Source organism: Tachyglossus aculeatus, chromosome X1, assembly GCF_015852505.1.
Source record: "Tachyglossus aculeatus isolate mTacAcu1 chromosome X1, mTacAcu1.pri, whole genome shotgun sequence".
NCBI lineage: Eukaryota > Metazoa > Chordata > Mammalia > Monotremata > Tachyglossidae > Tachyglossus > Tachyglossus aculeatus.
Window position 1 is genome coordinate 81669144 of NC_052101.1, and position 72089 is coordinate 81741232.

At 44.2% G+C, this 72089-nt stretch overlaps 1 protein-coding gene across 2 annotated transcripts; it reads left to right on the forward strand.

Moving 5' to 3' along the window:
* The first annotated feature begins 5078 nt into the window (after positions 1–5078).
* On the forward strand, positions 5079–56490 carry PTPDC1 (protein tyrosine phosphatase domain containing 1). 2 transcript variants are annotated; one of them, XM_038772293.1, is made up of 13 exons: positions 5079–5094; positions 6681–6741; positions 7631–7757; positions 21986–22070; positions 25795–25884; positions 36774–36945; positions 37965–38045; positions 38302–38420; positions 39362–39499; positions 40944–42193; positions 46426–46611; positions 52019–52129; positions 55724–56490. In XM_038772293.1, the coding sequence occupies exons 4-13, from the start codon at positions 22043–22045 to the stop codon at positions 55838–55840; spliced, it is 2292 nt and encodes a 763-aa protein (XP_038628221.1). In that variant the 5' UTR covers positions 5079–5094; positions 6681–6741; positions 7631–7757; positions 21986–22042; the 3' UTR covers positions 55841–56490. The 2 variants fall into 2 exon arrangements, with proteins under 2 accessions (XP_038628221.1, XP_038628220.1); XM_038772292.1 differs by lacking the exons at positions 5079–5094; positions 6681–6741; positions 7631–7757; positions 21986–22070; positions 25795–25884 and adding an exon at positions 35886–36177.
* The last annotated feature ends 15599 nt before the right edge of the window (positions 56491–72089 follow it).

The following is a 72089-nucleotide window of genomic DNA, read 5'->3' on the forward strand; positions in this document are numbered from 1 at the left end:
TTGGAACCCAGTTTTGTGTCCCTTCCTGGATAATTGAAAAAAAATGAGTAGTCACCTAGAAAAAAATTAAGTTGTTACTAAGCATTTCAAGAAACCTAATTGGCATCATACTTTAGTTAACTTCCCCAGGACTTTTGGAAGGCAGAGGAGCATTACAGTTGTCTTCATTTAATGGTAATAGGTGGGAAAACTGAAATATTTGGACTGAGATGATGACTAGGACTCAAGATGACTAGACTTGTGCTTAGCTCCCTGATCCTGAATATCCACACTAAAATGTGGGTATTCACAGTATACCATGTCAGCAAGCTTAGGCTCCAGCAGACTGTATGTGATAAGCGGTCAGGAACTGTTCTGCTTCCTGGGGTGTGCATTTTGATGGGAAGTGAGCTTAGAATGGGTTCTATTCAAAGACAGACATTCAAAATCATTTTTGCTGCTGGACCAGCATGGCATGCCGTGATGCATGCTAGATACTCAGAAGTTACCCCTTCAACCACAGCTTCTGAATTCTGTGGCTTTTCTGTCACTGTGATGCTCTTCCATCTCTGGGAGCTGTACTTTCTGAAGTGACTTCCCCCTTGAGTTTAGGTTTGAGAGAGAAGCAGCCTGGCCTAGAGGAAAGAGCACGGATCTGGGAGTCCAGGGACCTGACCGCTTAACTTCGCTGCACCTCAGTTTCCCCTAATGTAAAATGGGGATTAAATCCCTGGTCTCCCTCCACATTAGGCTGTGAGCACCATGTGGGACAGAGGTTGTGTGGGACCTGATTATCTTGTGTCTACCCTACACTGTCTGGCACAGAGTAAGTACTTAAAAAATACCACAATTATTAGTAATTATTAGATGGTCAGAAGGAAGGCCCAGCATACTGACAGGGATCTAGAAATGTGGGAAAAACAGCCATCCCCAACAACTGTCAGAAGAGCCCGTTGTTGGGTAGGGACCGTCTCTATATGTTGCCAACTTGTACTTCCCAAGTGCTTAGTACAGTGCTCTGCACACAGTAAGAGCTCAATAAATACGATTGAATGAATGAATGAATGGGAGTCAAAAGGATGTGGGTTCTAATTCTGGCTCCCCCACTTGTCTGCTGTTTGACCTTGGGCAAGTCACTTTGCTTTTCTGTGCCTCAGTTACCTCCTCTGTAAAATGGGGATTAAGACTGTGATCCCTATGTGGGACATGGACTATGTCCAACCTGATTAACTTGTATCTACCCCAGTGCTCGGTATAGTGCCTGGCACAATAGTAAGTGCTTAACAAATGCCACTAAAAAAAAAAAGTCAGTGTGCCAGGTGAATATCCTGGTATCACCCTCTGGTGTGTGTGTGCTGGGGTAGCTGATGCTTGTTCTCGGAGATCATCATTGTCATTATTTATACACTAGCCTAGAGCTGGTCTCAGGAAGCCAGAATCAAGTCATATTAGGTTGGAGGGGTAAAAAATACTTTCATTTTCTGGGTCAGGATGACCTGAGTATCCATCTTACTTCTTGCTCTGTACCATTGCTTTTAATCATCCCATTCCATTTGATTTTTAAAATATTCACACAAAGTAGCCGAATGTCATCTTCAAGATGTGATGTGCTGTTTCTCTCCAAGACCGGCCTCCTTTGAGCACAGCAGCTATCCCCAAAGTGGATTTCAGAGGTGAATCAAAGAAGATAAAAGGAGCCTGCCTAGTTCCACCAGATATATTTTGTTGAAGAAGGCACCTTATCTGTTCCCTCAAGAAGGACGCCTGTTGGTGGAGGAGGTTGTTTGAGTTTCATGCCAAGGAGTGAGATCGGGTCACGTTGGACTGGGAGTAGAGATGGAGAAATGATAAGGGATAGATTATTAATCACAAAACACAGTTCTGTCTGACTCCAAAGGTGATTGTAAGCTTGTTGTGGACAGGGACTGTGCCTGCTTATTGTTATATTGTCCTCTCCCAAGTGCCTAGTACAGTGCTCTGCACACAGTAAGCACTCAATATATATGATTGAATGAATGTATGAATGAATGAATTATAGGAGGGAGGGAGGTGGGAAGCAGAGTGGCTCTGACACAAAAGCCAAGGTTTCCACCCTAAATGGTGGTAGCCTTCAATACTTAGGCCCCATTTAATTTTAAATTAATTGTTTGATTGATTGGCATGCTCTTTTTAGGGGGTGGGGTGGATTGAATTTTTTGTTGTTGCAGCATCCCGTTTGATGCTTTCTGACACTAGAGATTTGACTTCCAGCAATATTGCTTTTGGCGGGCATGATTTACTTTTGGGCATGCTTTCATTAGTATTATCCTTGGTCATTAGTGTAAGAACATGAGGAGGTATACATAAGTGCTGTGGGGCTGGGGTGAGTGTCAAAGTGCTTAGGGGCCGAGAAGAGGGCAATATGTGAGGGATCAAAAAAAGTCTGATAAAAAAAAAAAAGGTTTTGCATGACTGCCTGGGTAAATGAAAAAAATGAATCATCACCGGAAAAAAATGAGTTAGTAAGCATTGCAAAAAAAATGAATTGCTAATTTGCATCATATTTTATTTTTTTGGATTTGTTTATGGTATTAAGTGCTTACTATGTGCCAGGCACTGTACTAAGTGCTGGGGTAGATACAAACTAATCAGATTGGACACAGTCTATGTCCTACATAGAGCTCATTTAGTCCCTGTCCCATTTTGGGACTCACAGTTTCAATCCTCATTTTACAGATGAGGCAACTGAGCACAGAGCACAGAGGAAGCTCACACAGCAGCCAAGTGGCAGAGCTGGGATTTGAACCCAGATCCTTCTGACTCCTAAGCCCGTGCTCTATTCACTAGTTAACCTTCCCAGGACATTTGGGAGACAGAGGAGCATTACAGTCTTCTTCATTTAATGGTAACAGGTGGGAAAACTGAAACGTTTGGACTGAATTGTTGACTAGGATTCAGGATTACTCAACTTGTGCTTAATTCCCTGAACCCTGAATACGCACAGTATACCATGTCAGCATGCTCAGGCTGTGATGAACTAATTATCAGTACCATCAAAATGTCGATCATTTTGCAGTCTCCACCTGCTCTTTATACATACTACCCCAAGGGCCATGTCAAATGACAAGGGTGGGAAGAGGTGTGGAGGGATAGTGGTAGGAGTGGGGAGAGCTTTCCCAGGGAAGCTTGGGGAAGAAATGGCAGAAGGGTTGATGAGCATCCCAACTATTATGGGAAGCCTGGCTTCACTGGCCTTCCTCCAGTTTCCCTTGGCGGGTTTCTGTCCTGGTCTCCTGACTGCCCCAAAGCTCTCCCAGTCTGCTTTCTTTCCCAGACTTTCTGTAATCTCTTCTGCTCCTCTTCAGTCCCTTCCTCTTCATGGCCTTTCTTCAACTCTCAATCATTCAATCAATTGTACTTATTGAGTGCTTATTATTTGGAGAGCACAGAACTAAGCGTGTGGGCGAGTACAGTACAACAGAGTTGGTAGATACATTTCCTGCCCACAATAAGCTTTCAGTCTAGAGGGAGAGACAGACATTAGTATAAATGAATGAATCACTGATATGTACATAAGTGCTGTGGGGCTGAGGGAGGGGTGAATGAAGAGTGAAAATCCAGGTGCAAGGATGATGCAGTGGGAATTGTGAGTAATATGTCAAGAGAAGATTTTCCACCTTCTCTGAAATTCTATTCCTTTCATCTGCTCCTCCGACCCCATCCCTTCCCACCTTATCAAAACACTCGCCCCTCCCTTCTTCCCCACCCCGCTGACTGCTATTTCCAATATTAATGTCTGTCTCCCCCACTCTAGACTGTAAGCTCATTGTTACATTGCAGGGAATGTTTCTGTTTATTGTATTGTACTCTCCCAAGTGCTTAGTACAGTGCTCTACAGAAAGCACTCAATAAATAGGATTTAATGAATGAATGAATTGCTCACTCTCCAATGGCTCCTTCCCCACTGTTTTCAAACATGCCCATATACCCCCTGTTGTAAAAAACCTTCCCTTGACCCCATGGCTCCCTCCAGTTATCACCCCATCTTCCTCCTACCATTCCTCCCCAAACTCCCTGAAAATATCGTCTACACCCGCCGCCTTCATTCCTCTCCTCTAATCCTCCCCTTGATTCCCTCCAGTACAGCTTCCATTCCCATCGCTCCCCAGAAATGGCCCCCTCTAAGGTCTTCAATGACCTCCTTCTTGTCAAATCCAATGGCCTCTCCTCCATCCTGATCTTCTTCTACCTCTCCGCTGCCTTCGATACTGTGGACCCCCCCTTCTCCAAGAAACATTTATCTAACCCAGACTTCACCAATACCGTCCTCTCCTGGTTCTCCTTCTGTCCCTCTGGCCATTCATTCTCAGTCTCTTTTGCTTGCTCCTCTGACTTCCACCCTGTACCTGTAAGGGGTGCCTTATGGCTCGGTTCTGGATCCCCATCTATTCTCCATCTACACCCACCCTCTTGGAGAACTCATTGGCTCCCACAGTTTCAACTACTATCTCTACATGAATGATTCCTGAATCTACCTCCCCAGCCCTGACTTATCTCCTCTGCAGTCTCGCATTTCCTCCTACCTTAAGGACATCTCCTGCTGATGTCCTGCTGATACTTCAAACCAAACATGTCCAAAATAGAATTCGTCATCTTCCCATCCAAACTTTGTCCTCCGCCTAACTTTCCTATCACCATCGACAATACCACCATCTTCCATTTCACAAGCCTGTAACCTTGGCATAAGAAGCAGCGTGTCTCAATGAAAAAAGCACAGGCCCAAAAGTCACAGGACCTGGGTTCTGATCCCAGCTCTGCCACTTGCTTGCTATGTGACCTTTGGTGAGTTCCCAGACTGAGCCCCCTCCTTCCTCTCCCCCTCGTCCATCCCCCCCGTCTTACCTCCTTCCCTTCCCCACAGCACCTGTATATATGTATATATGTTTGTACATATTTATTACTCTATTTATTTATTTTACTTGTACATATCTATTCTATTTATTTTATTTTGTTAATATGTTTGGTTTTGTTCTCTGTCTCCCCCTTCTAGACTGTGAGCCCACTGTTGGGTAGGGACTGTCTCTATATGTTGCCAACTTGTACTTCCCAAGCGCTTAGTACAGTGCTCTGCACACAGTAAGCGCTCAATAAATATGATTGATTGATTGATTCTCTGTGCCTCAGTTTCCTCAACTGTAAAGTGGGGATGCTGTTCCTCTTTTCTCTCCTACTTAGACTGTGAGCCCCATGTGGGTAAAGGATTCTGTTCCACCTGATTAAATCATATCTGCCCCAGGATTTAGAACAGTGCTTGACACATAGTAAGCGCTTAACAAGTACCATATATCATATTATTCTCAACTCAGCTCACTCATTCAACCCGCACATTCAAGCTGTCATAAAGGCCTGTCAGTTCTATCTTCACAACATCACTAAAATCTGCCCTTTCCTCTCCATCCAAACTGCTGCAACGCCGATCCAAGCATTTATATACCGCCTTGACTACTGCAGCAGCCTCCTTGCTGACCTCCCTGCTTCCTGTCTTTCCCCACTCCAGTTCATACTTAACTCTGCTGCCCAGATTGTTTCTCTGAAAAACCATTCAGTCCATATCACCCCATTCCTCAAAAGCCTCCGATGGTTGCCCATCCACTTTCACATCAATCAGAAACTCCTCACCATCAGCTTTAAGGCCTTTAATCAGCTCTCTCCCTCCTGCCTTACCTCTCTGTTCTCCTACTACAACCCAGTCCGCACACTCCGCTCCTCTAACACCAACCTACTCTCTATACCTCCATCTCGTCGCCACTGACCCCTTGCCCCTGTTCTCCTTCCCTGCCTGGAATTCCCTCCCCTTTCATATCCAACAGTCCACCACTTTCCCCACCTTGAAAACCTTCCTAAAATCACATTTCCTCCAAGAGGCCCTCCCTGACAAAGCCCTCATTTCTCCTCCCCCTCCTTCCCCTTTGCATCACTTATGCATTTTCCCCTTAAGCACTTCGATACTCACCCCAGCCCCACAGCACTTATGTACACTTCCTTATACTCTATTATTTCCCCTATCTGTAATTTATTTCAGTGTCCGCCTTGTGGGCAGGAATTGAGTTCACCTACTTTGTTATATTGTACTCTCCCAACCACTTAGTACAGTGCTCTGCACACAGTAAATGCTCAGTAAATACCATCGACTGATCGATTCTGCCACTTCTTGGAGAGGATGGCAGGGTGAATGTAGATTGGTCAGAAATACCTGACATGTGCAGGAGTTTCTGATAAGCAACTAACATCCTTGTAGATAACAATGTAGATGTAGTAGATAACAGTGGTTGAACATTTCACCCAAGGTACCCATTCCACATATGTCAGAGATGAAAGATAATAATAATAATAATAGTACTTGTTAAGCACTTACTATGTGCCAGGCACTGTTCTGAGCACTGGGGTAGATACAAGTTAATCAGATTGGATACAGTCCCTGTCCTACATGGGGCTCACACTCTTATCCCCACTTTACAGATGAGGTAACTGAGGCACAGAGTAGTTAAGTGACTTGCCCAAGGTCACACAGCAGACATGTGGCTGAATCTGAATTAGAACACAGGTCCTTCTGAGTCCCAGGCCCGAGCCCTATCCACTAAGTCATGCTGCTTCTTTCATGGCCATGAGGATGGCATGTTTACTGATTTTGATCCTGTTAATGTATTTCCATTTCTGCCTAGAGACACGTGACTTCACTTGCCGTGGGAAAACAAGAAGAAAATTAATCGGTTATAACATTCAGTAAGAGCTTTATAATGCAGCCTGCTCAAACCCCTACCCATAGCACTTATATGAACACAGCCATTCTTAGCACCTATCTATATATTGATCTGTTAATACACTACTTATTTGTTCATTTATTCATCTTTCCTTATTCTTGCTGTTTCTAGTTGGATCCTTGTTCTTCCTCCTGCTTCTGTTTGCCTCTCTCCTCCATTAGATTGTAAACTCCTAGAGGACAGGGACGCTTCCAAGTGCTTTGTACTATGGATTGACTGAGTGAGTGACTTTATTAGGGGGGCTGTTTACTGCTCCGAAAAAGAAAAAAAAATATTGTTGAAGTTGTTAAATGGACAAGTCTGTTTTCTAATATCATTCTCATTCTAATCTCTGATCTCCCCCTTCCCTCCCCCGCCCAGCCCTACCAGGAGACTGCAAACCCCCCCACCCCAGACTGCAAGCTCGGTGTGGGCAGAGATTGTTTACTGTTGTATCGTAACCTCCCAAGCGCTTAGTACAGTGCTCTTCACACAGTAAGCGCTCAATAAATACAATTGAATGAATTAACAGAATAGCAAACCATGTGCAATGCAAGATGGACTCAGAATAGTTAATGTCCAGTGCCCCTGAGGAGAGCATAGCACTTATTTACTGAACTCCTCCCTATAGCTCCCACCTTCCAAGAGGCTGGGATGAGCCAAACATGCATAGGGTCAGGGAAAGGGAAGACACAGACACGTTCAGGGTCGGGGATGGGGAGACAGCAACATGTTGGGAGGGAGGAGACACAGGAACACTGGGGCCAGGGAGGGGGAAATGCAGATCCAAGTTTAGCTGGGGAATAAACAGGAAAAGCAGCAGGGCGGGGGATTGGGTGGGGCCCTATTCCAGCTATGCTTCTCGCCCCCAGACCACCTGACAACCGGCCTGGCCAGGGGTGAAACGAACACTTGGCTCCCTCCGACAGTCCTCGGCGAACTCCCGGACCAGCTCGGGAGTGAGAAGAGTCTCTACCTTAGCCCCGGATCCTGAGTCAGGTGAGACGAGGCCCCACAGATAGACTGGAAGTGCAGCCCCTATCTGATACACTGACCTCCTCCTGCCCCCAAATCAAACTCCAACAGTGGGGGACAGATTAGACTGCTGCCCCGTTCTAGCAACAACAAAAAACCTGTAGGAACCAAAAGCTAATGGTTTCACCCCCACAGAGCTAATAATAATAATTAAGATACTTGTTAAGCAATTACTATGTGCCAAGCACTGGGGTAGTTACAAATTAATCAGGTTGGACACAGTCCCTGGCCCACATCAGGCTCACACTCTTAATCCTCATTTTTTACAGATGAGGTAACTGAGGCACAGAGAAATTAAGTGACTTGCCCAAGGTCACATAGCAGACAAGTGCTGGAGCCGGGTGGAGCTAATCCCATGAGACCGATGGTCCCCTCTCACCCATGTGCAGCTGGCACCCCTGGCAGGGTAGAACTCAAATGCAACCTGATTATTTCATTTTAAATGAAAGGCACAGAATTAAGAATTAGACTTAAGTCAAATGAAAGGAAATAACTGCATCTGGTAAAGCCATGGATTAAAAATAAATTAAGGGGACCTCAGAGAAAATTTATAGGGTTTTTTTGTTTGTTTGTTTTTGGTTTTTAATGATATTTGTTAAGCACTTACTATGCACCAGGCACTGAACTAAACGCTGCAGTAGAGACAAGCTAATCAGGTTGGACACAATCCATGTCCCACATGGGGTTCACAGTCTTAATACCCATTTTACAGGTGAGCAAACTGAGGCACGGAGAAGTGAAGTGATTTGCCCAAGGTCACACAACAGACAAGTGGCAGAGCTGGGATTAGAACCCAAGTCCTTTTGACTCCTAAGCCACGCTGCTTCTCAAGGTGAAAGAGATGGTATTTATTTGAGGAAGTTGAAGCAAGTGAGGCCACACAAATTAGGAATGGAATCCCCTACAGAAACCTTTCACCCAAGGAACAGACAGTAAAGCAGCATGGCCTAGTGGAAAGAGTATGGGCCTGGGAGTCAGAGGACCTGGGTTCTAATTCCAGCTCTGCCACTTGTCTGCTGCGTGACATTGGACAAGTCACTTAATTTTTCTGTGCTTCAATTTCCTCATCTGCCAAATGGGGATTCTCCCTTCCACTTAAAGTGTGAGCCCCATGCGGGTCAGGGATGGTGTCCAATTTATGATCGTGTACCCACTCCAGTGCTTAGTAGAGTGCTTGGCACATAGTAAGGACTTAACAAATACCATGGTTAAAAACAGACATCAGTGGGATGAGGGGGCTCACTGATGGACAGTGAATTGAAAGGTTTCAGAGTTTAGGGCAGCTGCATTTCCCTCTGGAGGTCCCGAGCATCATTAACCCCTTCTCCACAAGGGGTTTATATGAGGGATGTCAGAAGTGCAGGTTAGTGGTATAGCGTTCCATTTGATAAAGTGCCAGCTAAAGCAGCATTTGCATTCAAAGCCTGTTGAACAAGGTGGAAAGAAATCTATTCTGACATCCAAATTACCTCACTTCAAAATTAAAAGGTAAAAATGCATTTGATTCTAAAAAGTAACAGAAGATACCACCTTTTTTCTGGAAAATATTGAACTCTGAGGGCATTTCATTGTTATTATCAGAGTATCTGCTTTGTTCAGAACAGTGTACCGAGCACTAGGGTGAATTGCAAAAGAAGAATAAAAAACAATCCCACCATTGTGAGTTTATAATGGAGAAACAGGAGGAAAAAAAACCCCAAAACATGAACATGCAATTAGATGAAAATACAAGTGTCAGGGGCATAAAATTTTGGAATATGAAATGTATACAAAAGAATGAATATTCATTCATTCAATTGTATTTATTGAGCACTTACTGTGTGCAGAAAACTGTACTAAGCACTTAGCACTGTACTAAGTGCTTACATAAACATAAGGGCTGGTCGTGAGAGTTGATGGCATGATCCAGAGTTGGGGAAGGCTTCAGGCAAAACATGCGTTTTTAGTAGATTATTGAAGGAAAGGACGGGTGTGAATTGGCTAAAAGGATGGAAAAGGACATTTCAGGATGAAAGAATGGGTCCGACATGGCTCTGGGATAATGATGATGAGGATGAGGATGATGATGAGCAGGTTTGCGTGGGCCGAGCGGAGAGTCCGAGCTGGGAAAGGAAGGGAGATTACATTCCAGGATGAAAGAATAGTTCTGCACTGGTTCTGAGATGAAGATAGGCAGATTTATGTGGGCCGAGTAGAGAGTCTGAGCTGGGGTGTTAAAGAAGAGAGCTCTTCAGTGCCGGGGAGCCAGTTATAAGATCATTGAGAACCACTACAGGCTTTTTGAGGAAGGGTGGGGCACGATCCAACTGATGCTCGAGAAAGATGATTCTTACCGTCGGTATCGAGGTAGGGAAATCATCGAGGAGATTTTTGCAGGAATGTAGGTAAGAGGTACTTGTTTTGTTCCAAGCCTCTGGAGGTAGGAGTGGAGAGGAAAGGAAAATCACCCTTGGTAGTGGCTCGACTGTGGATGGTGAATGAGAGTAAGGAGTCAAAGAGGACTCCAAATTAGAGTGGAGGGCATGGAGTGTAGTGGCACAATTGAATGTGGTGACAAAGTTGAGGGAAGGGAAGGTTTAACTGTTTTTGACATTATGTTTGAGATAGCAGTCACACATGTACATGTGGAGAGGTCCTTGAGATAGCCGTAAAATATGAGCCTCCTGACAAAGAGAGAGTTCAAGGCTGGAGATAAACGTTTGGAAGTTATCCAAGTAGAAGTGGCAGCTTAAACCGGATGAGTGAATATGTTCCTCAAGAGGGTGACTATAAAGTAAGAAGAAAAAGCCCACCGGGCTGAATCCTAAATGGGTGCCCACAGCAAAAGGTTTCAGGAGAGGAGGAACCAAAAAGAAGGCCGAGAAGGGTGGTCAGAGAATTAGGAAAAACAGGATAGAATACTGACCTTAAAACCAAAGTCACAAGAGACTTTCGAAGACAAACTTGTAGACAGTACGTTAAAGGCATCAGAGAAGTCATGAAAGGTGAGAACAAAAAGGCACATCAACACATTTTTCCATGAAACAGAAATTTCACATATTTGTTTTTTAAAAAGCCCTGAGTACCTTGAATATATTTAGGTTGTCATACTTTACATTATTTCTACCCTCCGTCAGCACATCTGATACATGATGGATTGTTCAGTCGATTTATTCTGATTTTCCCATTTGTACGTATTTTTACGTCTGGCTTCCCCATTGGAATGTAAGCTTAGGACAGTGCATTGCAACCAGCAGGTGTGCAAAAAATATCTTGTCTTCTGCTACTACTAGTACACTACTAGTGTGCTCTTGCATTTTTAACTCAGGGTAAATCTTCATCAACACACTTTTTGTTTTCAGAAATGTCACCATTAAATGGGAACACGTCTGCCAACTCTGTAATATACTCTCCCAAAAGTTTAGTACAGTGCTCTGCACCTAGTAAGCACTCAAAAAATACAATCGATGATGATGACAACTTAATAGTTAGAGGTACTATACCCTTTGGATAATATAATAGGAAATCAAAACCAAACTTGGACAAAGAGAAATGTCGAAAAGGGATCGAGCTAATGGTTAAGAAAGACTGTCCTTTCCACATTTGATTTCTGGGTTCATGTAGTTAAATTCTTAAATTAAGAGGACAAAATTAAAAGTGGATCATTAGGTTTAATAAGGAGACAATGGAAAGGGCACAAGACTGAGAATCAGGAGACCCCGTTCCAAGTCCCATTTCTGCCACTGATTCTGTGTAACCCCTGCTGCTGTGTGACATAGGGCAGTCTATCAGTGGTATTTATTAAGCACTTACTACATGCAGAGCACTGCACTAAGCACTTTGGAGAGTATTGCTTAACCTTTCTAGGCCTCAGTTTCCTCATTTGTTAAGTGAAGATAAGATAGATTGGGAGCCCAGTGGGGGACAGGAGCTATGTCTGATCTCATAAACCATTTCTAACCCAGCCCTTAGCACACAGCAAGTGCTTAAGAAATGCCATAAAAGCTAAAAATACTGGGGCTGCAAGATAGTATGTGTATGGAAGGATTTCTGTTCACAAATGTTCATTCAGCTGAATCTGTTAGCTAAATGAATTATCACAAATTGGAGTGCTTCCTATTTTTAGCCTGGAAGTAAGGTCTGTTTTTCATTTCATTTAGCCTATTAACAAAACCTCCTGTAAAACATAACTGCTTAAATAGCTCCATGTTTTGATCTTGCAAAATATTGAAATCTAGGTTATCCACCACATGAATCCTCTCGTATTCGATATAATCTTGAATGGGTTTTTTCCTTTCAACATCTGTGAGGAAAGTGTTCGTTGTGTGATCTTTTGGGGGGTTTTTGTTGCTTCTTTTTTGCTAATTTCCTTTTCGGTGGAGGTAAGGGGTGAGGGACATTGAATTAAATCACTGGACCTTGGATGTTAAGGACTTTCTTTCAGTACTTGAAACAAATTAATGAATTTTGCTTTGCGTGTCAGCCAGCATAAATTACATCACCTTCCATCATTTAAAACAATCAACGGTATTTATTTAGCACTTACTATTTTTTATGGTGTTTGTTAAGCACTTACTGTATGCCAGGCATTATACTAAGCGCTGGGTTAGATACAAACTAATCAAATTGGACACAGTCCGTGTCCCACAGTCTTAATCCCCATTTGACAGATGAGGTGACTGAGGCCCAGAGAAGTGAAGCAACTTGCCCAAGGTCACACAGAAGGCAAATAGCCAAGCCCAAATCCTTCTGCCTCCCAAGCCCATGCTCTATCCATTAGGCCATACTGCTTCTCTATGTGTTTACTATGTGCAGAGCACAACACAATAGAGTTGGAAGCCACGATCCCTGCCCACAAGAAGCTTTCAGTCTAGGGAGGGGAGATAGTTTTATTTTTATTGTTGCTGTTTCCTCATCTGTAAAATGGATATTACATCCTACTCCCTTCTACTTAGATCATGAGCCCCAAGTGGGACAGGGACTTTGCCCAGCCTGAACAACCTGCTTAACTTGCATCTTTTCCAGTGCTTTGAACAGTGCTTGACACATAATAATAATAACAATAATAATAATAATGGCATTTATTGAGTGCTTACTATGTGCAAAGCACTGTTCTAAGCACTGGGGAAGTTACAAGGTGATCAGGTTGTCCCACGGGGGGCTCACAGTCTTAATCCCCATTTTACAGATGAGGTAACTGAGGCACAGAGAAGTTAAGTGACTTGCCCAAAGTCACACAGCTGACAATTGGCAGAGCTGGGATTTGAACCCATAACCTTTGACTCCCAAGCCCGTGCTCTCTCCACTAAGTCACACTGCTTCTATGCTGCTGTGTGACCTTGGGCAATACTTAGTAAGTGCCTAACCAATTCCATTATTATGATTATATTAAAATAAGTTACAGAGAGGGGAAATGACAGAATATAAGGATATGTACATAAGTGCTGTGGACTGGGGTGAGTGTCAAAATGCTTAAGGGGTACATAGCCACATGCATAAAGGACCCAGAGGGGAAGGTGAATAGAGAGGGAAAATGAGGGGTTAATCAGGGAGGGCCTCTTAGAAGTGATGTGATTTTAGGAGTGCTTTGAATAATAATGGTGGTATTTGTTAAGCGCTTACTATGTGCCGGAAGATGGGGAGAGTGGTGGTCTGTCAGATATGAGTGGGGAGGGAGTTTCTGGCCAGAGGAAGGATGTGGGCGAGGGGTAGCTGGAAAGATAGGTGAGATCGAGGTACGTTGAGTACGTTAGCAATAGAGGAGTGAAGTATGCGGGCTGGGTTGTAGTAGAGGATTAGTGAGGTGAGTGCCTTAAGGAAGTTTCTGTTTAACTTATCCAAGTGGCTACCAGTAGCACTGCGTAGGAGGAAGTTGGACTCTGCTGAAAGTTTTCAACATCTCAATCAAAAGTGTTTATTGGGCGCTTACTCTGTGCAGAACACTGTTCTAAGTGCTTGCGAAAGTACCTGATCCCTGCCCACAAGGATTTTATAATTCAGTGGGGGACAGAGACACTAAAAGAAATTACAGGTAGGGGAAACAACCAAGTCTAAGGATACATAAATGCTATGGGGTGGGTCGAGTACCTATGTGCTTAGGGGGTAAGGACTCAAGTGCATAAGTGACGCAGTAGGGAGGGAAATACGGTTGGGAGATGAGAAGCAGTGTGGTGTAGTGGATAGAGCACAGGCCTGGGAGTCAGAAAGGTCATGGGTTCTAATGATGGCTCCGCCACTTGTCTGCTGGGTGACCTTGGGCAAGTCGCTTCATGTCTCTGTGCCTCTGTTACCTCATCTGTAAAGATTTGCTTCAAGACTGTGAGCTCCTTGTGGGACGGGAACTGCATCCAACCCCATTTGCTGGTATCCACCCCAGCACTTAGTACAGTGCTTGGCACATAGTAAGTGCTTAATAAATGCCATAATCATTATTATTATTATGAGAAATTAGTCAGGGAAGGCTTCCCTACACATCTACACAGTGTTCGGCAAAAAAGACACCATTTTATGTGAAAAGATGATCAGTTGCATTCGCAGCTCCAGCCAACTCTGACTTGTTCTCAGTTAATGTTTCTGAAAGTAGGACTCGGTGGTCTCTCACATTCCCTTATGGTTCAATCAATCAATCAATTGTATTTATTGAGCGCTTACTGTGTGCAGAGCACTGTACTAAGTGCTTGGGAAGTACAAGTTGGCAACATATAGAGACAGTCCCTACCCAACAGTGGGCTCACAGTCTAGAAGGGGGAGACTGAGAACGAAACCAAACATATTAACAAAATAAAATAAATAGAATAGATATGTACAAGTAAAATAAATAAATAAATAAATAGAGTAATAAATATGTACAAACATATACACATATATACAGGTGCTGTGGGGAAGGGAAGGAGGTAAGACGGGGGGATGGAGAGGGGGACGAGGGGGAGAGGAAGGAGGGGGCTTAGTCTGGGAAGGCCTCCTGGAGGAGGTGAGCTCTCAGTACGTTTCATGCATAGGGCTCCAGGGAGCAGAGGATCCTGTAGGTGGAAGAGACAAAATTAGTAACAGGTGGAGTGAAGAAGGTAGGAGCAATGATTGAAGGGATTATTTTGAGAGGAACAGAGCAGAGGCTGACAATTTTGTTGGGAAGGATCAGAGAGGGGAGGAGTCTAGAAAGGGTGAGCAAGAATTTGTGGAAGGAAGTTTTGGGAAGGGGAATTTAGTTCTAAGAATTGAGAAGCACTGTGGCCTAGTGGAAAGAGCATGGGCCTGGGAATCAGAGGACCTGGGTTCTAATCCTGGCTCTACAAATTGCTTGCTGTGTGACCTTGGTCAAGTCACTTCACTTCTCTGTGCCTCAGTTTCCTCAACTGTAAAATGGGGGTTAATTACCCATCCTCCCTCCTACTTAAACCAACAGCCCCATTTGGGACAGGGACTGTGTCCGACATAATTAACTTGTATGTACCCCCAGCACTTAGAACAGTTTTTGACACAAATACCTTTAAAAAAACAATCGATGAATGATTTATGACATTTAGAGGCCACAAGGGATCCTTGGTAGAAAAATCAATCCATGGTATTTATTGAGCAGCTACTGTGTGCAGAGCACTGTACTAAGCATTTGGGAGAGTACAATACAACAGAGTTGGAAATTCTTGTTGTAGAACTACAATATTTTGCAGATCTTATTTTATGATGTTATTGGATGAAGCGAGCCATGGGTTTTGGTGATGCTTTATGTTATAATTTTAACAATGAGTGCATTGGTCTTTTACTTCTTGCCTTCAGAACTCTGTAAAATGAGTAATGTTCAGCTTCTGACATTTATTTTTAAAAATTAGGTACTAATTAGTAAGCTTGTGACTAATCCTAAATGGATGAAATGATAATGGGCCCTTTTTGAAACAAAGGCAAAATGTAGCTTGCTGTGAGAATTTCTGTAATTTGGAACAGGAAATGTTCTTAAGTAATCCTTTGGTAATGTGAATGCTTTATGCAGTAACAATGACAGGAGTTTTATTAAAGAATTCCTTTTATTCTACAGCACAGCAGCTTTAAAGTAAAATCTCGTGTGTGGATGAAGGTGATCTTAAACGCTGACAAAGAGAGGGGTAGAGGAGTCCTGTGACCCTCTCAGTTTGAGGGCTGAATTTGCCTGGAATCATGCACAGGATTACCCTGGGAGCCTTTGGGCATAGCCCCAAGACAAGAAGGAGTAGTGCAGGAGAGAACTTCTCTCAAATGCTCCTGTTTATTCCCCCTCCTCCCACATCCAAGGTGTCAGCAATGGTGGTGGTCCTGGCAGCTAGAGCCCTGGCACCTCTTTGTCCTGGCAGTTAAGCCCTGGCATCTCTTCCAGGGCAAATTCAGAACTGCTCAACTCTGAGCGGTTTTGTAATTTTAAGTAAAAGTCTTCATGAAGGAGACCCATGACTTCTGTTGCTCTGACTGAGAAATCCTTGCCCAAGTGGCAGCCATTTTCCCTAGCTGTAATGTTTTTTTAAAGTCTTTCTCTCCCTCTAGAGTGTAAGCTCCTTGTAGACAGGGTTAATGTCTACCAGCTCTGTTGTGATGTACTGTCATGAAAACTTAGTACAATGCCCTGCACAGAGTAAGCACTCAATAAATACCATCGACCGATTGCTGAATCTTCATGGACAGGATGTATAAATGTGCTAGAGAGTCCCTCTCAAAGACCCCACGTTCACAGGTACAAGTCTCATTGTCAGCAATGTCAATCTTCAAACTGAAGGACAGCCCAAGTACTACTAAGAGTCCTGAAAGCAGCCAACTATTAGGAGAAAATGGTGCCTATGTGGCGTACTGGTAGAAATGATGCATAAGAAAATGCCACAGGAATGACTAGAAAGATATTAAAATATATACATGTAAATAGCATGTCCCTCCCATAACACCTGTGGGCAGGGAACTCTTATATTGTGCTCTCCCAAGTGCTCAGTACAGTGCTCTGCACACAGTAAGCGCTCAATAATACAATTGAGTGATTGATAAATATGATTGATAACAACAAAATTAATTTAACATTGCTTTTTAGGGTGATTTATGATAGAATATTATCCTAGAGTCATTAGCATGGAATACTCTTGGGTATATCCGTTTCTTAGAAATAAGTAAACAGTGGAAATATTGACAGATACTTGATTATATTAATTGTAGCATAGTCTTGTTCCATGCTTTGTGGTTCTAAAATTCTAAGCAGAATTTTCATTCTGCCATAGGGTTATGGCACCCAAAAATGTGTGTGTGTGTGTGTGTGTATGCATTATATATATATATATATATATATATATATATATATATATATATATACACACACATATGTGTACACACATTATATACATATAGATACACTGTGTAGTTGTCCTTTGTACTCGAAGATGACTCACGGACAGTGAAACTGTAGAAGAGTAGCTGTGGTTGAAGAGATTAGTACGTGACCAGCAATCCCTTCCCCACTGTGTAATCAGTCAATGGTATTTATGGTATTATTGTTTGCTTACTGTGTGCAGAGCATTGTACTAAGCACTTGGGAGAGTACACTGTAACAGAGTTGGTAGACACGTTTCCTGCCCACAATGTGAATAGCATCCTTTGGTTTGGGGCCGCAGTCACCATTTGTAGCATCTGGTGCTGTTTTAACAACAATAATAATAATAATGATGGTATTTGTTAAGCACTTACTATGTGCCAAGCACTGTTCTAAGCACTGGGGTAGATACAGGGTAATCAGGTTGTCCCATGTGGGGCTCACAGTCTTAATCCCCATTTTAAAGGTGAGGTAACTGAGACACAGAGAAATTGAGTGACTTGCCTAAAGTCACACAGCTGACAAGTGGCGGAGCTGGGATTAGAACCCCCGACCTCTGACTCCCAAGCCTGTGCTCTTTCCACTAAGCCATGTGTTTTCCAGCAGCTTTCATGACTAATAGCCTGACCCAAGTTTTTGCTCAAGAAGAAGCACTACATTGCTACATGCAAGGATTGGTCTGTCTGTTTTTGTCACCTCTCAGAAGACTTCATCAGTGCCACATTGTTGGGGTGGTGCTTGATTGTGCCCCAAATTAATTTCTTCTGTGCCCCCCTCCCTACCTGTGGATATCCAACTTCATCTCCTACCTCTGCGTGAGTGTAATGTCACCATTCATTATTTGCACATATCCTGTCCTCAGGGGAGTGCGGGTTCCAGGACTAAGTCCTTTAACTTTCTATTCACTTGATTCCCTTAGCCGTCTAATGGGAGGAATCATTTAGTGCCCAGGGCAAATACCCAGTTTGTCTTAGGAGTGGCTGTGTATATCCAGTAGAGCTATAATGGCATTTATTAAGTGCTTGCTGTGTGCTCAGCACTGGGGTAAATAGATCAGACATAGTCTCTGTCACACCCAGGATTCCCAGTGTAAAAGGAAGGGAGAGCAGTTACTTTATCCCCATTTTAAAGATGAGGGAATTGAGGCACCGAGAGGTTAAGTAACTTGCCCATGGTCACACAGCAGGCCAAGGGTACTAGAATCCAGGTGTCCCAACTCCAGACCCATACTCTATACTTCACGTCCATACGTCCATACTTCACGCCGCTGCCCAGATTGTCTTTGTCCAGAAACGCTCTGGGCATGTTACTCCCCTCCTCAAAAATCTCCAGTGGTTACCAATCAACCTACGCATCAGGCAGAAACTCCTCACCCTCGGCTTCAAGGCTCTCCATCACCTCACCCCCTCCTACCTCACCTCCCTTCTCTCCTTCTACAGCCCAGCCCGCACCCTCCGCTCCTCTGCCGCTAATCTCCTCACCGTGCCTCGTTCTCGCCTGTCCCGCCATCGACCCCTGGCCCACATCATCCCCCTGGCCTGGAATGCCCTCCTTACCCACATCCGCCAAGCTAGCTCTCTTCCTCCCTTCAAGGCCCTACTGAGAGCTCACCTCCTCCAGGAGGCCTTCCCAGACTGAGCCCCCTCCTTCCTCTCCCCCTCCTCCTGCTTTCCATCCCCCCGCCTTACCTCCTTCCCTTCCCCACAGCACCTGTATCTATGTATATATCTTTGTACGTATTTATTACTCTATTTATTTTACTTGTACATATTCTATTTATTTTATTTTGTTAATATATTTTGTTTTGTTCTCTGTCTCCCCCTTCTAGACTGTGAGCCCACTGTTGGGTAGGGACTGTCTCTATATGTTGCCAACTTGTACTTCCCAAGCGCTTAGTACAGTGCTTTCCACACAGTAAGCGCTCAATAAATACGATTGAATGAATGAATGAATGAATGAACTGCTTCTAGTGTCCTATCAATCAATCAATGGTATTTATTGCATACTTACTGTAGGCAGAGCACTGTACTAAGTGCTCAGAAGGGTACAGTATAACTGAGTCGGTAGACACGCTCCCTGCCCACAGTGAGCATACAGGCTAGAGGACATCAAGAAGCATCACTTCAGTGCTGGCAGATCGGCAATGTTCCAGGCCTTCATTCTGGGGGAATCTTGTCCTAGCATTTAATGTTAAGTGTTTCTAGTAATCCTGCTGTTGATTCAGTGAAGAAACTACTGCTCCGAGTCAGGAGACTGGGTTTTAGTCTGGGTTCTGTCTGCAACTGGCCTATGCGAATGAAGACCGCATGTGTACTTCCCAGTATGCTGCACTCCACCTGACTGGTAGAGCTTAGAGAGTGCAAATGACACTGAGGAAGCCACTATTCATTCAATCATATTTATTGAGCACTTACTGTGTGCAGAGCACTGTACTAAGCGCTTGGAAAGTACAAGTTGGCAACATATAGAGACGGTTCCTTACCCAACATCGGGCTCACAGTCTAGAAGGGGGAGACAGACAACAAAACAAAACATATTAACAAAATAAAATAAATAGAATAGTAAATATGTACAAGTAAACAAAATAGAGTAATAAATCTGTACAAACATATATACAGGTGCTGTGGGGAGAGGAAGGAGGTCGGGCGGGGGGATGGGGAGGGGGAGAGGAAGGAGGGGGATCAGTCTGGGAAGGCCTCCTGGAGGAGGTGAGCTCTCAGTAGGGCTTTGAAGGGAGGAAGAGAGCTAGCTTGGCGGATGTGTGGAGGGAGGGCATTACAGGCCAGGGGGAGGACGTGGGCCAGGGGTCGACAGCGGGACAGGCGAGAACGAGGCACAGTGAGGAGGTTAGCGGCAGAGGAGCGGAGGGTGCTGGCTGGGTTGTAGAGGGAAAGAAGGGAGGTGAGGTAGGAAAGGGCGAGGTGATGGAGAGCCTTAAAGCCGAGAGTGAGGAGTTTTTGCCTGATGCATAGGTTGATTGGTAGCCACTGGAGATTTTTGAGGAGGGGAGTAACATGCCCAGAGCGTTTCCGCACAAAGATGATCCGGGCAGCAGCATGAAGAATAGATTGAAGTGGGGAGAGACAGGAGGATGGGAGATCAGAGAGGAGGCTGATACAGTAATCCAGTCGGGATAGGATGAGAGATTGAACCAGCAGGGTAGTGGTTTGGATGGAGAGGAAAGGGCGGATCTTGGCGATGTTGTGGAGGTGAGAGTGGCAGTTTTTGGTGACGGATTGGATGTGAGGGGTGAACGAGAGAGCAGAGTCAAAGATGACACCAAGGTTGTCGGCTTGTGAGACGGGAAGGATGGTAGTGCCGTCAACAGTGATGGGAAAGTCAGGGAAAGGGCAGGGTTTGGGAGGGAAGATAAGGAGTTCAGTCTTGGACATATTGAGTTTTAGATGGTGGGCAGACATCCAGATGGAGATGTCTTGAAGGCAGGAGGAGACCCGAGCCTGAAGGGAGGGAGAGAGAGCAGGGGCAAAGATGTAGATTTGGGTGTCATCAGCGTAGAGATGATATTTGATGCCGTGGGAGCGAATGAGTTCACCAAGGGAGTGAGTGTAGATAGAGAACAGAAAGGGACCGAGAACTGACCCTTGAGGAACCCCTACAGTAAGGGGATGTGAGGGGGAGGAGGAGCCCGCAAAAGAGACTAAGAGTGAACGGCCGTAGAGATAATAGGAGAACCAGGAGGGGACAGAGTCTGTGAAGCCAAGGTTGGGTAGTGTGTTGAGGAGAAGGGGGTGGTCCACAGTGTCGAAGACAGCTGAGAGGTCGAGGAGGATTAGGATAGAGTAGGAGCCATTGGTTTTGGCAAGCAGGAGGTCATTGGTGACCTTTGAGAGGGCAGTTTCGGTGGAATGGTAGGGGACGGAAGCCAGATTGGAGGGGGTCGAGGAGAGAGTTGGCTAGCAGTATAACCAGTATAACTAGAGAATCAACGTGGCCTAGTTCATTCATTCCATCATATTTATTGAGCGCTCATTGTGCGCAGAGTACTGTACTAAGTGTTTGGGAGAGTATGATACAACAATAAGCAGACACATTCCCTGCCCACAACGAGTTTACAGTCTCGAGTGGGGGAGACACATATTAATATAAGTAAATAAATGACAGATATGTACAGTGTGGCTCGGTGGAAAGAGCACAGCCTTGGGAGCCAGTGGTCATGGGTTCTAATCCCAGCTCCGCCACATGTCTGCTGTGTGACCTTGGGCAAATCACTTAACTTCTCTGAGCCTCAGTTACCTCATCTGTAAAATGGGAGTTAAGACTGTGAGCCTCACGTGGGATAACCTGATTACCTTGTATTCCCCCCTGCGCTTAGAACAGTGCTTTGCACATAGTAAGCGCTTAACAAATGCCATCATTATTATTACGTAAGTGCTGTGGGGCTGGGAGAGGGGAAGAACAAAGGGTGATGCAGAAGGGAGTAGGAGAAGAGGAAACCGGGGGCTTAGTCAGGGAAGGCCTCTTGGCGGAGATATGCCTTTGATAAGGGTCTGAAGGTGGGGAGAGTAATCATCTGTAAGATTTGAGGAGGGCAGGCGTTCCAGGCTAGAGGTAGGATGTGGGTGAAGGATAGGCAGTGAGACAGGCGAAATCAAGGCACAGTGAGAAGGTTGGCATTAGAGTAGCAAGGTATGCAGACTGGGTGGTAGTAGGAGTAGAGACGTGAGGTAGGAGGGGGCAAGGTGATGGAGTGGTTTAAAGCCAATGGTGAGGAGTTTTTGTTTGATGCGGAGGTGTATGGGCAACCACTGGAGATTTTTGAGGAGTGGGGTGATGTATCCTGAACCTTTTAAAACGAAAAAAAATGGGGGGTGGACCTAAATATGCGAAGTAGACAGGCTCATCTTTTCCTCACTGTTCCTTTTTTGTTTGTTTTTCATAGGAGTGTGTTTATTGCAGGCATGTGCTGGAATTCTCTTAGCCTGCAATTCCAGAAAGTATGAACTGGTGGCATGATGTAGGCAAATGTGAGTAGAGGCAATACAAATATTGACGCCCTAATCATTTTATTAAACAGTTTGCCAAGTTACATTAGGGTATAAAATTATTTTGAAGCTGTCTTTGCTTTTCGAAGATAACAGGTTTCGGATCTTTTAATTTGCATTTTCTGGCAACCAAAAAGAATCGTATTTGTAAAACTAAGATCTAAAGAGTTTTTTTTGAACTTTAATGCTAATGGAAATTCTTTCTAATTAAATTTTTGCTAATGACTATTTAGGAACAAATTGATCACAGCATCATTAGTTCCTTCAGTTGCTTTTGTGACATTCACTTTAGATGTTTATGTAATATACAGAACTCATATTTTTCACTTGTAATACCATATTTTGGTGACACCTAAAATATCACCAATTCAAGGACCCTGTCAAATGAAGGGAGGGGATGAAGGGGCAAGTACTGAGGTGGCAGTGAGAGCTGTGGTAGCAACAGAGGCAATAGGAGAAGCAGCCAAAGAGAGCTGGTACAAAGGAAGGTGAGGGAGGAGAGAGGGGAAGACAATGAAACCTGGCCGTGGACTCCCCTGGACATACCCCCTTCAAACTTCTCCTAGATCCACTTTCTGCCCAACTTGAGGGAGAAAGTCAGGGTGGATGTTGAATGATCAGACGTTCCTAATAATAATAGTGATGGTATTTGTTAAGTGCTTACCATGTGCCAGGCACTGTACTAGGCGCTGGGGTGAATACAAGCAAATCAGGTTGGACACAGTCCCTTTCCCACGAGGGGCTCACAGCCTCAATTCCTGTTTTCCAGATGAGTTAACTGAGGCACAGAGAAGGGAAGTAACTCTCCCAAGGTCACACACCAGACAAGGGGCGGAGCCGGGATTAGAACCCATGACCTGACTCCCAGGCCCGTGCTCTATCCACTACGCCACGCTGCTTCCTGACAGAGGGTGACTTAAGTTCTCTAGGCCTCAGTTTCCTCGCCTGTAAAATGGGGATTCACTGCCTGCTCTCCCTCGTGTTGTGAGCCCTATGTGGGACAGGGACTGTGTCTAATCTGATTATTTTGTATCTGCACTAGCACTTAGAACAGTGCTTGGCACAATTATCAAATACTACAATTCTTGTTATCATCACTAATATAATTCTTAATGACAATTGTGGTATTTGTTATGATAATGATAATAATGATATTGAAGCAGTTTCAACCTTCACTGCTGTTAAAACAGAAGTTGCAAAGTATTTTTTATGGTATTTGTTAAGCGCTTACTATGTGCCAGGCACTGTACTGAGTGCTGGGGTAGGTAGAAGCTAATCAGGTTGAACAGTCCCTGTCTCATGTGGGACTCATAGTTTTAATCCCCATTTTACAGGTGAGGAAACTGAGGAACAAAGAAGTGAAGTGACTTGCCCAAAGTCACACAGCTGACAAGCGGCAGAGCCGAGATTAGAACCCAGGCCCTTCTGATTCCCAGGTTTGTGCTGTATCCACTAGTCTACACTGCTTCTCAACTATTACCAACACAGGGGATGATGCTTTTCTGTGTTCATCATTAAGAAACATAAATTGCTGGAACTAGCACTTGAGATAAAAGACTATTCAGTATCACATTGCTATTTGGGTGAATAGAAAACCAATCAGTCCATGTTTCCCCACTCCTCAAGAACCTCCAGTGGTTGCCCATCCACCTCCGCTTCAAACAGAGACTCCTTATCATAGGCTTTACAACACTCAGTCATTTTGCCCCCTCCTATCTTACCTCACTGATTTCCTGTTACAAATCCGTACTCTCACTTAAATCCTCTAACCCTAACCTACTCACTATACCTCGATCTCGTCTATGCCACTGCTGATCCCTCAGTCATATCCTGCCTCTGGCCTGTAACTCCCTCCCTCTTTACGTCCGACAGATGATCACTCTCCCCACCTTCAAGCCTTATTAAAAAGAACATCTCCTCCAGGAGGCCTTCCCAGACTAAGCCCTCATTTCCTCTTCTCCCTCACCCTTCTGCATTGCCCTTACACTTGGATTTGCACCCTTTATTCAGCCCACCCTCAGCAGAAGCAGCATGGCTCAGTGGAAAGAGTACCGGCTTTGGGGTCAGAGGTTATGGGTTCAAATCTTGGCTCCACCAATTGTCAGCTGTGTGACTTTGGGCAAGTCACTTAACTTCTCTGTGCCTCAGTTACCTCATCTGTAAAATGGGGATTAAGACTGTGAGCCCCTCCCCCCGCCGCCCCCGCCGTGGGAAAACCTGATCACCTTGTAACCTCCCCAGCGCTTAGAACATTGCTTTGCACATATTAAGCACATAATAAATGCCATCATTATCTTCTAGACTGTGAGCCCATCTTCTAGACTGTGAGCCCGTTGTTGGGTAGTGACCATCTCTATATGTTGCCGACTTGTACTTGCCCAGCACTTAGTACAGTGCTCTGCACACAGTAAGCGCTTAATAAATGCAATTGAATGAATGAATAACCATATTTTTTTAATTTTAATGTCTATCACCCCCTCTAGACTGTAAGCTCCTTGTGGGTAGGGAACATGTCTACCAACTCTGTTATAGTGTACTCTCCCAAGCACTTAGTACAATGTTCTGGACACAGTAAATGCTCAATAAATATGATCAAATGATGGATTGATCTCCTCTTGAAAACAGCTGGGAGGTTGAGATTATGGTTGTGGAAAGAGGAGAACACTGAGGAAGGGAAGAGGACTTTTCAGGGGGGATCGTGGCTGATAGTTTCTATTTTGTTAATGAACTAAAGTTTCCAAGATCAGCAGGAGTTTCAGAGGGAAATGTCAGGCACACTGGAGGCTTTTTAGGGAATTGAAGGTCTGGAATAGTTGGTGGGGACTCTATGTGAGGTAGTTGACAAGGGAGAAAGAGTGACATTGTCTTGCTAGTGAAAGGGCAGAGTTGTTACTGCAGAGGGTATTCTCACCCTGGGGGAGGGGAGAAAGCACAGAGGCCATGGAAGACAGGAAGCCCCAGGGATGGAAGAGAACACACTGAAGAGCGAGGAAATGGGACAGATCAAGTAGGCTGGAACCAACAGGCACTGACTGACACATTTTTGTTCACACACACACCGACTCTCATCCAGAGCCAGGGCTCCAGAAGAAAATTCCTATGGGCTGTGGACAGACTTGGTGGCTAGCTTCATGTGCTGTGAGGCTGAGAGCTCTTCTTTATACTACTACTACTAATAATAATTGTGGTATTTGTTAAGCACTGTGTGCCAAGCACTGTACTAAGCACTGGGGTAGATATAAGATAATCAGGTCCCACACGGGACTCACAATCAAAGTAGGAGGGAGAATAGGTACTGAATCCCCATTTGCAGATGAGGGAACTGAGACACAGAGAAGTTAAGTGACTTGCCCAAGGTCACACCGTAGGTACATGGCCGAGCTGCGGTTGGAACCCACATCCTCTGACTCCCAGACCCGTGCTCTATCCACTAGTACACACTGCTTCTCTATATACATGTATGCTTCTTCAGGGTTTTTGCACCTGCCTTTTTTCCTTCAGTTTGAATATCCTCTAGACTGTAAGCTCCTCGGAAGCAGGGAATGTGTCTACCTACTCCGTTGTATTGTACTCTCCCAAGCACTTAGTACAGTGCTTTCTGAACATAGGAAGCGCTCAAAAAATACCATTGATGATGTTGACGATGGGCAATGAAAATAAACAGTCATTTTAACCATGTTTGTAAATCTCTTTGCTGTTTGAACAGGCACGGCAATGACTGCGGGAGTTTTGTCTCAGAATGAACAACACTACCGCTCACTTGTAAACAGCAGTGTATATTTTATGAGCATGAAAGGTAATGCTTCTTTTATTCCATCTTTTGTTCTTTTTAATGGGTAGGAGAGATGAGTTTCAAAAGAATCAACTTTGAATATACGAATTAAAAGCCAAAGAAAGGATCCAGTCCTTCCCATCCAAATTTCAAAATGCACATTTGTAGTCTTTTATGATGTAGAGCCTCAGACTTTTCTCTACTTCAGCCGTTGGCTCTGTCATGGTTTCTTTAACTTGAAATACTCAAGGAATTTTGCAATTAATACTCCCCTTCCTTTTATCTCCTTCTTTGATGGAAATCATGAATTTGACCCCTCTCATCAGGACCCTTTGGGAATGATTCATCCCAAATGTCTTTCTTCTCCCATAACAGCAGTGTAACTCTGAAACATTGCCCACATTCAAGAGCATTATGACTTCACTCCTATTGAAATTCTTACTCACGCCTTTATCGCCATCCCACATTTTATCAAAAGTTTATCATGTCAAAAGTTAGCCTGTTGGAAGTGTAAGTCCTTTTGGCCCATCCCAGGATTTTATCCTGTCTTGCTGTATCATTCTATGAACTGGTGATCAAGTGAGTTTCTTGGAATTTAAGATCAAGAAACAGCCTGGCCTAGTGGATAGAGCATGGGCCTGGGAGTCAAAAGGACCTGGGTTCTCAACCCAGTTCTGCCACTTGTCTGCCATGTGACCTTGGGCCAGTCATTTCACTTCTCTGTGCCTCAATTCCTTCATCTGTAAAATGGGGATTCAGACTCTCAGCCCCATGTGGGACATGGACTGTGCCCAGCCTGATTAGCTTGCATCTACCCCAGCGCTTAGAACAGTGCTTCACACATAGTAAGCGCTTAACAAATACCATAAAAAGTCCTGCATTAGGCAGGATGATCCCACAACCTGAAAAGCCAGCAAGACTGCTATGGGAGCCTGGCTTTATCTTTGGAAATGGGTGGAGGTCACCGTGGTAGTAGTGGCAGGGGTGGCGGCAACATTTAAAATAAATAGTGAAGGAGAGACTGCCCAGCCACCTCTGCCATCACTTTCACTACTTCCTTGGCTGAACTGAACTGTCCTGGCAGGCCCTGGGCTGCCAGGGCTGCCAGTTACGGAGGTAGAACAGGCTGCAGCTACCCCAGGGGCAGCCAGACTCTCAACTGCAGCGGGGATAGCCAGACCCCGCAACTGAGGCCAGGACAATGAGAAGCCACAGCAGCAGCTGGGTAAGGGCTGCTATGCATCCGAATATGGATGTGGGTAGGTCTGTGTGTGTGTCTTTGTCTATGTGTGTCTATGTGTGGCTGTGAACATTACTTCAATGCAGACAGCTGACTAAGTTCCAGGATCTCATCATTGGTAATCTTGTCCCGCTGTTCGATGTTGACGATAATTTGAAGGTGATGATGAGGAAACTGCTAAAGAAATGGATGGGTCTTCTGCTGGTAAAATATGTATATATATGTGTATACACACACACACACACACACACAAATATATACACACACCTATACATATGTAAATATATATACATACACACACAGATTTTTAATGTTTTTTTAATGGTATTTCTGAAGTGCTTACTATGTTCCAGGCACTGTATTAAACACTGGGGTAGGTACATGATCATAGGGTTGGACACAGTCCCTGTCCCATGTGGGGCTCACTGTCCATCCCCATTTTACAGATGAGGTAACTGAGGTACAGAGATGTTGTGTTTTGCCCAGGGTCACACAGCAGATGTAGATTTAGGAATCGTCCACATAGCAGTAGTAGTTGAAGCTGTGGTAGCTCATGAGTTCTCCAGGGGAGTAGGTGAAGATGGAGAGCAGATCTAGTCCCAGATTTACCAAGAACAGAGTGATGTTAAATACCTGATTTCAGTTGCAGATCATATTTCAATTTTTATTCAAATTCTTCCAGGATGTTTACTGTTGTACCAACCTCATTTTTTTCAGGCAATCCTGGTTTAGGCTTGTACAAAACTGTATACAGGTATTTTCTCACCTGATTTGCAAAATGAGTTTTATCAGGGGAAAAAATAGAATTTGATGTTAGCTAATAAGTGGTATAATGACAACAGTGGTCTTTTGGACCTATAAATAAGATGCAATTTAGGGTGAGAAGAAAAAGGGGAAGGAGGAAGAGGTGAAAAGAGGTAATGTTTAAACTCCCTCCGTGGGTTGTTTGTAGATTTTTCAGGCTCAGCATCCTGCATTTCATATAATAATTCCTCTCTCGCTTTCCTCCCAATTTATTTTCCCTTTCTGTAATTGATTGTAATGTCTGTTTCCCCCTGTAGACTGTCAAGCTCCTCATGGGCAGGGATTGAGTCTACCAACTCAATTGTATTGTACTTTCCCTGGTGTTTAGTTCAGTGTTCTGCACACAGTAAGCACTCAATAAATACAATTGATTGATTGATTGAAAGTCTACCTTTTACAATAGTTCCTCTAAACCCAGAAATTAAGCAGAAGAATGTAAACATAATATGCAAGATATGAAAGAGTATTATAGTATCTTATCTGTTGCTGTGCCCCATTGGAATTAGCTCATTAAAATGGCAAGTTTTGAAATATGCTCTTTTAAGATGTGGCGGGAGGGTCTATGTATTTGAGAGCCTCTGAGATGCTCTTAGTATCCCTTTCATCATTCCTTGCCAACTTTCCTTTTCCTTTAAACAGAGATACAAATCTACTTTCCTACAGATTTCTGGGAACAAAGTGTGTGGGTGCATAGGAATTAAGGTGCTGACCCACAAAATTAACGAAACAAAAAAATGTCAAAATCTTAGGAAAGAATCCTGGAATGGGGGCAGAAGGTACAAGAACAGTATTTTGATGGTGTTCTAACTAAGGAATGCAAAACAAGGCTATTAAAGCCATTGGAATGATTTTTACCATATATGGTTGAGAAGCCTCTGGCTCACAGATGTATAGGTGATTAATAATGAATTAAAATATGGATAAAATTACTTGGCTCAGAAATCAAAAGTGATGTACCTTGAAATAAAGGCTGACTTTATTGCTGGGGTTCTATGAATAGTCCCCAAGGTTCTTGAAATACTGTATGAATTGAGAAGTTGAAGGTGTTTCCTGAATTTTAACCTATTCAGATTTTAGGCTGTTGTTCTTATGAGGCAAGGTGAATATGATCAGGCATACCTCTTCATCCTTTAAATATAAGTGCAAAATCCATCTCTGCTAAAATGCTTTTTCATATCAACCCCACCCATTTTCTTACAAGCCAATACAATACAATTCGTGACCCACTTCATCCCCTCAACTCATATTAAATGCATAAAAGGCCCAGCCAAGGGGTGTCGGTTTGTATGGGAAGCAGCCTTGGCATCTAATCCCACCTGGGTTCTAATCCCACCTCCGCCACTTGTCCGATATGTGACCTTGGGCAAGTTGCTTCACTTCTCTGTGCCTCAGTTCCCTCATCTGTAGAATGGGTTTTAAGAATGTGATCCCCATGTGGGACATGGACCGTGACGAACCCGATTAGCTTGTAGCTATCCCAGCACTTAGTACAGAGCCTGGCACATGGTAAGTGCTTCGCAAATACAAAAAAAATAAATAAATAAATGTTGGGTATCACCTGTTAGCGAGGCCACAGTTGGCCATGAGGTTGGTTCAGTCTTCCCTCTTCCCACCCTTTCAGGGTATTTGGAATGATTTGTAGAGGGATTGGCTTGTAGTCAATAAAGTGAAAACTTCCTCCCCATCCATGGGCGCAGACCTGAGCTCTGGTAAGGAGTAAGAGGAAAAAGTTAGTGCTGTTTGGATTGACCTGTGCATGGAAGCAGCAGGCCAGATTCCCCTCCCAAGAGACCTCAATCCATCTAGGATGATGGACATAGATGTTCCCTTAGACCATGAGCACCATGTGGGATGGGGACTGTGTCTGATCTGATCGTATTATATCTACCCGAGTGCTTAGTACAGGGCTTGGCACAGAGTAATACCGCTATTATCATTTGTTCTGTAGTAGTAAATTATGTTGCTCTCTCCAGGTTACATCTGGATTAAAAAGGAAGATTAGTGGGGGTTAACGATGTTAAAAGCATCACTGGTGGATAGTTTCAGCCTAAACTCAAGTTTTCAGGGATCAGTCAAGCAACTTAGGTACTGGCTATTAGGACTGATTTCTAGGTGAGTGGTCGGTTAATCAGCCCAAAAATCCTTCAGGAACTTCGAACCTCTCCTTTAATATTCTGTGTTGTTCCTCTTGATTTATATAACAAGTTAAATTCTATTTTTTTTCTCTTGCCTCTCTATGAGTGTAGCTCAGCTGTGCCTACTGAGGCCTATGAAATTCATATTCATTATTGGAATCCCACGTAGGTAAATTTCTTCCTTTGATCCCCATAATGACTGGAGTGGTTCTGGTTTATGGGTATATAAACAACCCGACCCCCAGTAAATTCCAGGGAGAACCCACATTTTCCTTGGGATTCTCACATCATCTCCCCTTTTAGTTTGTAAGCTCCTCGAAGGCAGGAACCACATCTACTAACCTCTAGAGCCCTGTGAGCTGATGATGGTAGAAGGCCTCAGTGAATCGAAGAAAATTTAGGCTTTTAGAATGGTGCTTACTTTTTAATTGAAGCTTTCAACCAGTTATAGTGTGGAATTTAGGGCAGATGTCCTGAGACAATTTCATGACAGGGTTGCCTGTCTGAATGACTGTACTTTGTGTCTTGTGTTTGGTTATATATTTTAGGGTTGTTGGTATTTCGGTCACATAGCTTCCCAATACTTACCATGAGCTAACTATCTTAATAGTAGCACTCTGCCACCTTGTATTAGGATGAACACATGTTTCAGAAGGGGAGAAACCTCCCCCAAAGCCTCCACTTGTCACTCAGAAACACTGGGTTCTAGAATCTCACATTAGAAGGCTTGTAATGTACTTGAAGATAAATGGGTTCATAGAATTATAATGCAGAAATTAACTAGGAGATATTGAGTTAGCTCTTGCATTAATCATTCTGTGCATAACACATCACCAAGTTCACTGGCAGCATAGAGTTAAAAGCAGTAGCTGATTTGGGGCTTCCATGGCAACAAATTGTCAAATGATGTGCTAATAGTCAAGGAGTTTGGCTGTCTTTTGGCAGATAGGAATGCTTCTGGTGCCTTGAGACATCAGTTTTAAGGCTAGACTGAAAACCTACTAAGCAATGGAGTATCAAATCTACTGGGTGAATATGAGACCTAATAATATAGTGATAATCAATCAATCAAATTTATTGAGGCTTATTGTGTGCAGAATACTGTATGAAGCGCTTGGGAGACTACAATATAACAGAGTTGGTGGATATGTTCCCTGCCCACAACGAGCCTAATTGTGATATTTGTTAAGTGCTTACTATGTATGAAGCACTGTATTAAGCAATGGGATAGATACAATACAATCAGATCAGGAAGTCCCCATCCCACATGGATCTCTTACTCTAAGGGAAAGGGAGAACAGGTATTTATTTCCCATTTTACAAGTAAGAAAACTGAGGCATAGAGCAGTTAAGTATTTCCCCACTCCTGAAGAAACTCCAATGGTTGCCCATTCACCTCTGCATCAAACAAAAACTCCTCACCATTGGCATTAAAGCACTCAGTCACCTTGCTCCCCACACCTCACCTCACTACTTTCCTACTACAACCCAGCTGCACACTTCGCTCCTCTACTGCTAACGTTCTCACTGTACCTAAATCTTTTCTGTCTTGCCACCGACCTCTCACCCTCGCCTTCCCTCTGTCCCGGAACACCCTCCCTCCTCAAATCTGACAGACAGTTACTCTCTCCCCCTTCAAAGACACATCTCCTTCAAGAGGTCTTTCCTAAGCCCTCCTTCCCTCTTCTCCCTCTCCCTTCTGCGTCACCCTGACTTGCTCCCTTCATTTATCCCCCCCATCCCCACAACATGTATGTACATATCTGTAATTTATTTATTTATATTAATCTCTTTCTCCCCCTCTAGACTGTGAGCTTGTTGTGAGCAGGAAATGTGTCTGTTCCTTGTTATATTGTACTCTCCCAGGTGCTTGGTACAATGCTCTGCACACAGTAAGCACTAAATAAATATGGTTGAATGAATGAATGGATGAATGAAGTGACTAGCCCAAGGTCACACAGCAGGCAAGTGGCAAGAGACCCAGGTCTCTTAATTCTCAGTCTGGTGCTCCCTCCTCTAGGCCACACTGCTTCTCTAGAAAGTAAAAGTAATATCAGGGAGTGAATGTGGGCTAGTCAAAAGAGTACAGGACTGGGTGACAGGAGATACAGGTTCAAGTGCCAGCTCTACAACTTGCCTAGTGTGTGGCCTTGGGCAAGTCACTTAACTTCTCTTTACCTCAGTTTCCTCACCTGTAAAATGGGGATAGAATACATGTTCTCCATCCCTCCTAGTCTGTGAGCCCCGGGTGGGACAGGGACTGTGCCCAACCTGATTATCTTGTAAATTATAGCAAAGCAGCATTGCCTAGTGGAAAGAGCACAGGCCTGGGAATCAGAGGACCTGGGTTCTAAACCCAACTCCACCACTTATCCGCTATGTGACCTCAGTTACCTCATCTCTAAAATAGGGATTACGATTTTGAGCCCCATATGGGACATGGACTGTGTCCAACCTGATTATCGTATATCTGCCCCAGCACTTAATACAGTGCCGGGCACAAAATATGTGCTTAACAAATACCACCATTTTGTCCAACTTCTTCCCTGATAAGTTCCATGGCAATAGCCCAGAATTGACAGTTCGACCTTTGGTCACTGCAGCCACCGAAACCTTTTCTTCTAGACTGGTCATGGGAGGAGAATGAAGGATGCAGATTGAAAAAAAAAACCCAACAAAAAACCAATTGTTGATAGTAGAACTAAAAGGGAGCACTTGTACATAAACTGAGGCAAAAGAAGCACAGCTTCAGGGTGCAAAATTCTGACACCTAAGGACTCTGTTTCTCCTCCTTTCCCAAAGCCCTTGTTGCTTTCTGTATAGCCAGGGTGGCTTCCGGGAAACTGTTTTGGCTGGCAAGTGCCCCAAGGAATTCAAGTCAGAGTAGCTCCTGTTTCAGAGACACCTCAGGTTCTGATTTGACCACCGTGTAATGTAACATTAATGATATTGGCAATCAAGTTGGACTGATGAGCTCAGAATTGAGGTTGTTTTGTTGGCAGAAAAAGTAACCTGAGCAGAGCCATGTTCATTCATTCATTCAATCATATGTATTGAGCACTTACTGTGTGCAGAGCACTGTACTAAGCACTTGAAAAGTTCAGTACTCAGCTCAGAAAAGGTCTGTACATTAGTGGTAGTTGGATATGAAGAAGCAGGGTGCTATATAGAAGCAGCATGGCTCAGTGGAAAGAGCATGGGCTTTGGAGTCAGAGGTTAGGGGTTCAAATTCCGGCTCTGCTACTTGTCAGCTGTGTGACTTTGGGCAAGTCACTTAACTTCTCTGTGCCTCAGTTACCTCAGCTGTAAAATGGGGATTAAGACTGTGAGCCCCCCGTGGGACAACCTGATCACCTTGTAACCTCCCCAGCGCTTAGAACAGTGCTTTGCACATAGTAAGCGCTTAATAAATGCCATTATTTTTATTATTATTATTATTATATGAAGCTCTGGGACCTAAGTGCCAAGGTTGTGATGGAAGGGGGGTTATGCCAATATTTCTTCCTTTGGATCCTCATCATTACCCTGTCTTTTGCAAACTGCATTTCTTCCCCCACTTGAAAAATGACACATAGGGTGTTAGATACATGCTTCATCTAATTTAAGAGATGTTTTTTGAAAATGCCTTTCTCATTCTGTGTACTTGGGGTGCCAACCTTTCATTTTGAGCACAGGGACAAACTTGGTGAAAACCTTAGAGTTTGGGGGACTTCAAGGGGAAGTGATGTCCAGGGGGTTGTGGCTTCCAGTCAGAGCCCCCGAAATCCCCTGACGCAGCTCCAGAGCCTGATGAAAGGGGCAGAAAAGGCCCTGACATTGCTGGTGCCAAATGGGGTGCAAAGAGTCTGCACCTGGACTCTGGAACACCACCAGAGGCAAGAGACCCCCAACTCATCCCCAGAGCCAATGTTGGGGTTTGGGGCTGGGCCAAGGGAAGGGGAGTCTCCAACATAGCTCCCAATGCCCTTAGAGCCCCTGGTTGTCTGGCTGGGCCCAGGGCCAGACCAAGGTGATCAGAATTTGGATTTTGGAGAGCCCTGAGAAGAAACAAGGAGGCTGGAGAGGAGGGAGGAGCTGGGCGGAATAGGAGAAAAGAGAGGGGAAGGAGGAAAGAGAAAGGAGAGAGTACTCACCCTTTCAAGTTTTCACTTGAGCAGCTCTCTCCCTGCCAATTATCCTTGCTCCTCTCCCACTACATCTTATCTCGCATGGTTCATTTCTCCCAAGCCAACCTGCTCACAGTTCCTCATTCTCATCTCTCTTGTACTGACCTCTTCTCATGCCCTCTCTTTTACCTGGAACTTCCTCCTCCTCTCCTCTGACAGACCATGGCTCTCCCCACATTCAAGGCCCTTTGGAAGTAACATGTTCTCCTGGAGGCCTTCCCTGATTCATCTCTCATCTTCCCATCCTATTTCCATCCCAAATGACACTTCAGCACTCCCGTGTCCCCTAAGTGCTTAGGTATTCTCTCACCCCCATTGTACTTTTGCCCATATCTTTATACTCTATTGCTTCCTCCCACCTGTAATTTATTTTCATGGCTGTCTCCCCTGCTAGGTTGTAAGCTCCTTGGGAGCAGGGATCACATCTACTAACTCTATTGAGCTCTCCCAAGCGCTTAGTATCATGCCTTGCCCAGAGTCAGCACCCAGTAAATATTATTGACTGGTGAATTGCTCTGCCACTGTCACCTGCCAAAGTTCTGCGGGTATTGCCCTCTGTCCGGCTCTGCAAATCAGTACTCCAGGGTTTGCCAACCAAACACCCACCTCACCCCAGAGAACATCTGCCAGATTCTACGGAAGTCTTGGGGCTAAATGGGATCTTGCCTCACCCCCACCAGAGACCCACAGGGGCAAGAGAAACCCAGCTGTCTTCCCCAGCCAGGGAGCTGTGACTTGCCTTTAAGCGGGGAAGAAGGAGACCTGACATCTTGCCTCTGTTTCTGGCCACCACCCGGCTCCAAGAGCTCAGGGGGCCAGCTACAGCTGCCCACCCTGCCCAAAAAGCTGTGGAGGTAAAGCTATGAGCTTCACCACCCCCCATGGTGGCCAATCCCATGGGACTGATGGCCCTCGTCGCCTCAAAGGAGATAGACATCCTTGAATGGCTCATTCTGGATAAGTACCAAGTCATACCTACTGAGTTAGAAAAATGTATTTTTAAAAATGAGAAATGGGAACTTAAAAGGGCTTAAAACATCTCACCGCATAATTTGTATGCTTTGATGTATTTCTACCTGATTGTTGAGCACTTGAGTCAACTTGCTTGAGGAAAGAGGTCTATCTTGGAAATAAAATCCCTGGTTATCAGTAAACTGGAGAGGTTCATGAGGGAAGAGTCTCAAGTAGTTCAGTATGTTCTTCAGTTCAGTGGACCGTGTTTCTGAAAAGTCCAAAATAACAACAATTTCAAAGTGTCATGGGAAGGAGAAATGAGAGGGTTGAAAGGACAGAGAGAACGTTTTTCATTTTTATTAGGCATGGAAATCTGGAAAAGCAGAACTTGTACCTTGCAAGCTACAGTATTTTTTTTTTGTCTTAAGCATTGTATTTGTGTCCTTTGTACCTCTCCTATAATATTCAGGCCTTTTAAGACCAAAGTGTTTTGAGAAACATAAACAAAGGTCTGAATAATCCCTCTCTGAGGCTTTCAGCTTGAAATACTTGCTATTCTTACCCACATTTTGAACAATTTGTCCAGAACGGAATTCGTTCATATAGTATTTTGCTTCCACAGAGTTAGCGAGAATCAGTGGCTTCATTGTTTGTTACTATGGAAACCAGTCAGCCTATCCTGAATATATCTGTTAGATCACAGAGAACGAAGCACATATCTCCGTATAACTTCATCAGTGAGCAAGTTGAGATTTCCTAGTCACTGGTCTTCTAAGGTGTGACAAGATTCTTGCAAGGGTGATCATGCAGGGTTCGCCCCGGAAGCTTTCAGCTGTGAATTTTCTAAGTACATTTTTCCAAGGCCGAAGGCATTCGACTTCTGATCCCTTACTCCGTCTATACCAGAGGCGTCGGAGCTCAGTGATAGAGGTGCTTTCCTCATCCTCTCATCGGGTCATGGTGGCTGTTTCCTCTGTCAGCAGCGCAGAGCTAAATCCAACTTTTCCTGAAAGAAAAAGTAAAGTTCTTTTTCTTTTTCTTATAGATTGCCAAAACCTTATTATTTAGAAATGGGATTTGAGGGAAAAAAAATGCTTTTCTGTCTGCATTTTGTGTATTAAACTGTAGATTTGACTACTAATGGCAGGGACTTGGTTTTCTTAAACAAAGTATTTTTAAAAGCTTTAAAATGAGAAAAAAAAAACAAGTGTTTCATGTATTTTCATAGTGTTTTCTATTTATATTTCCTGAACAGAGCTTTATCTCCTGAGAAAGCTTTAAATGAGACAATTCATTTTCAAAAATAATGCTTGGGAAGATGGCAATTAGCATCGCAAGAGGAAGGCTCTTTGGTATTTGTTTCAAAACGAAGGATATTATGTACCTGTGATAAGAGGGAAATGGTTAATCTCTTCAGGAAGAAAGCTGGCTTGATCAAGCCCTAAAACAGTGTGGAATTAGAATCGCATCTAGTTCTTGATGCTTTTCTTTTGCTTTAAAATATTGAAATAAAATTGGAAGTGATGTTGTTTGCCACATCATTAAAGCTGTTTGCATCCCTTTTTAGAAGTTTTCTAGTACAATGCCTTGGTACTTCCTCTTGCTGTGTTTTAGGAAGTTCAAGACGTCCAACACCAAAATATACTAAAGTCGGAGAACGGTTGAGGCATGTTATCCCCGGGCATATGGCATGTTCAATGGCATGTGGTGGTCGAGCCTGCAAGTATGAAAATCCAGCACGTTGGAGTGAGCAGGAGCAAGCCATTAAAGGGGTTTACTCTTCCTGGTAATGTGGAGAACATGTTTCATTAAAACTCTCCCTCAGTGATAAATAACATGAATGAATTTCATTGTACATAATACTATTGTAATGATGATTGCACCTGCCTGTAGTAATAGTTGCAAGAGTAAACATGATCAGTACACTAAAAGACATCTGAGATTACTGGAGTCAGAAGATACTCAGGTGAGGGTTTGAGAAAATCTTGAGCTTTAGGATTTCAGGATTTTCACTTTTGAAATAACTTGGATTACTGTTGTCTGTGAAGACATAACGTTTCCACAAGAACACATGTGGAGCCTCTCTGAACAGGAATTGCTGTTTCACTAGACCCCACATTATTTGTGGCATTTTTACTTTGGGAGAGTGTCTTGAATATAAAGCTTGTTGCTTTTATAACTGTTTATGTATTTCTCTCCACCGATAAGAGGGTGAAGGAGCTGTTGTAAATCGAAGGCATCTCTTCGTAGATTAAAAGGAATGGGGAGTTGAGAAGAGGTGGTCCTTTCTCTTCTCTCTTCCCTCCCCAGACAGAGCATCGAGATGCTCTGCGACACCTTTGTGTTGGTGTGTGAACTATTGTGCACAGAAATATAGTCAGGAGTGGGGTAATGGGTTTGTGTTTACAGAAACTCTGCCATCAGCACAGCTGCTGCCACTTTGCTTCCCCTCCAGCATCTTCAAACCCACTCCAGGAAGGCAGTTGGAGGCAGAACAGGATAGAGCAGGACAGCACCACAGGCAGCTGCTGTCCAGGGAATGAGTGTTCTCTGGAAGTTTAAGCCCATTTCCAATGGAGAATTTTTTTTAGAAAAGGGTAGAATGAAGCACTCTGGAGACCCCAGGAGGGAAAAAATTGGGCTCACTGATCCTTTATTTCCAACTATGCAAGGGTTTTTACAAAGAGCATTATGATCCTGGAACTTTAAATAGGTATGGCTGCATTTGAAACTCCGAGAGCAGTGGGGGTAGTAGCCATTTTGCCTAATAAGCAGCTAATTGGTTTCCTCTCTCACCCTTTCCAGGGTAACAGATAACATACTTGCGATGGCTCGTCCATCAACTGAGGTGATTGAAAAGTACAACATCATTGAACAGTTTCAAAGGTAACTGGTCACATTTGCCCCACCAGAATTTGGGGACTGAATGGATGACTACCTTTGTATGTCTTTTCCATAGTCCTGTGACTAGTTGATGGGGAAAAGGTGTGTTCATTTTAACAATAGGTAGGGAAAAAATGTTTTCCAAATAAACCAGAAAACTGTATTTCCAAAATACCTGGTATGTTTTTCATTCCAATTTCAGGTGAATTTGCTTTTTAGTACTGCTCACCATGTGCTTATTTTTTCCCCCTTGCTAAAGCAGTGGCATCAAAACAGTAATTAACCTTCAGCGTCCTGGAGAGCATGCTAGCTGTGGGAATCCGCTAGAACACGAAAGTGGTTTTACTTATCTTCCTGAAGCTTTCATGGAGGCTGGCAGTAAGTTCACTCCTGCTGATGTTCTTCATTAATTATCAACTACAGTATTTGCAGAATTTCTGCTGCTGTGCTCTTGGGATAAGAGCAGTTATGTAAGTGCAGCTGCCCAATAGAACTCATGAAAAATGAAAATGAGCTAACTGCAACTTTGAATAACGCAGTGCTGTGTGCATTGTGCTGCTGTTAGGAACCAAGGGTTGTTTTCTTGTATTAGAGAGAGATGAATTAGGCTCTGTATAATGAAACTGATAGAGGCAACTACCGTAGTCCTTTACTAAGGGGAGCCTTAAGTTAGAGTACATTTAGAGACCTGTGCTGCACATGGCAATATAGCAAATGTTGACTCTAAATGCGTATTATTTTGACCCAGAGAGCTGTGCAGTAGGCAGTCCCCTCATCTTTATCGTTCACTTAAGAGGAGAAAAAGTCTGAGTCTGCCTTAGACAGTCTTTTGTGAGTCTTTTAAAGAGGCATTTCTGCCAAGAACAATGTTGCATGTTTTCTATCTATATCTTAGTAATTTGAGTGTGAATCACTCTACTTGTTAAATTCACAGTTATACCTTTCCATAAATTATTCCGACTGAACTTGGGTCTGAAATATCTCCCAGAATCCAAAATGTGTGTGTGAAAAAACATTAACAGCAAACTCTATTTTCATATGAGAAAATAACCCACTTCAGGTGCATACACATATCCCATCAGTCCCAGTCTTAGGATCACTGACTTTTTAAAAATAGTTTCATTTAATTTTCTTGGGACGTCTCCCTGACTAAATTGTGAGCTTCTTGAGGCCAGAGACCATGTCTGCCAACTCTATGGTATTGTATTCTCCCAAGTGCTTAGCAAAGTGCTCTGCACACAGTAAGCACTCAATAAATACCATTGATTTTAAAATCCTTTTTCTTTGCATATTTTTTACCCCTCTTTTTTCTTTTTAAGTTTACTTCTACAATTTTGGATGGAAGGATTATGGAGTAGCATCTCTCACTACCATCCTGGATATGGTAAAGGTGATGACATTTGCTTTACAGGAAGGGAGAGTAGCAATTCACTGTCATGCAGGACTTGGACGAACAGGTAAACTGTTGTGGTGATGTTTGTTGTTGTTTTGCCAAGGCATGCAGCCATTCAAATGTTCCTGTAATATTTTTGAGGAACACAATTAATGTCACAGGTCTCAAGTATTTCTCTTTCTAATAAAAGAAGTGAATTAACCATAAGCTTGTTATGGGCAAGGAATATGTCTGCTAATTCTGTTGTGTTGTACTCTCCCAAGCACTTAGTACAATGCTCTGCACATAGTAAGCGCTCAATAACTACGATTGAATTGAAGATTTTTTGAAACCGCTCAACAAGTAATCAGGAAGTGGGTAGGGGGAATGACAAAATTAAATCCTTCCACAATAATATTTCCAATTATATTTTTTAATGGTTTGGGTAAAAGCAGCAACCTCAGAAACAAAACACTCTTTTAACATATATAGTTTTCTACTATGAACAAAAGAATAATTATAAAGCAGATGTACCATTTTACACAGTTCATCTTTAATGGAAAACACAACCTCCCTATTACATCAAAAACACTCCTTGATCAGAACCCATAGTGGTTTTTTGGACCTGCCTTGCCATGATGGTTCTTGAATATTTTTGTCCTTTTAGGAAATTCTTTTCAACAGCATTTTGGCCATGGAATCATCTTTTCAGGGCATCGGAAGTTTAAGGCTGATAGCTACCAAATTTTCCTAACCTCTTTTCAGGCAGAGATGATTTGACTCAATGCATTTTTTTTCCTGGTGTTCAAGGGATTTGAAAATGTGTGGGATGCAGGGTGGATAGGGCTTAAAATTTAGGCTTATTGCCAGGAAACTTGGAAGTTGATGGGAGAAATAGAAACAGAACAAATAAAAACAAGGTGGATCAGAGAAAAGGAAAAAGTACTTAGGAATTGAACTGGCTAATGATCAAGAAGGAAAGTGGGTTGGGAATGTGAAGAATCCAAAAGCAAAAGCAGTAAGAGTGGGGAGAGAATTGCCTGGAATGCTTCATTAGTCAGGAACAAAGATAGCAGTAGGTGGGAAGGGCCAAGAGGCAAAATGAACTGGAAATCAGGAGTAGGAGTGTTGTAAATGAGTATTTAAGTCTTTTAAGCAATTCCTTCACTGCTGCGTCCAGAGCAAAAGTGGGATGGGACCAATCAGGAAAGGATCATTTCTTCTTCGAAAGAGTGATGGGGTCGGGGAGGGGAAGAGGAGAGATTAGAACAAGCAGGAAAGAGGAAACCCATACTACTCAGTAGAATTATTAGCCACCAATCTTGGGCACTGCAATTAACAGCTCTAATATGATGTAAAACAACTGTAAAATTGAGATGTAAATAAAAGGGGGTAATTTAAGACTATGCTTGAACAATGCAATCCCTCCCCTCCCAAATCTGGACTATAGTATTTCTATACTATACTGTTACTATATTTATAGTATAATCTAAACTCATGTAATGATAATCTGCTCTTCACCTTTCTAGGTGTTTTAATAGCTTGTTACTTAGTTTTTGCAACAAGAATGACGGCAGATCAAGCAATTATTTTTGTTCGTGCAAAGAGACCAAATTCCATACAAACCAGAGGACAGTTATTGTGTATAAGAGAATTTACCCAGTTTTTGATTCCTCTTCGCAATGTGTTTTCTTGCTGTGAGCCCAAAGCACATGCTGTTACTTTATCACAGTACCTAATTCGCCAGCGGCATCTACTTCATGGTTATGAAGCGCGACTTCTGAAACACGTGCCCAAAATTATTCATCTAGTTTGCAAATTGCTGTTGGATTTGGCTGAAAACAGGCAAGTGATGGAGGAAGAAGTGCTAGAGGTGCCCGATCTTACAGCAGAAATTGAAAAGACAGTTTCTGAGATGGTCACAATGCACCTCGATAAAGAGTTAATGAGACAAGATTGTGATGCCCCTGATCTGTTCACCCCCCCAGCGGTGACAACACCTTTTGAGAACCAGGATGCCGTTGAACAGGAATATGACCCTCTCTGGAAGAGACGGAATGTTGACTGTCTTCAGCCTCTGACTCATTTGAAAAGATGCCTCAGCTACAGTGATTCAGATTTAAAGAGAGCTGAATTTCTTTTGGAGCAAGGAGAAACTCCATGGACAGTGCCGGCACAAGTACTTCTCTGCCGCAATCTCAAGCAACAGAAGAGTATGAGCCATTGTTATGTTCAGCAGTCTCCTCAGTTGGATTTAAGTAAAGAAGACTTAGTGCACAATACATTTGCTTTCTGGAATCAGGCTAAGTTCAGTGGTATGGAAGGACCTAAAGGTAATGGTTCACCAGTTTTCCATAGGAGAAAAGTTCCAAAAGAAGTGCAGCGTAGTAGAACATTTTCTTCAGGCTTTTCAGGGGCACGAAACAGTAAGGAACTGGAAACATCAAAAATTGTAAATGTACATGACAAGGAACCAAGTAGGTTGTCGCGGAAAGTTGACGATCATAAGTGTGAATCTGGGAACAAGGAGGGCCGCGGACTGGTGAATTGTGCTGGGAATTTCTGTGGTGCACAGGACCGTGCTGCTTCTCCTAAGGCAGAATTCTATTTTGGATGTGAAAGCCAAGAAAGTAAAGACCCATCAGAAACTATTCCACATATTGTTTTGCAGTCTGAGTTGAGTATCGCGGCAAGAAGAATTTTGGCAGCTAAGGCCCTGGCAAACTTAAATGAATTTGTGGAAGAGGAGGAAGTGAAGCAGAAGGTGGAAATGTGGCAGGTAGTTTTATTTTGATAAATATGATTGCTATGAATCTAAATACTTGAAAATAAATCGCAGTGTTCAAAGCCAAATCTCCCATTCAATTAGAGATTACCCCTCCCACTCCCACCCCCATGCTGCTGTGCTTCTCCCACACCTCCCAAGGTGGTTCACTAATGGAGTTTTACAAGATAATCTTGTTCTTAACTTTGCTTAGCATCCATTTAGACACATTGAGCCTCTAGCCACACAAAAAGAAACCTGGTAGGATTTGGTCCCAGGTGGTCTGTTTTGTGTCTATTATCTACTGACCTGGAGAAAATTAGATGATCCTCTTCTGGAGCCCGTCAATGCCATTCTGAATAAGCCAGAAAAAGGTTTCTGCTTGGCAACTGAGAAATTCTGCTCTTTCTGGGGCTTCATCAAAGTTCTCGAATTTTCAGCTTTTGCAAATCTCTGGCTATAGAGCCAGCCTCTTTATGAGTCTGTGGGCTCTTATGAGTAGAAGTTATCAGTCAGAGGATGCTTAAACTGGAATTTGTGAAATTTGGGTTTCTTTCTTTAAATTTCTGTTTTAGAACCTGTGAAGTGAAAATTTGAAAATTAAAACTGTACCTGTAACGATCCAGTGGCATGAACCTAAGCCCATTTTAACCATGACTGGGATCGCTTTTTTTCTTTTATGGTATTCAGTGCTGGGGTAGATACAAGGTAATAAGTTTGGACAAAGTCCATGTCCCCCGTGGGGCTCACAGTCTTAATCCCCATTTAACAGATGAGGAAACTGAGGCACAGAGAAGTGAAGTGACTTGCCCAGGATTACACAGCAGACAAGCAGCATAGCTGGGATGAGAACCCAGGTCCTTCTGACTCCCAGGCCTATGCTCTATCTACTAGGCATTATGGTCAGGGACTCATGCTTGTGCATATATATGCATATATTATATAGAAAATATGCAATATGTGTACCTATATATGTATGTGTGTATGTATATGTGTATACACACACACACACACACACACACATATATATATATATATATTCACCACAGTTCAGAGCACATATGCTGGAGTGGGAAGGGTAGGGAAAATGACCCCACCCTGGTCAAAGCAGCCGTTATGATTTTGCGGGGGTTGGGGGGGACGACGACTGTGGCTGGAAGTTCTGTTTTTATCAGCTCCTACTGTTACTGCTCCATTTCCTACTGAACTCCCCCTTGATCTTGCCTCTACCCAAAGCCCAGAAAGAAGTGGAGCAGTAGTGGCAGGAGAAACTGTGTCTGGGGCTGTCACTGCAGTTATTGTGGCCTCTGTGCCTCACTTCCAGCTTTTGGCCATGGTGGCTGAGAAGATGTTGCCCCAAGGTCTCTAGCCCTGTCTCCCTAACCCCAGGTGAATTTAGCAGAGTGCTTCCTTTTCAACTCCCACACGTCAGCTTTCTATTGATTGCACTGCTGACTCACAGTTAGCTTCTGATTCCTTTGAATCCCAGGCCTTATAGTGCCACTTTTGTGCCTAGCCAGTCTTTCTCCCTCCTGAATCTGTGGGGCTTACTGCACTCAGTACAGTGTATTGCACCCAGTGGGCACTCAATAAATACCCTTACTAAATGCATTACCTTATATTTATCCTTATTACATTTGATTGTGTTTCTGCAGGCCCATTTTCCTATTTGTTCAAGTCACTCTGAATTCTGTTCCTTTCTTTCAGAGTGTAAGCAAACTTGCCTTATTGCTGCTATTGTTGTAAACGTGACTAGACCCATTCTTTAGCTAGGTCACCAGTAAGGATCCTGAACAGATACTGAAATGACCCAGGGCCAACCCTCATGGACAACCGCTTAACGAGTCCTGCTCCCCCTTTGACATCTTTAGGGTGCACCCTCGAACCAGCTGGGTACTCACCCCCAACCCCAAGTAGGATGGTTAGGAGGGGACTCTTCCAACTTGTCAATATGGCTGTCCTGAAATACAGATAGATTACTGCCATTATCTAATTATTATTTACATATGTTTTATTGCCACTTTATCCTAGAAGAGTAAATTTGCTATTCAGAGCCATGTTTGGTTGCTTCCTGATATCTTTTGCTCTTCTAGGTGGCTGCGAATTGATTGTCCAATGCTTCGTTCTAATATCTTCCCAAGTTATTGATGTTAAACTGACCACATCTAATGACTAGTCTTCCTTTTCCCCTCTCTTCAAGAGGGGTACATCATTTGCCCTATTCCAATCCTCCATGATTTCTCAAAGTCAGTAGCTAGTGGCTCTACGTTCACATCTGCCAATTACATAAATTCCCTCGGATGCTGCCTTCAACCCACCTGATTTAAATGCAATCTGGTTTTTAAAATACCCTTTAACCATACCTTCCCTGATTCTAGTTTGACTTTCCAACCTTTTACTCCAAGGGGAGCTTGCCTTGGTCAGCAGTTCACTTCTGATCTTTTTTGTAATGTGCCTTTTCTCATCCATCTGTTATTAGATTTCCCTTCCTGCCTACCAGGGGGCATGACATTTTCCCTGGTCTCCTCTCTATCTAATACAATTGAAGAATGCTTTTTATACTTCATTCTAGTTTTCCTTTCAAGCCTTCATTTTTCTAATCTTGTCCTTACGTAATCACACTATTTCTTTGTACTCTTGTGGCCTAATTTCCACTTTTTGGATAGTTTTTCCATTTGCACTTTAGGACCTCAAGAGTTCAATTTATTGCAATTTGTAGCTGCATATCCCTAAGTGAAAGACATTAGTAATATGAAGAACTATCATTAAGTTGCTAAGAGCATTTTTTTGCCCCAAATCCTCAGTATCATCTCATAGGCAGAGACTGCCAAATAAGTGGACCTGACCTAAAATCATGTCTCAGTAGAAGCACTTTAAATTTAATTTAGAACTTGTTTTTATGAGCACTAGATTCAGTGGAGCTTTACTTATTAGGATTGATCAGTTAAATTTATGAAGTTAAGCTGCCAGGCCCTCATTAATTTTTCAATAAGATGTGTTTATCGTTTCTACATTTCCTTATTCATGTGCTTTAGACTTAAACCTTTAAACACACAAGGCCCCTCATGGAAGGTACGTTTATTCCTCTAGACCTTCCTAGTCCCTGTGATCCCTCTAAGTAACACTGGGATTTGGGAATAAGCAAGGGGAAAAGCATAGGAAGTCAATTAATAGCCAAGGGTGGATATTGAGGTGCTTTCACATTTTCCCTTTATTTGCTTTTGGATCTAGTTAATTTTTCTTGAGCTAAGAAAAAAATGAAGTTGGAAGAAAAGAGGAAAGCTCATCTTCTTGCAGAATAATCTGAGCATATACGTGTGTGTGTGTGTGTGTGTGTGTCTAATCTTCAGTTTAAAAATGATTACCAATAATTTTCTGAAGGGAAAATTTTATTTTGTGATGCCATTTATCTCTTTGTATGTGATAAATAAGGATATTTTTCCTGATAGATAAATTATTTAGGAAGATTGAGAAGTCACAATTTTTCAATAACAGAAGTCCAGTGGAGTTCTGGAAAGCTCCAGAGCAGCCTAATTGGATTGGACTCAGAATAGCAATACTTCTGCCTGTTTTACTATGCATGCCTTACTGCACCCTGCCTACACTGTGCTGGAGTAAAGGTCAACCTTTTATTCATTTACATTAAAGATAATGGAGTAAAAATGACTACAGATAAGTGACAACACTTGGAAAGTTTTGAGTTGGGAATCAAGGGAGGCCCTCTGCTTTGAAGAGTGTGTTTTACTCCACAGAACTTTTGCTGCAGTGTTATCAGTTAAAGAAATGAAAGCTTAATTTCAAAGATAGTAAATTACCATTTTCATTTTCCCAGTCGAAATGTGAAACTGCCACCAATTTAGGTAATTGGTAGGCTTTGGGGAGATTTTTATGAGGTCTTCAAGTCAATTGAATGAGATCAGATTCAAAGGTGTGTGTTTGGTGTGTGTTTTCTTTTTTTCCTCTTCAAGGTACCACGTACGATTCTGAAACCAGATTTAGTAGAAATAAATCCTTTACATGTAATCCCCTCACAACTAAAGTCAGATTCTAATGCTCTTCCATAGATTAAGCTATCACTCTTCTGGCTTTCTTTCATTATGAGAGTCCACTTGATTGCAGTAGATTAATATTTGTGTTCCCCTGGATAACTTCTTCTGCACAGCCAAAAGCAGCCAAATGTTGACAATAACACAAAAATATGTTAACATTAAGAAGAGCCATGCTGTTGTTTTTGTGTTCTTTTTTAGAAAGAGCTGAATTCCCGAGATGGAGCTTGGGAAAAAATATCTGGAGAAAGAGATCCTTTTATCCTCTGTAGCTTGATGTGGTCCTGGGTAGAACAACTAAAGGAACCCATTATAACTAAAGACGATATTGACATGTTGGCCAGCAGATGCACAGACGCCCGGGAAGCACTTTCTTTCCTAGAAAAGGTAATAACGGTGTTTGCCCAGATATTATTTAGTTACTGTGGAAAGTCAATTATGCAGATGTTGGTGTTCTGAACAGATCAGCTATCTGACCTAAGGCTAGTCCGTTGAATAAAAAATGAAAGTTAAAATAATTGAATACAATTGTGCATGTGCTTTATCTGATCCAAACCCAATTTTGTTCAGTTATCCAGATTCTCTCAAAAGTGGGTATAGGTCTCGTCTGCTCATCAGTTAGGTGCACCTGAGGCTGTGGAACTGCAGAAGCTTGAGGGCTGGGCTGATAAGTGACCTGGATCTGCCCTGGTGGGTTCTCCTGCCTCCTCTTCCCCTCAACCCCCCGAGGCGCCTTTGGACAGACAAGCCACAGCCCTTCTATCTCTAGTTTCCTTTTTCCACAAGAGGAAGAAGCTTTAGCTCCTGAAACTCCTTCAGCAGTCCCCAGAAGACGTTTCTCAAAAGTAAGTCTAACCTTCAGGCCCAGGGCAGTGAAGGGGGAAACACAGTTATCCCCGCTCCCTACCCACCCAAGCAAACTGAGTACCTGCGATCTGAATTAGCCAGCCTGCAGAGTGCCTGATGGGGGGCCCTTTTGCTCCTGACATTGGGAAAGAGAGGGGCTCCCCATCTTGAAAACCTCTGGCTCTCCCAGAGCGGGTGGGGAAGGAAGCAGCCCCCTCAACCCCCATTCTCAGGGTCTGCTAAGGGAATAGGACCATGGCCCCCTTCTCCTGCGCAGTGACACTCTGCCCTCCAGAAAGATCCCTCTTCAGTGGTGACCTCCAGTTATACCCTGGGGACACTTCCAACAGAGGCGCAAGCTGCAGAGGATCCAGGGGCCTGGGGGGAGTTCATACTCCCTGCTGCCATCCTAAGCATATGCAGACATTCACTTGAACTGAATCTTTTCAAAATATTTTGCAAAATATTTTTATGTCTGCCCCCACCACTAGAGTCAGAGTGTAAGCTCCTTGTGGGCAGGAAACATGTCTTGTGCTTCTGTTGGACTTTCCCAAGCACTTAGTACAATGCATTGCATTCATTAGATGCTCGATCAATACAATTACTGCTACTCCTACTACTCCTACTCCCACTTTCTCCCCTAACATCCTGGGAAAGGCTTGAGGCCAGCGCCTATTTTCCCTCTCTATGTCCTCTCTGCTGCATCTCCACTGTGAGGCAGGAGGGTGGCAAGAACCTCTACCCTTTAGGGGAGCCCCTTCTCTGGCCACCACCTCGTCTACTTTAATCCACCCTTCACATTGGGTTTCTACTGCTTAATCCAGTCCCATGCCCAGTGTGTTGCTCAGCCCCCGCCCCTCAGAAGCGCTTGGTCTTCTTCCTTAGGCCAAGACCCTGTCTCTGGTATTAGAGATGGGAAGACTCTCCTGGCTTGCAGCACCAACTGGGTAATAGCTTGCCAGCTCTTCTGGCCTTGTCCCTTTTGACTGCAATCCCTGTGGGAGGCCTAAATCCTCTTGGCAGCCTCCTATGCAGTCGAGTTGTCCTCCAGTTCAAAGATGTGGGTGGCAATGCGAAACGCCAAAGTTACTTGCACAGACACGGGATCCCCAACCACCCCTGCCCCCTTTCTGTATTTCGCTATCTCTTATCCTTTCTCTTCCTCACCTCAGGGGGAAAAAAAATGCTCTAGCCCTTAAGAGGCCAGAGGGCATCCTAGGAGCATGGGGCGTGGCTCCGGGATCCTTTACTCAGCTGCGGTTCTTTACCTGGAGTTGTAATAGCGAGGGAAGTTCTTGGGCGATAGTTCCCTAGCCCAGGGACGGGTACCCTTGATGGGAGGATCTCCCAGGTAAGGAGCCCTCCCAGGTGTTTTTAACGAACAAACAGAAATAAACCTTCCTTTTCCTCTGGGCACCTCACCACTCCTTAGACTCAACCAGGCAGGCCACCACTGTGTAAGAGCTGTGGACCGACTCCCCACTGCTCCGGCTGCTCCCTCCCACTGTAGGTACCAGGGCATCGACCGCTAAACCAGCAGCCCCGCAAGTGCCTGTCCTGTGGATCATCCCACGCCAAGCAGTGCGGGCATTGCACAGACCGCTCCAGGCTACTGGAGTCTGCTGCAGCAATGCCACGCATGGGAATCCCAGAAGAGGTAAGCCGCTCTGCGCCAATCACCACCTCAACCGACCCCATTCTGAGCCGCCCAGGCAAGCGCTTGATGTAGCGCAGCGGCTATGAGCCCAGCCCCCAAAAGGGCCACAGCTCAAGGCTGACTTAGCGTAAAATTCTGGCATTGACTGTATGATAGCATACTCCCTTGCCATAGGGGAGGCCTAAATTTGAGTACCAACTGAAGCAGGTACATTCCCTTACCTTCCCTACTTCCCACTACTGTGTGCCCTACCTACCCAATGCTCTTGCTCACCCTGCTAGAAATGCAGGACAGAGACCCCCTTCTCCAGGGACGGCTCCTGCTCCTTCTCCCCTCCAAGGGCCAGATCTGATGAGGAAGAGAGTCCCATCTTACCCGCTACCTACCCAAGCGGTGAATTTCCCAGAAGGTGAACTCCAACGGAGATCTCGGAAAGAATGGAAGAAGTAAGTGGCCCTACCCCTAAACCTGCAGACCAAGAGAGTGACCCAATTGCCCCTCAATGACAGTGGGTGGTGCCATCTGTGATGAGGCAATCCTACACGGGACCCTTTTGGAAACCCTCTAATTTCGAATATTGTACCTACATCAGGGAGAAATTGTGTCTTATACAGAGGAACTTGGGTGAGCTTCTGATTAAACTCAGAGGGCTATGAAATCATCTGAAATGTGGTGGAGAGCTGTCCTTTATTCAATTTCAATGAAACTGTGTTCAGGGCACAAAGCAAACTGCCCAAAGATGTTTGGCTCTCAATAGGATCCTCCGTCGAGGACAGCCTGGGTGCAAGAGCCCTCTGGCTCCAAGGCCTCAAGGACCTCTGCATCCTGACCATGACTCTTGAGGCACCTACCCGACTCGGTTCCCAACATCTGAACATGATTTTCTCACTGCTAACGCAAGAGCCCATTGAGCCGCAGAAATCCCGCTCCAACGATAATTCACTGAGAAAATTTCTGATGCGGAAGCATCGGCAAGCTGTATCAGGGACCTGTAAGCACTAGCATCTCATCTCTGTGTCTCTCTTACACACGCGCGCGCACACACACACACACACACACACACACACACACACACACACACACACACACACACACACACACACACACACACACACACACACACACACACACACACACACACACACACACACACACACACACACCCCTCCCCCCGCAAAATCTGAGGCCATTCTTCGTATCCTGTCTGGTTTCCTGCTGAAGGTCACAATCAAGTTCCCCGAAAACCAACAATTCACCTTCTCAGCCTTCTTTTTCAACCTACACAGTGGCACCTTGGCACCTGAAGGAACTTAAGTCACTACCTAGACAGAACAGAACAGGACCAATCCATCAGCTGAAACCACCATTCATATAGTCTGGTTTTCACGTCATGTTACAGCCTGTCTCCAAAAGAACACTCGCTCTCTCCCTGTCTCTCTCTCTCCCTCCCCCCACCCCCCTCTCTTTTTCTGTGACTCACAGACTCTATCAGATTCTGCCACAACAAGGCTGGCATCTGATTTGACTAGCAGAGAGCAGCCCACTCTGTTAGGGATGGGCCACCAGAGCCAGCATCCTGTCCAGCATATGCAAAGCAGCAACCTGACCCCCTCAACAAGCACTTACTAGACCACGACCCAATATCAGATTGAGAAATTCATTTCGGATCCTCAGTCCTTCAGACCTACTCTGGTAACAGTGTTTTTCTCTCCCACCTGCAGGAGTTTTCATTAGACTACTTAATTAATGAGCTGATTAGACTTATTCCCCTCTTTGAGAGAAACAGAGGTTACTTCCATGTAAACTTTGTTCTCCTAAGGCAAGTAGTTTCATCAGCTCATCATTAGGTAACCCCTTCAGGGTGTACTTGCGGACTTGAAACTACAAAGTTTCAGGGTTAGGCCGCTAGGAGACTTGGGCCTGTCCAAATGGGTCCAGGCCCTGTCCCTCCCCCCCAATCCACCACCCAGTGGGATTTGGGCAGATCAGCCCTTACCGTCTCCGGGTTTTGTACAGAGTCAGGGGTGAGATAAGCCAGAACCGGTAAAACGGTAAGTGTCATTGCAGCTGTTCCAGGATGAATGACTTCAAAGCGGATGGCTTTGGTATTTTTCTTTACGGCATGGCTCCCGGCTGGGGCATAGGGGGCCACTCTGGGGTCGAGGTGGAGGGAAAGCTGGCTTCTCGTCACAGCTCTTATAGCCAACAGGAAGCAGTCCCCAGCCCAGCCAAGGGACATGTGGGGTACCCATCTTTTTCTCTGGGCTACAGGGAGAGCTGCTCCGGCTCATGCCCTCCTCCCAGCACGCTGCCCACTCACTGCCACCCTGGCCACAGGTTCTTAATGCTTGGGTCATTCTGGTTTTTTTTTTTAAAAGTACTTTTACTTTCACCCCCGAATGGTGTACAACAGGGAAGCATAATAGAAATGTTTAACACACAAACGCGCGTGCGCGCGCACACACACACACACACACACACACACACACACACACACACACACACACACACCACCACCACCACCACCCCCCCGGCACCCTCCCTAAGATCGATCTAACCAGCAGGACAGTAGGGTGAGGTGTGATGAGCTGAGGAGGAGACACCACGCTTTCAGAGAACAAATGTTTCAAGTAAGTAACCTGAACTTTTCTGGACTAGCCTGGATCACAATCAATTTGGATAATTGGCTTTCTTCAGTATATAATTCTTGTTTCTTTGAGGATTAAGTTAGTAATCTTTATATCAACAACTTGATATAAGCTTTCATTTATTAAGTTTAATAACGACTAATGATTACAACAGTTGAATATTGAAAAAAAGCTTATGATCAAAAATCTCTTCTCAAGTCGAAGTGTAGAAAATTCTGAGTCTTTGGCTAAAAGTGAAAAAAGACCCACAGGGCTTTGATATAAGATCTAAAAGGCCAGCCTAATGGACTTGCTGTTATTAAATGGCCCAACCACTAACATTTTTATTTCTTTTGGAAGCAGCAACTATGAAAAGAAAGAGAAAACCCTTTAAGTTCATTGAGGGAAATACTGTTCCGAACTCTCGTTGGTCTTCAGAGTCCATTAGAATTTCAGTGAAATCCATCATCAATACTATTTGATGCAACCCAAACTTGAGAATCACATGAAAACAATAATGGATACGTATTCTATAGTACATAAAACTTATTTTTTAGCTTCTTGAGCCAAAATCTACTGATTCTGTTCACTGAACTGCACTTGACTTGTCTTTTCTTGAAATATATCTTTTAAACTTGCTCTCATTTTCATTTTGCTAAAACAGGGACAACACCAGACTATTCTTTGTATCTTGCACTGTGTAGTTAACTTACAAGCGATTCCAGTGGAAGTGGAGGAAGCTTTTCTTGTGCAGGCCATTAAAGCTTTCACTAAGGCAAGTAGCCATTGTTATCTCCAAATTAATGAAATTTTATTAAAATTGAGTGCTCAAAGGTACCACATATTTTCTTTTCATTGAAATGCATGTTAACTCTTACAGTGACTCTTTGGCAAGGGATTTTCAAATTGTAGTAATAACACATATGAAAGGATACTTGGACCTTTTCTATGGTATTTGTCAAGTGTTGCCTATGTGTCAAACACTGTTGTAAGCGCTGCGGTAGATACAAGTTCATTGGGTTGGACACAGTCCCAGTCCCACATGGGGTGCACAGTCTAAGTAGGAGTCTTTTAACAATAAAGAATGGTGGGATAAAGAATTTATATACAAGGGGAGAAACATATGATTGTATTTTGATGAAATCATGTAAGCCCTCAATAAATATCCCTGAGATAAATTGATGTGCCTTGTAGAAGCCAGAAAATTATTTTCTTGCTGAGCCAGTCCTATTTTGGTCTTAAAGCAGGAATGATTCATCAGTCAGTGGTTTCTGAGCACTTACCTTGTGCAGAGTACTGTACTAAGTGTTTGTGAGAGTACAATACGGTTGGTAGACATGATCTCTGCCCTCAATCTAGTGCTGTGAGGGTGGGGCAAGTACCTAAGTGCTTAAGGGATGGGACTATGTTCATGAGTGAAGCAGAAGGGAAGGAAAATAGGGTGGGAGGATGAGAGCTTGGTCAGAGAAGGCTTCCTGGAGGAGATATTATTTTAGTAAGTCCTTTGAAAATGGGGATACTGAGAAGGAGCAGCCAGGGAGGTAGGAGGAGAACCAGGAGAGGACAGTGTCAGTGAAACCAAGGCGTCCAGGAGAAGGGGTAGTCACAGTGTCAAAGGCAACAGAGAGTTCAAGGAGAACTAGGATGGAGTAGAGTCTATTGGTTTTGGCAAGGAGGAGGTCATTGGTGACTTTGGAGAGAGAAGCAACTTTAGTGGAGTAGAGGGTGTAGAAGCCAGATAGCAGAAGGTCTAGAAGGGAGCTGGAGAGGAGGAAGTGGAGGCAATAGGAGTAAACAACTCATTCAAGAAGTTTGGACAGGAATGGTAGGAGGGATATGGGGTGATAACTGGAAGGGGCAGTTGAGATTGAGAGAGGGTTTTTGTTTTTTTAGGCTAGGAGGTACATACGTATGTTTTGAAGGGAGGGTGGAAGGACCCATTAGAGAGTGAACTGTTAAAGATAGCTGTTCAGAGAAGCAGCATGGCTCAGTGGAAAGAGCATGGGCTGGGGAGTCAGAGGTCATGGGTTCTAATCCTGCCCCGTCACTTGTCAGCTGTGTGACTTTGGGCAACTCACTTAACTTCTATGTGCCTCAGTTACCTCATCTGTCAAATGGGGATGAAGACTGTGAGCCCCACGTAGAAAAACCTGATCACCTTGTATCCCCCCCAGCGCTTAGAACAGCGCTTCACACATAGTAAGTGCTTAACAAATACCATCATATTATTATAGCAGTGAGGGAGGGAAGAAGAGCAGGTGCAGGCATTTTAATAAGGTGCAAAGAGATACAGTCAGAGGTGCAAGAGGAGGGGGTAGATTTTGAAAAGAGATGGGAGATCTCCTCTTGGGAGATGGCTGAAATGATGAGAGAGTGGGCATGAGATTTGGAGGGGTAAGGGGGACATATAATAATTGTGGGTTTTGTTAAGTGCTTAGAAATGTGCCAAGCACTGCACTAACCATTAGGGTAGACACAAGATGATCAGGTCCCTTAAAGGGCTCACAGTCTAAGTAGGAGGGAGAACAGATATTGAATCCCCATTTTGCAGATGAGGGAACTGAAGCACAGAGAAGTGAAGTGACTTGCCCAAGGTCACACAGCAGGTGATTGGCAGAGTCAGGATTAGAACCCAGGTCCTATGACTCCCAGGCCTGTGCTCTTTCCACTAGGCCACTTTGCTTCCCTGAGGGAGTTCACACCTGATGGTTTTTGTCAGTTAAGTAGATGGCTAGGTCATCAGGGGTGAGAAATGTGGGAGGCAGTGGTGCTGTGGGGTTTAAGGAGGGAGCTGAAAGTCAGAAATAGTTGGCAATCCATTGAGAATTTAATATTCAGCATTGGCAGTTCAGTTCTGGGTTCTGGCCTTGGAAAATCCTAAACAAAGAACATAGAATATTCCATTTCACCTCTTATTCTCTTGGTTTTCCTCAACCTTCACAACACCAAGCCGATCAAAATCTGAGATTTATACTCAGATTTAGGCAGGGAAACAATTGATTTTTCTCAGCTAAATTGCTTTATGCCCCCCCACCCGCCACCCCTTGGGTGAAATTTAAAATGGATATAATCAAACAGCCTATTTTGAACCCTGAGCATTTTTCTGTTGAAGATGCTTCCGTTAGCATTTAATCTCCAGGGTATTGCATGAAGGCTAAGCATAGTTAAGTTTTGGGAATGCATTCATTCATTCATTCAATCGTATTCATTGAGTGCTTTCTGTGTGCACAGCACTATACTAAATGCTTGGGAGGGTACGATAAACAGGCACATTCCCTTCCCACAACGAACTTACAGTCCAGACGGTATAGAAATCAAGGTCAGTTATGCTGAATGAGTTCCAAATATTTTCAAGGGTTCAGAGTCCTCAAGATTATTTGATTGCCTACAGGGAGAGAGGCACTATTCCATGTACGATAGTGTTATAAAATCAGTTTGATTGTGGTCACTGCTCTCAAGTTGAAACGAGTACTAAGGTAGGTTTTTGCTCTATGAGATATGCTCTTCCTTTGGCAAAAGTCGAAAGGTAATTTACACTTAAAATTTAGTACACCGTCAGTAAACACTTCCCACTGTATGGAATTTTGTATTCTAAGTTTGTTTCTGTTTTAATACAATAAGAACAGACCTGCAGACCAGCTAAGGAGTAATGAATATTCTCAACAGAGAAAGTTGAAGAGGTAGGGAGGGGTTGGTTCTTAGAAACATCGTGTTTTTCTTTGTCAGATTTAGAAGTCTTAACTCAAATTGTTAAAGCTAATTGGAAAGAGAGAAACATAATTTTGGATTCATAATCCGCAACCATTAGTCAGAGGCTGCAAAAACAAGCCGAAAGTCCATGTAGGTATCCTAGGAATATTCGAGCGGCAGGATTATTTTCAAAACCAACAAATGTCAACATTCAGGGCTTTCCCTTCAGCCCCTGGAATGAGCCCCTGTAGAAATTGGCTCAGGGAGCTGATTTGGTTCCGCATTGAGTAACTCTGTTGATTTCCAGGAGGGGTGGGGCCCCGCAGGGCCCCCATTTAGAACATTTGCCCCAATATCCTCTTCCCTAGGGACGGGCTTGTTCAAACTGTACCAGCATTCAAATGTCTTCAAATATCTGAGGCAGCCTTTTGGTTTAAAATATCTGAACTGAATTCTGACTAGACTTTTCTTACAGTTTTATGTAATTTGCTTTCATGCTTTAGCTGTGAATTAGACAGGGCCTTGTTTTAGCCCCACTCCAAACCACCCACCACCTCAAAGAAAAAAAAAACCCTCAAGGCATAGAGAATTACGGGGGCCTCCTTATATATTGAAAATCTTCTCCTTATACATTTTGTAGGTGAACTGCATTTTAATAAAGTTTCCTATTTGTCACCAGATCAGTTTTGATTCTGAAAACGGACCAATGGTTTACCAGACCCTGAAAAAAATATTTAAACACACATTAGAAGAAAAGAGAAAAGTTTCAAAAGAAGGATCGGAAAAGCCTTCTTGATGTTTACAGATGTGTGTTCGGGTCCTCTAAAGATGCCAGAAATGAACTGTGTGATGCTATCTCCTTTGTAATTGCGTTTCTTTCCATTGCTGTGTATTTTAAAGTTGAAAAGCTTGATAAGATTTATGTGCATGCATGAAATATGTTGGATTTTTAAGCTGTTTTTTGTGGATGTATCTGTGGCAGTTCATATAAAATCAGATGTTTCTGTAGATTGTGAGCGATCTCTGTTATTTTGAAACTGTTGACTTTAATCAGTGACCTATTGTGTGTGTATGCGTGGGTGTGTAAAATTCATTGATTCATTCAATCGTATTTATTGAGCATTTACTGTGTGCAGAGCACTGTACTAAAATTGCCATAAGGTCAGTGCCATTTTCTTTTATTTAATTAATCCTGTTGCATTAAGTATGTGAAGTTTACATTAATCTATTCTATTTTATATTATAGAAAATTAATGTGGCTATCTTCTCCAAAACAGTCAATTTGCTAATCAAACTCCATAGAATTCTTAAACGTCGGTAGTTTAGCAATAGAAAAGCACTAAGAACGTCTGCCTCTTTTTCCTGTTGCTTAACTTACAGTAGGTCACCAAATGTCTTAAAATATTGCTCTATATTTGTGTCTACAAATGTTGCCGTGGCAAGATAAAAAGCTTTTAAAAGAAAATGATGGTGTGTTTCAAGGTGTTTTTATTATCTTCCATGAGTTTTAATTAGCCCTGAAATGGGTTTCACTGGAAAACTGTTTCAGGAATTTTGCACCTGGAAAAACCGATATGCTCTGTCTACCAGCAACTTTGGTAACTCTGCAGCACTGATCACCCTTGAGGACTTAAAGCCCTGTTCACTTTCTCTGAGCTGCTACTTAGCAAATATCTGGGTATTAACTTGAGAAAGGTGCGACTCATTTTAATGAGGGAAGAAAACTGAGCGCCAGGTGATTTAGGAACTTAGAGGTGTGACTGGTTTTACCCCAGGGAAAGTAGGTACAAGCACTCTGGAGCCCCCATTTTGGGGTGACAGTGGCCTCTACAGAAAATCATAACGGTACAGAGTCGTAGGTGGAGGGTGATCTCTACTAGTCCCACAGTGGACTTGTGGCTATCCTTGAGCCACTGCCAGCCCTCTCATGGGGTGCTATGGAGGTTGGGGGCCAAGGCCGGTGGTCCCTGGGCCTTTTTAGTTCCCATGTTACTGGTGAAACAGTGTGAAGATGAGGAACAACCGTGGCCTAGTTGGAAAGTGAGCCCGTTGTGGGGTAGGGATTGTCTCTATCTGTTGCCAAATTGTACTTTCCAAGTGCTTAGTCCAGTGCTCTGCACATAGTAAGTGTTCAATAAATATGATTGAAGGATTGAAAGAGCATGGGCTGGGAATCAAAGGAACTTTGTTCTAATCCCAGCTCCGCCACTTGTCTGCTATGTGACCTTGGGCAAGTCATTTAAATTCTCTATGCCTCAGTTTCCTCATCTGGAAAATGGGGATTTAAAAATCCTCCCCTCCCCCCACTTAGACAGTGTCCTACCTGACTGTCTTGAATCTACCCCTACGATTAGTACTGTCCTTGGCACACAGCAAGTGCTTAACAAGTATCATTTTTATTATTACTATTATGTTGTAATGAAACAGTAAGCCCTGCCATGACTGGGTCAGACCCATAGTCCAATCAGCCAGTCAATCAATTAATGGGTAGGGGATGTGTCTATCGGCTCTGTTGTATTGTACTCTCCCAAGTGCTTAGTACACCGCTCTGCACACAGTAAGAGCTTGATACCATTGTTATTGTATTTATTGAGGGCTTGCCGTGTGCAGAGCACTGTACTAAATGCTTGAGGGAGTACAATACAAGAGAGTTTGGTAGCTGTGATCCCTGCCCACAAGAAGCTCACAGTCTACAGGGAGAGGCATACATGAAAATAAATTACAGATAGTGGAAATGGCAGAGTGTAAAGGTAGGGACATAAGTGCTGTGGGGCTGGGGCTTAGTATCAAAGTGCTTAAACCTAGTATCCTGGCCTCCAACATAGCAATAGATGCTTGGAAAGAACTGTATGATGATGGTCCTCCCTGGTGTCTATCCCTCTAACATCCAATTAATCAATCAATTGTATTTATTGAGCAGTTACTGGGTGCACAGCACTGTACTAAGCGCTTGGGAGAGTACAACACAATATAACAGACACTTTCCCTGCCCGCAATGAGTTTACGGTAACTTTTCCCTCTAGTAACCAATTTTGAACCACTCATCCGTGAATTTATCTAAAACCCTCAAGAATGTGCCAATACTTTCGGCCTGTGGTAGCAATTCCATATGTTGAACACCCACTGTGTGAAGAGTTTCCTTTTGTTTGTTCCAACTCTATTCTATTGCACTCTCCCATGTGCTTACTGTGCATAGAGCACTGTACTAAGCCCTCAATAAATACAATTGATTGTTTTGAACCAACTAACTTCAGGCTTCAATGGGTTCACCCTCATCCTGTTGCTTGGAGATTCAAATGAAAACAATTCTGCATTTACCCTTCACATGATTTTGTAAACTTCAACAGGCCCCCTCTCGACCTTTGTAATAATAATGATAATGGTATTTGTTAAGCACTTAGTATGTAGTGCTGGGGTGGAGCCAACTTAATTAGGTCTTTCCAAATTGAAAGTACCAGCCTTGTAAATCCCATCTTGTTTGTCCTTCCTGAGATTCAGCTACCAGAGCTGCAGGCGGGTATTCCAGGTGGCAGAAGCGATGCCTTTAGTTTTGTATTCCCTTCCTGAGGATGCCTAGCAGTTGACTGACCTTTTATGCTGCTGTACCATCAACAATGGCTTTGAGATCTGTTTCCTGATAACTCAGAACCCATTAGGTAATTATAATTACTCAGGGATGGATTTTCCTTAGCTGAAGTGCCTTGCATCTGCTTACTCTGAAGTTTATCTGCCACGTTTCAGCCCCCTCACTCAGCTTTATGAGATCTTTCAATGGTTTATCCCTATCTGAAGGGTGTTTCAAAACCCAGAAAAGCTTATTGTCATCTGCAAACTTGGAGATTTCACTGCAAATTCATTCTTCAATCGATCAATCAATGGTACTTATTGTGCACTTACTGTATGCAGAGCACTGTACTCACCTCTTGGGAGAGAAGAGTACAACAGGAGCTTACAGTCTGGAAGGGGAGACAAACATTAAAATAAATAAATTACGGTCTTGTACCTAAGAGCTGTGAAGGTGGAGTGACTATCAAGTGCTTAAAAGGTTCAGATCCAAATGCATAGACTATACAGAAGGGAGAGGGAGAAGGGGGAAAGAGGCCTTAATCCCCCTTCTAGACAGTGAGCTCTTTGTGGGCAGGGAACATCTCTACCATCTCTCTTATATTGTACTCTCCCACGTGTTTAGTACAGTGCTCTGCACCCAGTAGATGCTTAATCAATCCAATTGATTGATTGAAGGCCTCTTGGAGGAGATGTGATTTTAATAAGGCTTTAAAGGTGGAGGTCTGTCGTATATGAAGTGGGAGGGAGTTCCTTCCCATAGGTAGGACGTGGGCAAGGGGTTGGCGACAAGATAGATGAGATAATAATAATAATAATAATGATAATAATAATAATAATAATGGCATTTATTAAATGCTTACTATGTGTAAAGCACTGTTCTAAGCGCTGGGGAGGTTACAAGGTGATCAGGTTGTCCCACGGGGGGCTCACAGTCTTCATCCCCATTTTACAGATGAGGTAACTGAGGCACAGAGAAGTTAAGTGTCTTGCCCAAAGTCAGACAGCTGACAATTGGCAGAGCCAGGATTTGAACCCATGACCTCTGATTCCAAAGCCTGTGATCCTTCCACGGAGCCACGCTGCTTCCAGTGAGTGAGTTGGCGTTACAGGAGCCAAGTGAGTGGGCTGGGTTGTAGTAGGAGATCACTGAGGTAAAATGGAAGGCAGAGAGCTGATTGGCTGCCTGAAAGCCAGTGGCAGGGAGTTTCTGCAGCAGTGAATGGGCAACTACAGGAGGTTCTTGAGGAAGGGGAATGTAGCCTGAACTTTTTTTTTTTTTTTTCAGAAATATGATCCGGGCTGCAGCATGTAATATGGACTGGAGTGTTTGTGAAAATGTTCAGCAAAACTAGTCCCAGCAATGACCTCTGGGGGACCTCATTAAATACATATTGCCATCCTAAAAAGTGGCCATTTTTCCATTCCTATTATCCAATTCCCACTCATGACAGATCCCCTCCAATCCAATCACTACTCAGTTATTTAAAAGCCTTTGATCTTGAACCTGGTGAAAGGCTTTTGGAACATCTAACTATATTAGGTCTTCTGTCCACATGGTTATTGATCCCTTCCAAGAACTCCAGCAGATTAGTGAGGCATAATTTCCCCTTACAGAATCGCATCCTTCCCCTATAAATTGTGTTTCTTTAAATGCTCACTGAGCCTAAATTATTAATCAATTTGCCAGTTATAGAAATGAGACTCACTATAACTTCCAGGATCACATTTGGAACCCTTTTTATAGATGGGAGTTACACTGGCCATCTACCAGTTCTCTGGTACAACGACCATTTGTAACAATAGAACTCACTCTAGTCGGGAATTCAGTAACATCACCTCCAAGTTCCTTGAGAACTCTCAGACCCAGTGACCTGTTTACATCTGGTTTATCAATCTAATCTAAAACATCTTGTGTGGTCACCATCATGTGATCCAATTCTTCTGAGCTGTCTGCTACTAAAAAAACAATTTGGCTGTGGGACTCTATATCTCCCTCAAAAAAGACTGAACTAAATAATTCATTGAGTCTCTCGGCTATCTCCTTCTCATTGTACAGTGAACCTTTTACCCAACAATCATTAAGTGGCTCCACTGATTCCCTAGCCAACTTTCTGCTTTTGATCTATTTGAAGAATCTTTTATTATTAGCTTTGGCATCACTTGCAAGGTGATTTTCAAACTCCATTTTGGCTTGCCCAATTTCCTATTTGCACCTGACCTGTCACTCTATAGACTTTTCGGCTCACCTTGCTCATGTGAGCTTTTTATCTTTTGAACATGAATTCTTTCCTCGACCTTTTTTACCCTTCCAGTCAGCCAGGCAGGGTTTCTGGTTGACAGCCTGTTTTTCTGTTGTTGTTATGCACATGTTTTATCTGGATCTCTAAGATGGTGTTCGACAGCCACAAGTTTTCTAGTAAATCACTTGTCCCTTTAACTACTCTTCTCAGCTCTTTGATTACTAAGTTCCTCATGTTTCACAGTTTCCTTTTAGAAAGTAAAAATACTTGGGGGTTTTTCATCGTTGTTGTTTTTTTGTTTGGTTGTTTTTTAGCCTTCCTGTTCTCCAGGTTATATTTTATCATTTTCAGTGCTGGGTGGAGGGATGGAGTTTTTTATGGTATTTGTTAAGCTCTTACTATGTGCCAGACACTGTGATGAGCACTGGAGTAGAAACAATCTAATCACATGGGGCACTCACAGTCTTAATCCCCATTTCATAGATGAAGTAACTGAGGCACAGAGACGTTAAATGACTTGCCTAAGGTCACACAGCCGACAGGTGGCAGAGCCAGGATTAGAATCCAGGTCCTTCTGACTCTCAGGCCCGTATTCTATCCACTAGGTCATGTTGCTTCTCCAATGTCACTATTGTAGACAGACTCTCTCACGTGTGCCTCCTGCATAAGATTCTGTTCACTACTCAGAATGAAGTCTTGCACAGTCAGTCAACATGCATTTGCATTATGCGATTTGAGGAAGTAGGGGTTGTTCTTCTGACTAGGCACGTCTGCCTGGATGCAATGTGATCACAAGCCAGCACATGTAAGATTTGATGTCAGAAGAAACTGTTTTCTGTAGCACAAGTTTCTTCAGTAACACAGTTCCTGCTCAGAACTGAGCGTATATTACCTTTCTCTTTGGATTTTAGGAATAGCTTTTCCAGAAAAGCCATTCATCCTATCCGTAAACGTTACTTCCATTTCTCTTCCCGGGGAGGTATTCAGCCAATCTATATGAGAATAATTAAAGTCTCCCACCATTATTATGAGAAGCAATGTGGCCTAGTGGAAAGAGTGCAGGCTTGGGAGTCAGAGGACCTGGATTCTAGTCCCTCCTCTGTCACTTGTCCACTGTGTGACCTTGGGCAAGCCACTTAACTTATCTGGGCCTCGGTTGCCTCACTGTAAAATGGGGATTAAGAATGTGAGCCCCATGTGGGACATGGATTCTGTCCAACCCGATTAGCCGTGGCGCTAAAGCATGCTAACCTAGGTTGAGAACATCTGCTAGGCTACCACGCAGGTACTACAAGAGGCCCACATTCCAGGATCTCCCCAGCTTTGCTCATCCAGGGCAGCGGTGAAACTGACAGACGGAGCCAAGTCCGTCACACCACCCTCCTGTATGGCCATCCATCCTCCAGTGCCTTTTTGGAGAGCTGCTTTAACTGCAGATCCAGGGACCTAAGTCAGACACAGGATGCGGTGTAGGCAGGGTAGCCACCCTTCAGCATTTGCTCCTCTCTTTCCTCTTTTCTGGCACAGCCCTATCATCGGCTACTTCATCAGTTGAGGCATCTGTGATGTACCTGAAATCTATGCAGGACAATGGCTGCTCGGGGGCCCTGTCGACAGGTAACTTCCAGAGTAGCTTTCCCTCTTCCTTAACCCACAAGTCCCACACGGCTTTCGGGACGGCCGCTGTAACCGTGTGCATGGGCCCCTTTTCTACACCCCAGTCCATCTGAGCTGTACATTAGTGGTGAGCTTCCTATAGAATCCTCTGAGTATAAAGGACAGAGTATAGGGTATAAAGTGTGTAGAGCATAAAGATATGCACACAAATGCTATGGGAAGCGTGAGGACCCAAATGCTTAGGTGACCCAAACTTGCTAAAGTAGCAGTTGGCAGGGATGCAACCAGGGGAGATTAGAGATTAATCAGGCCTCTTGGAGATGTGATTTCAGAAGGACTTTGAAGATGAGGAGATCAATGGTCTGCTGGATGTGAAGGGGGAGGGAGTTCAAGGCAGGAGGGAGGGGGTTGAGCAAGAGGTCATTGGTGCCAGAGATGAGAATGAGGCCCAGGGAACAGGTCGGCTTGAGAGGAAGGAGCTGGCAAGCTAAGGTGTGGTGGGATAACAGCAAGGATAAATAGTGGGGAAGGGGGCCAGGGAGAGGCTGATTGAGTACTTTAAAGTCAAAATCAGGAGTTTCTGCAGAGAGGAATGGGCAACCATTGAGGGCTTTGAAGAGTCAGTCAGTCGTATTTATTGAGCGCTTACTGTGTGGACAGCATTGTACTAAGTGCTTGGGAGAGTGCAATACAACAATATAACAGGCACGTGACCCTGCCCACAACAAGCTTCCAGTCTAGAGGAGTGGGGTGCTGTGCTCAGAATGATATCTTAGAAAAAATGATCTGGATAGCACAGTGAAGTAAGGCCTGGAGAGGGGAGAGGCTGAATAATAATAATAAATAATAATGATGGCACTTCTTACGCGCTTACTATGTGCCAAGCACTATTCTAAGCGCTGGGGTAGATACAAGGTAATGAGATTGTCCCACGTGGGGCTCAAGCCTTCGTCCCCATTTTACAGATGAGGGAACTGAGGCCCAGAGAAGTCAAGTGACTTGCCCAAGGTAACACAGCTGATCAGTGGCAGAGCTGGCTATTAGTGGCTGAAGGCAGGAAGGTCAGCAAAGAGGCTGATGCAGTAGTCAAGGCAGAATATGAGGGCTATGACTAGCATGATGACAATTTGAATGAAAAGGAAGGAGTGCATTTCAGAAACATCGCAGAATAACCAACAGGATTTGGCGACAGACTGAATAAAGGGGTTGAAAATCAGTCAATCGTATTTATTGAGCACTTACTGTGTGCAGAGCACTGTGCTGAGCGCTTGGGAGAGTACGATATAACAACAGAACAGACACATTCCCTGCCGACAACAAGCTTACAGTCCAGAGGGAGAAGCAGACATTCATGTGAATAAATAAATAATAAATAAATTCCAGATATGTACATAAGTGCTGTGGGGCTGGGAAGAGAGATGAATGAAGGGAGCAAGTCAGGGTGACACAGGAGGGAGAAGGAGAAGAGGAAAGGTGGGCTTAGTCAGGGAAGGCCTCTTAGAGGAGATTTGCCTTCACTAAGGCTTTGAAGAGGGGGAGAGGAATCGTCTGTCAGATTTGAAGAGGGAGGGTGTTCCAGACCAGATGCAGGATTTGGGCGAGAGGTCAGTGGCAAGATAGGCGAGATCAAGGTACAGTGAGGTTAGCATTACAGGATCGAAGTGAGTGGGCTGAGTTGTAGTAGGAGAGTAGTGAGGTGAGGTAGGAGGGGGAAAGGTGATTGCTTTAAAGTCAATAGTGAGGAATTTCTGTTTGGTGCGGAGGTAGATGGGCAACCACTGGAGGTTCTTGTGAAGAGGAGAAACATGGCCTGAATGTTTTTGTAGAAAAATAATCCAGGCAGCAGAGTGAAGTATGGACTGGAGTGGGGAGAGACAGGAGGTTGGGAGGTCAGCAAGGAGGCTGATACAGTAATCAAGGAAAAGTCAAGGGTAATGACATGCTTTGGGGCTTGAGAGACAGGGAGGATGATGGTGTTGACGAATGCAAGGGGAGAGTGCAGTGGTGGAAAAGATTTGGGAGGGAAGATTGGGAGTTCAGTTTTAGACAGGCTGAGCTTGAGGTGCTGGTGTGGGACATCTATGTAGAGATGTCCTGGAGGCAAGAGAAAATGTGTGATTTCAAAGAAGTATAGAGGTTGGGGCTAGTGAGATGGATTTGGGGGTCATCCACGTAGCATGAAACCATGGGTAGGGATGCGCTCCTCAGTGGAGTAAGCATATGTTGAGAAAAGAAGGGGATCCAAACTCAGCCTCAGGGAGCACATTCAGCTAGGGGTGAGCTGGCAGAAGAGATTGAGAAGGATCGGCCAGAGAGGTAGGAGGAGAACCAGGAGAGGAGGGTAACAGAAAAACCAAGGTTCTATAGTGTTTCCAGGAGGTAGGAACAGTGGGAGCTTCAGGAAGGAGTTAAAGGTCTGGAATAGTTGGTGAGGATCATGGTCATGGAAGTCAATAAGAGAGGAGACTGTAAGCTCCAGACTGTAATCTTACTGTGGACGGGGAACGTGTCTACCGACTCTGTTGTATTGTACTCTCCCAAGTGCTTAGTACAGCACTCTGCACACGATGAGCACTCAATAAATATGATTGAGAAGTAGCACTGCTGAGTGGATGGAGAATGGAGTTATAGCTCTGCACACAGTAAGCGCTCAGTAAATATGATTGAATGAATGAATGAATAACAGCGCTTAGTACAGTGCTCTGCATATAGTAAGCGCTCAATAAATACGATTGATGATGATTAATTTCAGATGGACAAGATCAGCTTGGCGTGTGGATTTCCACCAACAGCACACTGTGGCACGAGCACATGAGTGGAGGAAGCATACATTGGAGGTGATCCAGGGCTGGGGTTTGGCGGTGGGAGATTGACAGAGGGACAGGGGAGTGAGGGAATTGAGTACAGCGGAGAGTCTGTGAGATTAGAAACTGTACAATGAATAGTGGGGATGAGAGCTTGTATGTGGCCAAATTGGTGAGTGGGTGAGGTGGGGTGGCCCAGAAGGTTGGCAAAGTTGAGGGATGAGAGGAAGTGGTAGGCTGGGAGGCCACCAGGGGCATCCACAAGGATGCTGAAATCATCGAGGACCAATGTAAGAGAGTAGAAAGAGAGAAGGAAAGTGAGAAAGGCATTAAAATTGCTCAGGAAATTTGAGATCGGCCCAAAAGCCTAGGGGAAGGCAAGGGAAGTGATGGCAACTGGTAATTGAAGTCGGGGCGGTATGGACGGATGACATGGGCTTCGATGGAAGAGAATGTGAGGGAGGGAAGAGGGTGGGATGGTGCGAAAGTGGCATTGGGGGACCAGGAGCAGGCTGACAGCTCCCTCTTTCCCCAAGAATCTGGGGAGGAAGGGGAGTGGAAGAAGGTGAGGCCGCCGTGGGGGAGAACAGCAGGAGTGAGCCAGATCCCGGCGATGGTGAGGAGGAGCAGCAGCAGGATTAGAAATAGGTCGAGGATGGAGGTGATCGTTAAGCACTTACTGTGGACCAAGCACTGTACTAAGGGGTGGGGTAGATATGAGATAATCAGGTTGGAGTTTGCCCACGGTGGTGCAGGGGTTCCATGGGCTTCAATTAGATGGGATTGCAAGGTGGGGGGAATCGGAGAGGGGTATTTGAGATGTGGGAACTAGTTGGGTGGGGGTGAGGTGGGGAGTGAGAAAGGAGGACAGGGATGAGGTGAGCAGAGGGAGGGGTTGGGAAGGACCGAAGCTACCGGTCTCTGGTCCTGAGGGGCTGTGTCTTCCAGACCACAGTTTGGAATGATGGCCACTTCCAATCCCAGGTCTGGAGTGACCACGACTTCAGTCCCTGGTCTGAAGTGGACACGGCTTCCAGTTCAAACACCCTTGACCGTAGAGAACGTAGCTGAACTTCGAGGGTCAGGAGCGCTTTGAAACCTGTCCCCAAGCAGGTATCAACGCATCCCACACCCAATCTGCCGGATTGTCAGCCCCTTGAGGGCAGGACCATATCTACTAAATATTTCGTACTGTTCCCAAGCGCTTAATACAGCGCTCTGCCCAGAGTAAGTGCTCAATAAATACTATTGAGTGAGTGATTGTACAATGCATTGTCAAGTCTGTCTGGGTTGGAGCCCCTCTGTCCAATCTTGGTTAGGGTAATCAATCAATCATTGATATTAACTGAGCACTTACTGTGTGCAGAGCACTGTACTAAGTGCTTGAGAGAGTTCAGCAGAGTTGGTAGATATGTTCCTTGCCCACAAAGAGCTTCCACTCTAAAGGGGGAGACAGATATTAAATTATAGGTATATACATAAGTGCTGTGGGGCATATCAAGTCCTCGGAGGGGATAGAACCAGGTGCACAGGTGATGCCGAAGGGAGGGTGAGTTAGGGAAATGAGGGCTTAATTGGAGAAGGTCTGTCAGAAGAGGTGATTTTAATGCAGCTGTGAAGGTGGTCTGTCAGAAGCTTGCAGTCTAGAAGGTGAGACAGACATTAAAATAAATTATGGACAGGAGATAGATGAGTTTGAGGTACAGTGAGTAAGTTGGTGTTAGAGGAGCGAAGTGAGCGGGTTGGGTTGTAATGGGAAATGGGAGAGGTAAGAAAGGAAGGAGCAAGGTAACAGTGGTTTCAAACCAATGGAAAGGAGTTTCTGTTTGATGCAGAGGTAGATGGGCAACCTTTGAAGGGTCTTGAGGACTGGGAAAACATGGACTGAACTTTTCTTTAGAAAAATGATTCAAGCAGCAGAATGAAGTATGGACTGGAATGGGGAGAGACAGGTGGCAGGGAGGTCAGCGAGGAGGCTGATGCAGTAGTCAAGGCGGGCTATGATAAGTGCTCAGATCAGCGGAGGAGCCGTTTAGATGGAGAGGAAAGGGCGAATTTTAGCCATGCTGTGAAAGTAGAACTGACAGGATTTGATGACATCGAATATGTGGGTTGACAGTCTAGTTTGTTTTCTGTTTTAGTTTTCTTCTGAAAAAATGTGAAGCCCGACTAGTTTAGGGCCCCTCCTTTAACAAACTACCCCCAAACTGTCCTGTTTACAAACCCTATTGACTGCTTCCTGCCTGAACTCTGCTTCATGCTTTTGTATTTCATTCATTCATTCATTCAATCGTATTTATTCAGCGCTTACTGTGTGCAGAGCACTGTACTAAGCGCTTGGGAAGTACAAGTTGGCAACAGATAGAGACGGTCCCTACCCAACAATGGGCTCACAGTCTAGAAGGGGGAGACAGACAACAAGACAAAACATGTGGACAGGTGTCAAGTCATTAGAATAAATAGAAATAAAGCTAGATGCACATCATTAACACAATAAATAGAATAGTAAATAAGTACAAGTAAAATAAATAGAGTAATAAATCTGTACAAACATATATACATGTGCTGTGGGGAGAGGAAGGAGGTAGGGCGGGGGGGGATGGGGAGGAGGAGAGGAAAAAGGGGGCTCAGTCTGGGAAGGCCTTCTGGAGGAGGTGAGCTCTCAGTAGGGCTTTGAAGAGAGGAAGAGAGCTAGCTTGGCAGATGTGCGGAGGGAGGGCATTCCAGGCCAGGGGGAGGACATGGGCCAGGGGTCGACGGCGGGACAGGCGAGAACGAGGCACAGTGAGGAGGTTAGCAGCAGAAGAGCGGAGTATGTGGGCTGGGCTGTAGAGGGAGAGAAGGGAGGTGAGGTAGGAGGGGGCGAGGTGATGGAGAGCCTTGAAGCCGAGAGTGAGGAGTTCTTGCTTGATGAGTAGGTTGACTGGTAACCACTGGAGATTTTTGAGGAGGTGCGTAACATGCCCATAGCTTTTCTGCACAGAGATGATCCGGGCAGCAGCGTAAAGTATAGACTGAAGTGGGGAGAGACAGGAGGATGGGAGATCAGAGAGGAGGCTGATGCAGTAATCCAGTCAGGATAGGATGAGACATTGAACCAGCAAGGTAGCAGTTTGGATGGAGAGGAAAGGGCGGATCTTGGCGATGTTGCGGAGGTGAGACCGGCAGGTTTTGGTGATAGATTGGATGTGAGGGGTGAACGAGACGGCGGAGTCGAGGATGACACCAAGGTTGCGGGGTTGTGAGACGGGAAGGATGGTAGTGCCGTCTACAGTGATGGGAAAGTTAGGGAGCGTGCAGCGTTTGGGAGGGAAGATAAGGAGTTCAGTCTTGGACATATTGAGTTTTAGATGGCAGGCAGACATCCAGGTGGAGATATCCTGAAGGCAGGAGGAGACCCGAGCCTGAAGGGAGGGAGAGGGAGCAGGGGCAGAGATGTAGATTTGGGTGTCATCAGCGTAGAGATGGTCTTTGTCATGTGCCGGGCACCGTACTAAGCACTGGGATAGATACAAGCCAATCAGGTTGGATACAGTCCCTGTTCTACATGGGGCTCACAGTCTCAATCCCCAATTTACAGAGAAGTGAAGTGACATGCCCAAGGTTACACACACAGCAGACCAGTGGTGGAGCCGGGATTAGAACCCAGGTCCTTCTGACTCCCAGGCCCACGCACCATCCACTAGGCCTTGCCACTTTTCATGTTGACAGCTACCCAACATCTCCCCGGCCTCTTTACCTACAGCAGCTTGACCCACACACACTCTGGAGTCACTGAGAAGCAGCATGGCCTAATGGAAAGAGCAGAGGCCTGGGAGTCACAGGCCCTGGGTTCTAATCCTGGCTCTGCCACTTGCCTGCTGTGTGACCTTGGACAAGTCACTTCACCCCTCTGTGCCTCAGTTTCCTCATCTGTAAAATGGGGATTAAATCCTCCTCCCTCCAACTTAGACTGTGAGCCCTGTGTGGGACAGGGACCGTGTCTACCCCAGCACTTGACTAGTGCTTGACACACAGTAAGCACTTAAAAAAATACCATAAGAAACAAATACCCTAAAATGCCACTGTGGGAACTCCTTTATCAGGAGGCTTGTTTTCAGGCAGAGGACCTGGGAGGTGGGAGGGTGGGGAGATTTGAACTAGGTGGACCAGTTCCACCAGTGCCACCTACAAACCACACTTCACATGAAACAAGACAGGGTCACCAACAATGAGATCTTGGAACGCAGGCAGCTCACCAGCACTGAGGTAACACTCACAGCCACACAGCTTCTCCGGGAAGGAGAATGGATGGGAGCAGGATCCCCAAGAAGCTGCCGTAGGATGACCTGAAAGAGGGAACAAGCAGCGAGAAGAAATGTTTTCGAGAGTTCAGCATACTCTCAAACAGTGTGGGGTAAGCTGTATACCTCTAGACTGTAAGCTCGTTGTGGGCAAGGACTGTGAGCCTGTTGTTGGGTAGGGACCATCTCTATATGTTGCCGATTTGTACTTCCCAAGCACTTAGTCCAGTGCTCTGCACAAAAGTAAGCACTCAGTAAATACGACCGAATGAACAAATGATTGACTGTACCTGCTGATTGTTATATTGGCCCCTCTCAAGTGCTTAGTACAGTGGTCTGTACACAGTGACAGCTCAATAAATACGGCTGACTGACCATTCTATGGGGGGGGGGGGGGGGGTGCTGCGGCAGACAGGCCAAATGGGTGGGTGACAGGGGGGTCTCCTACAGCAGAGGCTTGGAAATGATGAAGGTACCAAGAGGCAGCCTTGAAAACCGAGACTAGCGAGAGGCAGTCTTGTAAACCGAGTCTGGCAAGTGAGGAATTCTCTTTTCAGGCTCAAGTCATGGAATGGATTTTATGTCTCTCACTGGTCTTGTTCGCCGCATTTGCACGCATGAATCACCAGTCTCCCCATCCTCAAAGCCCTACTAAAATCATATCTATTCCCAGAGGCTTTCTCTGGCTCACCCCTCACTTCCCCACCCTATTTGTCCCCTCGCCCCCGCCCCGGCCCCCTTCTGCAAGGCCTCTGCACTTGGGTGTGTACCCCTTAAGCATTTTGATTTTCATCCCACCCTCAGCCCCAGAGCACTTATGTCTCAATCCTTACACTCTGACATCTCCCCTATTTGTAATTTATTTAACATCTGTCTCCCGCTCTAGACTGTAAACTCTTTGTGAGCAGGAATTGTGTCTACCAATTCTGTAAAATTGTACTCTCCCAAGTGCTTAGTACAGTGCTCTGCCCACAGTCAGGGCTCAATAAATAGCCTCGATGGAGAGAGAAGATTTCTGTATCAATGTCATATTCGAAAATCGAAGGAGAGCTCTATATAGTAAAATACAACTATGAAAACCGCAGAAACTGTGGACACCCCTGGCATTCTGTTTAGCCATTTCAGAAAAGAGGCCAAAACCTGAATAGGCATAGAGGGAGAACTACGTTTTCCCCCACAGAGGTGCTCTCTTCCAAACGAGATTCAAATGAAAGAGCCAAGCGCTGCCTGATTTTTAAATTAAGGAAGACATTTGCTGGGAAAGCTAAATTGAATTTAAACAGATGAAATATTTCAAGTCTTGTCAATTGAAATACAACACTTCTAAAATAGAAAATGTAGTATTTTTATAAATACTGCCAATTACTTCCTCTGGCAAATGCTAAAGCAGGAGAAAACAAAACAAGATCTTTTACGAGCCGTTGTAATTTCCTAAAGTGACTATCCTTTCTGTGATAAGCTGGACTGCCCTCTGCAGGATGGTTTAAGGCAGGCTTAAAGTTCCTCACTTGGAGCCTGAGTTGGACAAAGCTCATTGGTCTAGCCAAAAGTCGTAACGATTTATGTTTTTGCACCAGAGAACGTAAGTCCTGTTCGCCAAGCTCTGTATATGTTGGCAGCTGAAGACCGGGCTGATTTTCACGTACAATTGAAACATTCATTTCGACTAGGAGGCCCAAAACCCAGGTCTGATGGTAAGGCAGTTTTCTATTAGAACCTGGTGTGCACACTTAATGAAAGCAAAAGACCTGAAGGAAATTGGACTTGACCTAAAAGCAATCAGGCAAGTTAAACATTTTAACGAAAATAGAAAAATCAGCCTGCTGGATTAGTATTGCACTGTTTCGGTGGTGATCGCTGTTCCACCTTGTCACGGTGGTGCCACCGAATAATAGGGAAGGGCTGGGGACCTCTCATTGCCTGGAAAAAAAATCATTTTTGGAAATAAAGTGGTTCACGAAAATCAATCTAGCTGCAAAGCTGTGTACATCCTTGGCCTCAAATCTGAATTGTACCTTCCTTGTTGTTGGTAAAATACCTTGATGCTAATTAAATCAGGACAGGCACAATGGCTCGCTCCTTCTAATTAGGCCAAAAGTTTATAAGCCCTTTCATGGGATTTTCTATCCGGGGGAAATCAGTGGTTGCTTACTGGTACTGTGCCTAACCAATTTTTGTACATCATTTTGGCTGTAATTTGCTAGAATCTGTTTTCACTTTTTTCTCTACTCATAGTTGGGTTACTTTTGCTTAATTGGCTATTTCCTTTTGGCAGATCACTGGCGTTTACAACATTGCAGGCAGGGATGGCCTCGCTTATTTTCAACCTTCCTTTCATGACAGGGAATGTCTGTCACTGTTTCACTGTCCTCCCCAACACCCCAATGCTAATTTTTCTGGCGTAAATTAGTCATAGTTTAGACGGCTTTCCAGATTCAGCTGGGGAAATGGGCCAGAATGGCCCCTTGGAGGAAAATGGGACTCCTACCCAGAGGTTTTAGAATAACACCTGAAACCAGTTTGGAAACAATTTG

Bases quoted from the DNA above. Each gene is read 5' to 3' on its own strand.
- PTPDC1 (XM_038772292.1), top strand. From the start codon at position 35,964: ATGCAGGGTTCGCCCCGGAAGCTTTCAGCTGTGAATTTTCTAAGTACA. The intron at 36,178-36,773 runs GTAAAGTTCTTT...GCTGTGTTTTAG, and splicing joins AACTTTTCCTGAAAGAAAAA to GAAGTTCAAGACGTCCAACA. The intron at 36,946-37,964 runs GTAATGTGGAGA...CACCCTTTCCAG, and splicing joins AAAGGGGTTTACTCTTCCTG to GGTAACAGATAACATACTTG.